At 33.9% G+C, this 72,089-nt stretch overlaps 2 protein-coding genes and 1 pseudogene across 2 annotated transcripts; all 3 read left to right on the plus strand.

The window, feature by feature from the left end:
• The first annotated feature begins 27,527 nt into the window (after window positions 1–27,527).
• On the plus strand, window positions 27,528–35,264 carry LOC120116901 (probable auxin efflux carrier component 1b). The gene is made up of 6 exons (XM_039137284.1): window positions 27,528–29,006; window positions 29,519–29,795; window positions 29,887–29,972; window positions 30,032–30,189; window positions 34,650–34,726; window positions 34,832–35,264. Exons 1-6 carry the CDS (start codon window positions 27,890–27,892, stop codon window positions 34,896–34,898), a joined length of 1,782 nt encoding a protein of 593 aa, XP_038993215.1. The 5' UTR covers window positions 27,528–27,889; the 3' UTR covers window positions 34,899–35,264.
• A 3,565-nt stretch (window positions 35,265–38,829) lies between these two features.
• Window positions 38,830–42,045, plus strand: LOC120116902 (annotated as a pseudogene).
• Window positions 42,046–45,635: 3,590 nt separating this feature from the next.
• On the plus strand, window positions 45,636–48,825 carry LOC120116903 (probable auxin efflux carrier component 1b). The gene is given in 7 exon segments (XM_039137285.1): window positions 45,636–46,054; window positions 46,057–46,941; window positions 47,452–47,728; window positions 47,820–47,905; window positions 47,965–48,122; window positions 48,211–48,287; window positions 48,393–48,825. Coding segments are annotated over 7 exon segments (1,779 nt in total). The 5' UTR covers window positions 45,636–45,825; the 3' UTR covers window positions 48,460–48,825.
• Window positions 48,826–72,089: the final 23,264 nt, after the last annotated feature.

The raw sequence follows: 72,089 nt of genomic DNA on the forward strand, positions 1-72,089 counted from the left end.
TGAAAATGTGATACTATGAATGCTTCCTATGAACTGAGATCTTCATGGCTTTTACTCGATGAACTACCAGTAGAACCTAGATTATCCTAAAAACCGGTATATGTCATATTCAATAAGGAAATTATATGGCTTTCCATTTATCTGATGTCTTGTAGCATCAACTGGTAGTATTGTATTACTAAGTTTCCCAAAGCTCACTCTGTTACTCACCTTTTCAGGTTAAAATAATCATATCAATGCATCTATCAACATCAGTAAGGGAGTTCTTTCGGCGTTGCTTGAAGAGTATGACACATGTGATTAGGGGGCATGTAGATTTTATTTTGTTTTATATTTGAGTCTGAAAACCTGTTTTATTTATGAATAATGATAAATTATTTTATGAGTTTATATGTTTTAATAAAAAATTAAATTTTCTGATATTTTTATGGTGGGTCGCTCTGGTGGCCCTAATATGACACCCCAGATCAGATCGGGCCACCCGTATCGGTATGGGGGTTACATTTAGTGGTATCAGAGCCTAAGGTTGAGTAAAGTTTTTTGGATATACCGGTCGGTCGAATGTCAAAAATGTTTGATCAGTATATGCCCCTAAACTACAATCGTACTTCTTGAGCCGAACTTCAAGATCGAGTCCATCTCTGTAACGAGCTAACCTAAGTTTTCTATCCATTAGGACTCTACCGTTGCATAAAGGAATACCAGTAACGTCTGTCTAAATTTTATAAAATACCTCACGAGTAATTTGAGAGTTACTCAATCGAGAAATTCTGACCTGACTCTAGAAATGAAATTGGGATATGTTACAACTCTATGAACATATTCTCGTAACCAAGGTCGAATTGATTCCACAAGGATAATTTTGTTTAGATTCTTTTATTGGATTGATGGAGAGTTCTGATAAGAATGTATACACAGCTGGTTAAGGATTAGTAGATGATTCATACTTATGTAAAAGCTTCTTGAAGATATGAAATAATTGATGGAAACCCTATTTCTATATTTTTATGGCTTAAATGAATTTCGAGGACAAAATTTTTTTAAGAATGGGAGAATTGTCACACCCTAATTTAGGGGTTAAATTTTAGAAATTATAAAGTATTGAATTTAAGTGGTATTTTAGAAGAAATTGAGGATTAAAATGTAAAATTTCAAAGTTGGCAACCATTTAAGGAAGGGTAAGAATTCGGGGACCAAACTCATAATTTACCCATTTTCCTTTATGTGAGAATTATAAATCCCCTCCCCCGTCTGTTTTCCCAGAATGTTTCCTATTTCCTCTTTCCCCCGATCAACTACTTTGAGCTCCGATTTCTCCACCGTCGACTGCAAATCGTCGATCCGAAACTACCATCGTGTTCGTTGTCGACTGATGAACAAAACCCCTAAACCTCTCATCGTGAATCGACGTCATTCGCCGTAAATCTCAACCGAAATTATCATCGGTTTTAACTCGATCTCTATTGGTTTTCCGTCGATTCAGGTCGATCCGACAGCCCATTTTCGACACCTCCCACACCATCGTGTTCGTTGCATCGTTCCGAGTCCACTGGTGTTCTTCTTGTCTCCGTCGTCACCGATGCGTGAAGAGTGAGGAAGTTTAAGTTTCTAACGTTTCGAAATCGAGCTCTCGTCGTTCAAAACTATGAACCGAGCTTGGTAAGTGTCTCAAAATCCCTTAAAATAATTTAGAATTTTAATGGAATTTTTCCGACCTCCTAGACCACGCACGCGCCACCCCTTGAGAGTGGACGTCGTCTGTCATCCAGGGGAGCCGGACCGAGCAGTTGACTGTTGATCGTTGACTTTAAACAAAATGTCAAAATTTTTGAAAAGTGATATTTTATGTTTTTAGATTTCCTGAGTCCAATTCCGAAGTCCGTTTTGCCAAATCCAAACTCGGTAAGCTGTTTTTCACTAATTAATCACCCGATTCGATCCATTTTCGCAATTAAGCTCTGTTTTTTATTAAATTTATGTTGATATGTATTTCAGTAATTATTGTACGTTGAATTAAAGACCGAGGGCATTCGAATAGAATTTAAATGGTCTATCAGTATGATACGAAAATCGAGGTAATATTACTACCTTTTTATGATTTGTGGAACATATTGGTATTGGTAAATGCATTAATAGAAATGTTTGGTCTCATCTATGTAGTTAATTAATTCCTACACTCGATCTGAATACAGTAAAAATTTGTAGCTGAATATGATGAGATGACTAATACAAGAAAGTCGAGGACCATTAGAATTAAATTACAAGTTCTGTGATTAAGTGATAAAGCAATCATCTCCTGGATATGTAAATTATAGTTTATCTCATTAAAGGTTAAATGCCAAAGGTACTTGGATGAGAAATTATGAGAATACTTCGGTTAGGTAAAATTACAAAAATACCCTTATGTTGTAAAAAGACAAGAATTATCCTTGAAAGATATATAATAACTCTGGAAAATACATATTGATCCGATAAAACTACTGATGTGCATAGAAAATGCTAGTTTTGCTTAGAAAATCTGGATAGCCGATTTCTAAACCCAAGATGGTTGATACAAGATACTAAAAGTTTGAATTAAATAATAAGATCAGACGAAAGAAAAAGACTGAAATACCTGGATTTGTAAAATGACCAAAATACTCCTGGAATGCAATGACCCACGAATTTCATCAAGCCCATGAAGGATTGGATATCCTCAAGCTATGAAATGACAAGAATAACATTGAGCACCAAAATGACCAAAATACCCTTATGGCCTAAAATAAGTAAGTAATCCAAATAAACATTGATGATGCACTGTCCCTATGGGTTATAAACCATAAATCAAGTACGTTGGCATTTCTTAATATCATTGAAACGTGAAAACGAAATAAAGACCATTGGAATATCTGTTCGTTCCCTTACGATATATTCAGTGATGATTCTGAAGAGGATCTATGGACAATAAATTTTGGTATTAAAGAGTGAATACCCTAGAAGGGCAAGTAATTGACCAGTCAGCATGCATCAGTTCTGGGAGTTGTTCGATAACCGTTCGATCAATATAAATGGTAAATATTCTGAATCTTCATTTCTCCCTTATCAGCTTAAATCACTCCGGTCATATATGAACACGCAAGTATCTCAGATGCAAAGGATCCTGAATACCCCCATTTGGTTCAATTTTGACTAAAATATTGTTAATTCAATGTTTAATCTTGAATACCCCTGATTTTTGGGTAATGGAATCACTCTAAGTAAATATGAATCTAGAATTATTCTGTATAAAGGTTCCTGAAATACTTTCCTGATGTACATGAATCATAGTGAGATTCTAAAGTATAAACCTTAAATGTCTGATTAGATCAATTAGTAATCAATTCACTTCAATAAGACCTCGTTCCTGGAATCGGTCAAATTACATCAGTTTCACATTATCCATTATGATAACTACCTAGTGTCGCAAAGAAATACTTGGATCTCTAGTGTGTTCCACATGTACTACATGACGTTTTTTATATGTTTTAAATGAGTTTTAACGAAAGTATTGATTTACTGGGTTATGAACCATGGCAACATGGTATGGATATCTGACTTTTGGTTTTCATCAAAAACTATGAATTGTTAATGATTTATAAATCATGGAATTTACTGGTTTATAAATTATGATACTGAAATGTGTTATCGGGTTTCCTGTTTTTACTAGAATATATGAATTGTTCTTGATTTACAGAATCATGGAATTTACTGGTTTATGAACTATGGTTTTCTGTTTTCATGGGTTATACCCGAACTGTTTATTGGGACATTATTTGGGTAGACTGGAGTATGGAGGTACAGCTCTGATCAAGCTAGTAAATCCTTATGGACTTAAGGTGACCTTGGGTAGGCTCTCAAGCCCCAACGCATTCCCCTTAAGTTAATCATGGGACTAGTTATGGCGTACGGTGAAGGGAAGTTATATGGTTTACTTCATGGTTACGCTGATGAGATTTACTGGATCACGATCCAGATATTACGAATTACGATTAAAACTGCTTTATACTGGATTTTTATATGGATAGGATTCTGGAGTATAGAGGCACATCCCTGATCCAGTTGGTAAGTCCTTACGGACCTGATGATACCCTTGAGTAGGCCCATAGGCCCCAAGGCATATCTTAGGTTGGCTCCCTTTGGTGTGCTTAGGGTAAGCCCTACGGATGCAGTTCTGGGGAACTGCATTGTTGAGTTAATCGATTGACGAAATCGGCCAAGAGGGGGGTGAATTGACAATTAAAATTTTGGTGGAAGCTTTTGCAGAAAATTGAAAGTAATTTCACAGTGATTTAGAGTGGTTCGACTTTATCAACCAAAGTCTACGTCCACTACCTTAGCTATCCACACTAAGGATTTTCCAACAAATTCACTAATTTGTTCTTTCTTTTGAGGACAAAGAGTAACCTTACAGCTCCCTCAAGAATTATACCCCAAATTCTTGAGCACACTCTTTTTCAAAGAAAAATACACAAATTTGCAAACCTACGAGGAAAACCTCACAAGGTAAGATGTTTGCACAATTCTAGAACAAGAAAAGAACACTCACAAATAATTACAAATGAGCACAAATGGTGTTCTTTGAAATCAAAATGAATATTGAAAGGAAAATTGGCTTGATTTGCACAAACTTGGTGTTTGATGCTTTCTCTCTTGTTTCTCTATGATTTCTTGTTGATAAAAGGCTGCAGAACTTGTTTAAATACACCTTGAATCACTTCTGAACGTTGGGGATGATTAGTGAAGATCATATAGCCATTTTAGTTTGAAAACAATTAATAAAACAGCTTGGAGCGTGGGGGGAATCGGTACCCCCTATGGGGAATCGGTTCCCTAAGTGTAAAATTTAAATATTTCGACCGTTATACAAGGGGGAATCGGTACCCCTTGGGGGGAATCGGTTCCCTCCGAGCATACTGGAATTCTCGAAGCCAAACCATTCAGGGGGGAATCGGTTCCCTCTGAGCAATCTGGAATTTTTGGCTTTGAAATGGTTCGCAATACTTTGTAAAATTATTTTGAAATTTTTTTAAGATTAAAACTTAATTTTACACTTGAGTAAGGATTAAAAATGATTTTTGAAAAATTTGGAGTAATGTTTTGATATTCGAATAGTTATATCGAATATACTTAGAAAATCATTTGGAAAATCTTAAAATTCATTTAACTTAATTTGTTATATCGAAATATCAAAATGTTTTCAACAATCTCCCACTTTTTGATATAACAAAACATTTTAGTAATTTTAAGATTTTGAAATCAAGTTTTGAAATTACTCCCCCTTACTTTAACACTTCTCCCCATTTATCATTTAAAACACATTTAACACTTCTCCCCCTTTTTGTTAAATCAAAAAGACATTTTAAAGAATTTAAACAAGTTTTTGAAATAATTTAGCCAATTGATTATATATAGTTTAAGCTGCTAAGATCACAAGCAAGAGAAATGTTAGCCATTAGTTCCATAATCAATATTCATAATTAACGTGACATGGCAAAATTGGTCATATTGCTAAAATTATGTAAATGATGCAATAATGAATAAATCACACCAAATATATAAGTTCACATCATCCATAAATCCAAACAAATTCAAAATTAATCAATCCACAAATTCAAACATCCAAACAAATCCAAAGTCACAAAATCAAACAATCCAAAAAGTTGAAGCAATAATCGTTTAGTTCAAAGTTTTAAAGCTAAGCACAGAATCACATATTCGGATCAGGAGGAGGAAAACGAGCTCGCATAGTGGCCATTTGTGACTGAGTTCATTAATACGCGCGTTGGTTGCTTCGTTGTTTGCACGCATCTCCCGAAGAATTTCTAATTGTTGAGCTCCCATTGTGGATAATGAGACTCTATAGAAGTAAAGCGCGAATCCATGGTAGCATATCGGAAATCGAATGTCTCCATAAAGGATTGAAAATATGGAGGAATTTGATGCGTTTGTTGTGCTTGCTCCTCGGCTGCTCAGGCTCATATTCGGCTTCATCGATGTCTTGCATTAATTGCTCAAGCTCGAGATCGTCATCAGCTTCTGGTGGAGCTCATGAAGAACTAGCTCTCGGAGTATTTACAGAAGATCGAACCCATTCACCGGTTTCCTTATCCTTTATCCATCCCGCTCTCGTTAAGGAAAGAAGATTAATTTGTTTCTTAAGGGAAAAACAGCATCTAGACCGACTCTAAGCCCAGCTTTGGAAAACAGATTACTCAAAATGCAACCGTAAACTAGAGATGAACATAGTTTCTCGTTAGGAACAAGATTTACGGTTTCAACAATTTCAGCAAAAATAATCTGAGGTAGGTTTATTTTAATATTGTTTTCTAAACAATGTAACCACCAAAGATCTAAGGCTCTAAGAGTAGAATAACGACCTCCAAATGGTCGAAACCACCAAGAAATCATTAGATGAAGAAAACGTTCTGTAATACCCAAAAAATTTAGATAATGACTAAAATGAAAATTTTAAAAGTTTGATGGTCAAAGTATAAAACTTGGGAAAAGTTTAGGGAATTAAGTGATAAATTTCCTAAAAAGATTTTTATTCCATAAATATATGGTTTACTCTTGAGATTAGAGTTTTATGGAAATCATATTGTTGGATTTGGAATTTAGTAAAGAAATGGTTAAAGCGGATAAGGAATCGGAAATTCGAATCGAATTGGAATGTTACAAAAATTTGAAGGATGTTATAAAATGGTTGGAAATATTATTGTAATATTGTAGATCAGAGAAAGTTGGTTTGGAAATGTGCAATTTTTCAGATTTAACCGAAACGGTGGAATTTAGTGACTAAACTGCAAGATTTGAAAATTCAGGGGAATTTTCGGATATAAAAGTTGAAATAATTTATATTTTGATTTTGTAATAGGTTAATAATCAGATGGCTTGGTTTGATGGTGAATAAGAAGATTCATTAAGGGTGTTTTGGTCTTATCACAATTAAATGAATAATATATTCATTTAAAGTGGAATGAAATGTAAATTAAGATGACATTTCAACCAAATGTGTTCATCTTCTCCTCCAAAAGCTGTGTGGGTTTCTTCAAAGGTAAGAGATCTTCAACTCATTTTTCAAGCAATTTCTTTAGGATTATGAGTATGATGAAAATAGAAAATGGTTATTTGCGAAAAACGCTATCATTTGGTATTAATATTGCATGATAATATAGCTTGATTTCAAATATCCCCAAATCTGGAAATTTGGGTTTATACTATGGTTGTTAAATTGATGATGATTATTGATGATTTTGAGGTTGTAAGAATTGATGAAGAACCTAAGGATGAAATTAAAGAAAACAGTTTGGATTTTGATTCTGCAGTAGGTTCGAAAATTCACCAGAAATATATAAAAATAATTTGGAATTTATTTTTATATATTGTGTTCATATATGGATCTAGTTTTTTTTTAAATAAACGGGGATCAATTTCAAGTTGTATACAAATATGTATGAATTTTAACTGAGGAAAGGTCAGAAAAGTCGGACAGCAGAATTCTGTACAAAACAGATTATGTTGGTGAACTTTGAAAATTCACCATATATTTTACAGAATGAATTAGAAGTCTTTATATGGATAATTGTATTCGAGTCTAGTTTTTAACGGAAGAAACGGAATTGAATTCTAGTGTCTATATCAATACATAATAATGATTCTTTAAGGGTAGTGCGAGTTGTCTGAATTCTGGAAAATTAATGGGTTGTTGTGTAAGAGTTGTATAATTGATGTACTATGCTGGAAATTGTTGTTCGGGAATTGAAAATGAGTGTTATATGTGAAATAATTTCAATACTGGAATTTTTGGTTTTAATAATCTAAGTGATAAAATGGTGAAGGACCATTTTGAGTAAATTGGAAAAGTGGGTTCCAATGTTAAAGGAATTAATAAGTACTGAATTATTTGGTGGAAATGAGTTTGAAGTAGGCTATGGAATTATTTTGGGATATGGTTATGTTAGTACAATACTAACATATGTATTATTATAAATTTTTTATTTATACAGATCATGGTTGATTTGCAATTGAAGTAAGTCAAGTATAAAAAGGGTATATTGTGGACAATAGTGAGGCTCATATATTTTGAAAGACATAAAGTGTCAAGGTGAGTGCAATACATGCATGAAATTATACATGGATGTTTTATACATCATAAGGAAGACTTGCGATAAGTCGACCTTGTTTATATCGGCATGATTTTATATCACTTTTTATAAATTGACATTGAGATGTCAGAGTATGAAATTAAAATACATTGATCATGAAAAAAAATGTGATATTTTACCATGAATGTTTTCGGGTATGAACTGCCCAATGTTAAATTTGATAATATACTTTGTCATGGATGGATCGAATAAAATAGACTATATGCCCAAGTAAGTCATTGAGGGACAGGGTATAGTTGGCATGCCATAGAGTATAGCAGCTGCAGGTTTATATTAGCACTATAGTGTGTAAGGACACTAAGTGCAGGTTTATGTCCGGATTAGCAATATAGCGAAAGCTTAGTGTAGGTCGTGGGCACGACCTTATGTGTATTGTCCGGATTAGCACTATGGCGTAAGCTTAGTGCAGGTTTAGTACTACGGTGCAGGTATTTTACTCGTATACCCAGGGTCCTCAAGGTTTAATATTGGGCTATTGGCTATGGATTATGTTTTATTGGTTAATAAATGGTAACCATGCAAATAAGATTATGAGCTTACGAAATAATGGCAAGTATATACGAAAAATATGCTTACGAGCTTATGGAATTTAAATGGTAAGTATTTTGGTAAAATAAGCTTACGAGCTTATGGGATAAATGGTAAGAGATTTTATATTATTTTGATCATGGTAAAATATTGGATTTGTTAGTAAAATGATTTTATGGAAATTTGATATTTGATATTGAAAATCATGCATGAATTGTATTGCACTGTTAAATGTTTTAAATTGCCTCACTAAGTTTATACTTAGCGTGTGATGATTTTCATGCGTAGGTAAAATGCAAAGAATAAGAATAAAGAGTTCAGAACGACATCAAGCATCGAGAGGTATATTTCAATATCAGTAAGACATCCTATTGTGAAATTTGATTTTAGATAGTGGCATGTAATTTGAAAATGTTCAATTTATTTGTTTAATTAATTTTGGAAATTTTTTAGTGATGAAAGGTGATTTTTTATGAATTTATATGTAAATTTTTGGAAGTACTGTAGCATGAACAGTAACCACGGTTTTAAGCAAAATTTTCCAGATTGTAAAAGGGGTACCGATTCCCCTGCTACAGGGAATCGATTCCCCCAATGTTCACTATTCAGTGGTATTATTCACTATTCATAAATAAAAATCTTTTGAATTAAATTGGTTATAATGAAACTTACTTTTTATGATATGGTATTTTTATAATATTAGTTACCATTTTAAGGAAATAAATTTTAAATCGCTCTCAAATTATGGAATGGTTTTTAGAAAATTCGGATAACATCTATAATCTGTATAGGTATAATTATACGGGTTATGGGTGTTACATTTATTGGCATCAGAGCTACAGGTTTAGCCGATTCTAGGACTAAACCGAGGTTATTTTGAGTTAAAAAGTGTATACATGCCACTAGGATGTCAAGAGTTACTGATATTTGTATATATAATGTGATGATGTTTATAGGAGTAAAAGTTACTCTATACTAAAGTATGATGATTCTGACTATGTTCAGATGTTAGAATTAAAGACAAAAGTAAGAAAGTAGAAATTGTTGAAAAGAAGGTTGAGAATGAAATCAAAAAAAAAAAGAACCGACTTGACTTATGTAAAACACCTTAGAAGGGTGGATGTTATAAAGGATTTTTCTCCATTTTGTGGAAGAAATGCTTCAGTTTCAACGAAGTTTTTAAATGGAAAGAATCGATTAAAAAGTGTGAATGGCTTACAAGAAAAGTCGAATCGGATTAGGATTCAGAGGAGATTCTGAATCTAGTGATGATTCTGAGATTCTCCAGGTAAGCTTAAATAAGTGAGAAATATTTAAGCTAGGCAATAAATTGTTAAAAGCATTGTTGATTTGAGCAAGAGGAAATACATAAGTGGTAATATGATTTCCGCTAAACGTTTAAAGAAAGTTGAATTATTAGTAAATCAAATGGTTATGAGTTGGTTTGAAAATGGATATCAAGTCCATAAAATTGGATAGAGTTACCTTGTGAAGGTAAATATGTGAAAATGGATTGTCCAACTTTCCATGCTACAATGAATTATTGTTTAGATTGAGATGGATTCTCAAGAACTTTAAAAGTGTCAAGTTCGTAATGATAAGAAAAGGAGTAAATTTGTTTACTAGTGTGATTTTAGCATTAACTGCTATGAAGTTATTGCTACAAATTTATCAAGTTTTCTTATTGAACGATGTGAACATTAAGACTTTCCTTGGAGATGGAAAATGTTTTAACTGTTCGAGAATAATTTATATGGATCTGGATAGGTTATACAAGTTTCCTTAAGACGAAATAAGGAATTCCAAAGTAGAGATATTCAATTCTACTTGATATCGAGTGATATTATTGTGGAAGACCTATGGGTCATGGTCACGGTCATGATACAAGGGTTAGAAGGACAAATAGTAAATGTCCGATAAAGATTCAGAAGCTTATGTTATTGATGAATCTGATGGGATTATCATTAATGACTTTTAGATCATTTTGATCATAAGTTGGCTGTCTCTGCATTATGGTTAGGTAAATGGTCGCAAGAAGCGATTAATTTAGAAAAATGTAGAGAAATAAAAAAAATTAATGATTGATGAAAAAGTGAAATCATCAATAAGTGATATCAACAATGGTTACGATTAAGATGATATAAAAAGGATGCATAGATTTTCTAGCTAAGGTAATAGATACTCAAGTATCTAAAGTAAGATTATATGTTATTTCCATAACTTGGGAATTTCCATAAGTCTTTTTAGATTTATTATTATGGGTTACCTCCATATTGAGAGGTGGAATTCAATATTAAGGGTTATTAAGGCATTGATCTTGTATCTATGGATTCATATCGAATGATTGCGATTGAGTTAAAAGAATAAATAAACAAATGCAAGAGCTGATAAATGGAGGATGCATTAGACTGAATATTTTATACCTTGGGTAAACAGGTATTGGTTATAAAAAAATGGATATATGCAATTATGAATAGATTCTTGAAAAGATTATTGATAGTTAAACAAAGTAACTATCAGAAACAAATATCCTATTTTGATGATTGATGACTTGTTTTATCAGCTTAAAAGGAAACCTCCAAAGAAGGTTCAAAGGTCCGAAGTTTTTGGGATTTGTTGGTTATTATCGAAGGTTTGTGAAAAACTTTTTGATGGTTGCTTCTCCTTTGATCAAGCTTTGGAGAAAGGATGTTTCATTTTCTTGGACTAAGAAATGTCAAGAGAGTTTTAAAGCTTTAAATAATATTTTATCTGAAGCACCAGTGTTGGTACAAACGGAATCGGACAAAGAGTATGTGGTGTATAGTGATGCATCTCATAATGGTTTAGGTTGTGTACTTATGCAAGAAGGTACGGTGATAGCCTATGCTTCTTAATAATTAAAGGCACATGAGAGCAATTATCCTACTCATGATCTTGAGTTAGCACTGGTTGTTTTTGCTCTAAAGATTTGGCGTCATTATTTGTATGGTGAGAGATGCCACATCTACATGGATCATAAGAGTTTGAAATATTGGTGGACTCAAAAAGAGCTCGATTTGAGACAACGAATCTGGATATAATTTTTAAAGGACTATGCTTTGATCATTGATTATCATCCAGGTAAAGTAAATGTTGTAGCAGATGCACTTAAATAGAAAATTTTTGCAGCTTTGCGAGCTATGGATGTGCGGCTAGGGTTGAAAGAAAAGGGCACACTATAAAAAAATCGATGTTTTAGATCGAATGATAGAGCTACAAAAGAAAGATGTCAGTTATGAAAAGAACATTACTGAGTTTGTTGCTACATGTTTGACATGTCAATAAATAAAAGCTGAGCATAAAGTGCTTTCGTAATTGTTGCAACTGATTTCTATTCCAGAGTGGAAATAGTAAAGAGTCACTATGGATTTTGTTACAGGGTTATCTCTGACATAAAAAAAGGGATTCCATTTGGGTGATAGTGACCGGTTAATTAAATCGGCACATTTTATTTCGATGCAAATGGACTATGCATTGGATAATTATACAGAGTTATATATTAAAGAGATAGTTCAGCTACATGGAATATTAATGTCAATTATATCAGACAGGGATCCAAGGTTCACTGTAAGATTTTGGAAATATTTGCATAAAGTTTTGGGTACTTGATTGAATTTCAGTACGAATTTCATCCAAAGACGGATGGTAAATTAAAAAAAAGTTCTATTCAGATATTAAAAGATATGTTGAGAGCATATGTGATTGATTCCAAGGAATCATGGGAAAGGAAAAGTATTTAATTTTAGTAGAAATTTTCTACAATGACAGTTATCAATTGAGTAACAAGATGGCTCCGTATGAAACTTTATATGGGAGAAAATACCGAACACCAATGGGTTCAAGTTAAAAGATCGAAATCTTGTTCGCTCAGATTTATTGAATTAAGTTGAAGAAAAAGTAAAGATAATCTCAAGATGATATTTAATCGGCAAAAGTCTTATGCAGGCTTGAAGCGAAAATAAATTGAATTTCATGAATGTGATAAAGTTTTTCTTAAGGTATCGCCTTGGGGAAAAAATTGCGTTTTGGGAGCAAAAGAAAAATTAAGTCTAAGATTCATTGGATCTTATGGGATATAAAAAAAATTGGACTGATGGCTTATCAGTTAGCATTTACTATGGAGGTAATTGAGATCCAGAGTTGGACAAAGTACACAATATTTTTCTTGTGTCAATGCTTGGAAAGTATCGACCAGAGTTTTAAATGTCAATAGAGGAAATTGGGATTTGAATAGATTTGATTTTTGAAGAATAATCCAATTGGATATTAGCTTGAGAAATCAAAGAACTGCATAACAAGATGATTTCTCTAGTCAAAGTGATTTAGCAAAATCATAATGTCAAAGACGTTACATGGGAAAGAGAGGATGATATGAAAATGTGTAGATATTTTCATAATAGGTTGAAGAAATGAATTGAACAGGTTCAAAATCTAATGATTAGCATGATCTTCTCAAAATTGTCAAATTAAGGAGGAAAAATCGGAATTTAAGAAGTGGGAAAGATTAGAAGAAATCTACAGTTAAGGCATGGGCACGTCTTACCAGTCAGTACAACCTTAAATTAAGGTTATGAATTCTCAAGGGAAAAAGGAAGTTATGGTTTTCATAGAAAGTTTTAAAATTCGAGGACGAATTTTCTTAAGGAGGGGAGAATTGTAATACCCCAAAAATTTAGACAATGACTAAAATGAAAATTTTAAAAGTTTGATGGTCAAAGTATAAAACTTGGGAAAAGTTTAGGGAATTAAGTGATAAATTTCCTAAAAATATTTTTATTCCATAAATATATGGTTTACTCTTGAGATTAGAGTTTTATGGAAATCATATTGTTGGATTTGGAATTTAGTAAAGAAAGGGTTAAAGCCGATAAGGAATCGGAAATTCGAATCGAATTGGAATGTTACAAAAATTTGAAGAATGTTATAAAATGGTTGGAAATATTATTGTAATATTGTAGATCAGAGAAAGTTGGTTTGGAAATGTGCAATTTTTCAGATTTAACCGAAACAGTGGAATTTAGTGACTAAACCGCAAGATTTGAAAATTCAGGGGATTTTTCGGATATAAAAGTCAAAATAATTTATAATTGACTTTGTAACAGGTTGATAATCAGATGGATTGGTTTGATGGTGAATAAGAAGATTCATTAAGGGTGTTTTGGTCTTATCACAATTAAATGAATAATATATTCATTTAAAGTGGAATGAAATGTAAATTAAGATGACATTTCAACCAAATGTGTTCATCTTCTCCTCCAAAAGCTGCTTGGGTTTCTTCAAAGGTAAGAGATCTTCAACTCATTTTTCAAGCAATTTCTTTAGGATTATGAGTATGATGAAAATAGAAAATGGTTATTTGCGAAAAACGCTATCATTTGGTACCAATATTACATTATAATATAGCTTGATTTCAAATATCCCCAAATCTGGAAATTTGGGTTTATACTATGGTTGTTAAATTCATGATGATTATTGATGATTTTGAGGTTGTAAGAATTGATGAAGAACCTAAGGATGAAATTAAATAAAACAGTTTGGATTTTGATTCTGGCAGTAGGTTCGAAAATTCACCAGAAAATATATAAAAATAATTTGGAATTTATTTTATATATTGTGTTCATATATGGATCTAGTTTTGTTTAAAATAAACGGGGATCAATTTCAAGTTGTATACAAATATGTATGAATTTTTAACTGAGGAAAGGTCAGAAAAGTCGGACAGCAGAATTCTGTACAAAACAGATTCTGTTAGTGAACTTTGAAAATTCACCATAAATTTTACAGAATGAATTAGAAGGAGTTCTTTATATGGATAGATTCGTATTCGAGTCTAGTTTTTAACGGAAGAAACGGAATTGAATTCCAGTGTCTATATCAATACAGAATAATGATTCTTTAAGGGTAGTGCGAGCTGTCTGAATTCTGGAAAATTAATGGGTTGTTGTGTAAGAGTTGTATAATTGATGTACTATGCTGGAAATTATTGTTCGGAATTGAAAATGAGTGTTAGATGTGAAATAATTTCAATACTGGAATTTTTGGTATTAATAATCTAAGTGATAAAATGGTGAAGGACCATTTTGAGTAAATTGGAAAAGTGGGTTCCAATGTTAAAGGAATTAATAAGTACTGAATTATTTGGTGGAAATGAGTTTGAAGTATGCTATGGAATTATTTTGGGATATGGTTATGTTAGTACAATACTAACATATGTATTATTATAAATTTGTGATTTATACAGATCATGGTTGATTTGCAATTGAAGCAAGTCAAGTATAAAAAGGGTATATTATGGACAATAGTGAGGCTCATATATTTTGAAAGACATAAAGTGTTAAGGTGAGTGCAATACATGCATGAAATTATACATGGATGTTTTATACATCATAAGGAAGACTTACGATAAGTCGACCTTGTTTATATCGGCATGATTTTATATCATTTTTTATAAATTGACATTGAGATGTCAGAGTATGAAATTAAAATGCATTGATCATGAAAAAAAAATGTGATATTTTACCATGAATGTTTTCAGGTATGAACTGCCCAATGTTAAATTTGAAAATATACTTTTCCATGGATGGATCGAATAAAATAGACTATATGCCCAAGTAAGTCATTGAGGGACGGTGTATAGTTGGCATGCCATAGAGTATAGCAGATGCAGGTTTATATTAGCACTATAGTGTGTAAGGACACTAAGTGCAGGTTTATGTCCGGATTAGCACTATAGCGAAAGCTTAGTGTAGGTGGTGGGCACGACCTTATGTGTATTGTCCGAATTAGCACTATGGCGTAAGCTTAGTGCAGGTTTAGCACTACGGTGCAAGTATTTTACTCGTATACCCAGGGTCCTCAAGGTTTAATATTGGGCTATTGGCTATAGATTATGTTTTATTGGTTAATAAATGGTAACCATGCAAATAAGCTTATGAGCTTACGGAATAATGGAAAGTATATAGGAAAAATAAGCTTACGAGCTTATGGAATTTAAATGGTAAATATTTTGGTAAAATAAGCTTACGAGCTTATGGGATAAATGGTAAGAGATTTTATATTATTTTGATCATGGTAAAATATTGGATATGTTAGTAAAATGATTTTATGGAAATTTGATATTTGATATTGAAAATCATGCATGAATTGTATTGCATTGTTAAATGTTTTAAATTGCCTCACTAAGTTTATACTTAGCATGTGATGATTTTCACGCGTAGGTAAAAAGCAAAGAATAAGAATAAAGAGTTCAGAACGACATCAAGCATCGAGGGGTATATTTCAATATCAGTAAGACATCCTATTGTGAAATTTGATTTTAGATAGTGGCATGTAATTTGAAAATGTTCAATTTATTTGTTTAATTAATTTTGGAAATTTTTATAGTGATGAAAGGTGATTTTTTATGAATTTATATGTAAATTTTTGGAAGTTATTATAGCATGAACAGTAACCATGGTTTTAAGCAAAATTTTCAGATTGTAAAAGGGGTACCGATTCCCCTGCTACAGGGAATCGATTCCCCCACTGTTCACTATTCATAGGTACTATTCACTATTCATAAATAAAAATCTTTTGAATTAAATTGGTTATAATGAAACTTACTTTTTATGATATGGTATTTTTATAATATTAGTTACCATTTTAAGGAAATAAATTTTAAATCGCTCTCAAATTATGGAATGGTTTTTAGAAAATTCGGATAACATCTATAATCTGTATAGGTATAATTATACGGGTTATGGGTGTTACATGTTCATGAAGGTATAAGACACTTGCACTATCCCTTCTTTTATAACGTGATCCTAAGATTTGTTTTTCATTTGAAATACCATCATTATCTAATCCGAATGTATTGGCTATGTAAGCCGAGTCAATATATAAGAATTGTCCTAGGAGGTAGGAACGAATTCCTATGGTTTCGGTTTCAGTTTGGTTTTTAACACAAACGACATTAGAATAGAAAATTCGAACAAGTTAATGGTAGACAATGGGTTCAAGATCAAAAAGTTTGTCAAATTTCCACTCTTGTAAAAGAGGAAGATATTTAAAATTAATATCTAACATAGCTTGACGAGAAGGAATACGTTCTTCCCGGATTTTGTAAGAGTCGAAATATTGATAATACCAAAAACGATGATTTCTAGGACCAAGATGATTGAAGCACGAATTTTGGATAGTCAAATTAGGATCAATGGGATTAGGATTAGGAATTGGATTTTGAGGATTTGGAGGTGGATTTGGTTGACGGTGTGAGCGACTAGATGATGACCTAGCACGTTTAGGATTGGACATGGTTTAGGAAATCGGAATAGAATGGATAACCTGCAATTTAGAAAACACATGTATGCAATTCAATCAATCCCAAAACTCAATTGAGTCCTCAATATTTCAAGGTTCTCTAAATCAATCCTAATGGGCAAAGTGTTTTGAAAACTTTTTGAAAAATACGGTTTTGAGAAACAATATATGTATAGTTTTCATAACAACAACATAATTCAATCAAAATACAATAATTTGAAAATCAAAAAAAAATTATTTCAAAAATTTAAATTTTTTGTTTTTGGAAAATTCTTGTGTTTTTGATGAAATTAGTTGTAATATCTAGTTTCTAATCACTAAACAATCAATGCCCGATCTAAAGTTCATCCAAGAACTAATTAAAACTAGTTTTATGTTCATAAATTGATGAAATATAAGTTTTTGAAAAATACCTTGAAGGATTTCGGATTTGAGTGAGATTAGATGAAGTTTGCACATTTTTATGATTCCAACAGGTTTAAAAGATGATATTTGAAGTGAATTCCGATTAAAAACGTTGATTTGAGGCAAAGATAGAGATTTGAGAGTGTAGAGGGTGATAGGCGGCAAAGAGAAAAGAAGAGGGTTTTGAGGATTTTTAAGATTTTACCCGTGTTATAACTAGTACCCCAGGGGGTATCGATTCCCCTGTGGGGGGAATCGGTTCCCCTTCAAAGGGGGAATTGGTTCCCTCATAGGGGGATCGATTCCCTCTGCACCAAAATGCTAAAATCCGATTTTAAACACCCAAAATGCTAAATTAATTTCCTCTAGTGGTATTGGCAACTCATATATTGAAAATTAATCATGTTCAAACAATTAAATTAATCTTTAAACGATATTTGAACATAAAATTAATTTTTCATCAAGAATCATAAACTCCCCCTAACTAATAGCAATGAATGCAATCAAAAATTACTATTATAAGCATTTTTCATTTATTCTTAAAAGTGCTAAAATTATTTTAAACACTAAGTGAAGATAGGTTGGTCAAACCTAATTCTCTCCTAAATGTCCAAAATCTTTCCTTGTCTAAAGGTTTTGTAAAGATATCCGCTAATTGGTGCAAAGTATCAACAAATTCTAGAACTACATCTTCCTTAGTGACATGGTCTCTAATGAAGTGATGTCTTATTTCAATATGTTTAGTTCTAGAGTGTTGGATGGGATTTTTAGTGAGACAAATAGCACTAGTATTGTCACACTTGATAGGAATGGTACCAACTTCAATTCCATAATCAAAAAGTTGTTGTTTCATCCATAAAACTTGTGCACAATAACTACAAGATGAAATGTATTTGGCTTCAGTAGTAGATAATGCAACACAATTTTGTTTCTTTGAAAACCAAGAAATCAGCATATTTCCAAGGAATTGGCAAGTACCGGAGGTGCTTTTCCTATCTAATTTACATCCTCCATAATCCGCATCAGAAAAAGCATGCAAGCTAAAGCTAGAGTCTCTAGGATACCAAAGTCCTAAACTATGAGTGTCTTTAAGGTATCTAAATATTCTCTTAACAGCTAGTAAATGTGATTCCTTATGGCATGATTGAAATCTAGCACATAAGCAAACACTAAACATAATGTCCGGTCTACTTGCAGTTAGATAAAGTAGAGATCCAATCATTGACCTATATAATTTAATATCTACAAATTTACCTCCTTCATCTAAGTCAAGCTTTGTTGAAGAGCTCATTGGAGTGTCATGAGGTTTCCCATTTTCCAGTCCAAACTTCTTGAGTATATCTTTGACGTACTTAGCTTGATTGATGAAGATGCCATCTTTTCTTTGCTTGATTTGGAGTCCCAAGAAAAATGAGAGCTCCCCCATCATGCTCATCTCAAACTCACTTTGCATTAGCTTAGAAAATTCTTGGCAAAGAACATCATTAGTAGAACCAAATATTATATCATCAATATAAATTTGAACTACTAATAAATCTTTACCTTTATGCTTTAAAAACAATGTAGTGTCAACATTCCCTTTTGAAAAACCTTTTTCAATTAAAAAATTTGACAATCTTTCATACCAAGCTCTAGGAGCTTGTTTTAAACCATAAAGAGCTTTTGTCAATTTAAGAACATGGTCCGAAATTTTGAATCTTCAAAACCTGGAGGTTGTTCCACATACACTTCTTCCTTTATAAAACCATTTAAAAATGCACTTTTAACATCCATTTGATATAATTTAAATTCATGAAAACATGCAAATGCTAATAATATTCTAATTGTTTTCATCCTAGCTACGGGAGCGTATGTTTCATCATAGTCTATGCCCTCTTCTTGTGTATACCCTTGAGCAACAAGTCTAGCCTTGTTTCTCACTATATTACCACTCTCATCAAGCTTATTCCTAAATACCCATCTAGTACCTACAGTAGATTTATTACTAGGCCTTTCAACTAATGTCCATACTTTACTTCTCTCAAATTGATTTAACTCTTCTTGCATAGCCATAATCCAATGTTCATCATTTAATGCTTCTTTAATATTCTTAGGCTCTATGCATGAGATAAATCCAACATAATTACAAATATTTCTAAGAGAAGATCGAGTTGTTACCCCTTTGGATGGATCACCTATAATTTCACCATCCTTGACATACTTGTACTCTCTTGGATAAGATACTTCCCTTTCTTCAATGGTTGGATTCTCAAAAGGATCATGAGTTTCCACATTTTTTGTTTCTTCCTTTGATGATGGTTCTCCAACGTCATGTCTAACGTCATTTGTATTTATAACACCTACATCATCATTCACACAAGAATCCTTCCTCGGAAGGGGATTATCATCGAAAACAACATGTGTAGACTCTTCTACAACTAAAGTTCTTTTATTAAATACTCGATAAGCTTTAGAATTTAAGGAATAACCCAGAAAAATTCTTTCATTACTTTTAGCATCAAATTTGCCAAGGTTCTCTTTACCGTTGTTTAAAACAAAACATTTACATCCAAAAGGATGAAAATAGCTAATGTTAGGCTTTTTATTTTTGAAAATTCCATATGGAGTTTTCTTTAAAATTGGCCTAATCATTACTCGATTTATAACATAACAAGCAGTATTTGTGGCTTCCGCCCAAAAATATTTTGGCAAATTATTTTCACAAAGCATAGTTCTAGCCATTTCTTCTAAAGTTTGATTTTTCCTCTCAAAAACTCCATTTTGTTGAGGAGTTCTAGGTGCTAAAAAATTATGGCTAATACCGTTAGAGTTACAAAATTCAGTAAATCCAAGATTTTCAAATTCAGTTCCATGATCACTCCTAACACTAGTTATAGAGTAACATTTTCATTTGGATTACTTTTGCAAAACGTGATGAATTGTTCTAATGCTTCATCTTTAGTACTTAAAAATAGAACCCAAGTATATCTAGAATAGTCATCTACCAAGAAAAATGCATATTGTTTTCCACCCAAGCTAGTAGTCCTAGTTGGCCTAAAAAGATCTATATGGATCAATTGTAATACTCTACTAGTTGATACGTCATTAATGGATTTAAAAGAAATTCGCTTTTGTTTTCCTTTAGCACAAGCATCACAGATTTTATCATTATCAAATTTAAGCTTAGGCAACCCTCGAACTAAATCACCTTGAATTAGCCGTTGCAAAACACTCATACTAGCATGTCCTAGTCTCCTATGCCATAACCAACTATCATGTTCATCCTTAGCAACTAGGCACAAATTACTCATATCAATAGAATCTAAATGCACCATGTATATGTTTCCTATTCTATGACCAACAAGCATAATCTGATTAGATGCAATGTCAATGACTTTACAACCATTAATATCAAACATGACATTGATTCCCTTATCACAAAATTGACTAATACTTAATAGATTATGCTTTAATCCATTCACATATAAAACATTCTTAATTTGTATGGAAGAGGTATTACCAATAGTACCAATACCTTCAATGTGACCTTTGAATCATCACCAAAAGTCACTTCTCCTCCATTTTGGCGTTAAGCTTAATGAACCGGCTTTTGTCTCCGGTCATGTGTCTTGAGCATCCACTATCAAGGTACCATGAGTTTGAATTTGTTTCCCGTGCCTTGTAGCAATGCTCCTTTTCCTACAAACAAAGATTAATTTCTAATTTTTGGTACCCAATTTCTTTTGGGTCCATATTCATTAGTTTCCAAAATTCTAGTCCCCTTAGGTATCCATTTGTGTAGGATATCCTTATCTTTAGTAGTAATGAGATCTTTAGGAACCCATATACTTCTAATTATTTTTCCATTAGAGGTTCTTTGGGGACCTCTATGATTGTAGTTTTTAAAACTTTTTCTAACAAAGTTGGATTTAGAATTTTCTCCACTTTCAAAACGTTTTGTTCCAACTTGATCAAAAGAAGCTTTAAGATCATCAATTTTCTTTTGATGATCATCATTGACCTTTGAAAGTAAATTTTGCAAATCTAAATTTTTCTTTTCAAACTCTTCTAGTTTGATTTGCAAATCTTGATCTTACTTTCAAGATCGTTGTTGGTTTTGGATATGAGCTTCTTTTCATTTTTCAATTTTGAAACATCATTTTTATATTTTAAAAACAATTTCTCATAATCCGAAGCGAACCCATTATATTCCTCTAATAACTCATCATAGGATAAATCATCAAAATTAGATGAGTTAGAGGTTACCTTAGAATCTTCCCTGAATGCCATCAAGCACAAGTTTGCTACTTCTTGTTCCTCTTCATCAGAACCTTCTTCGTCGCTCCATGTTGCCACATGAGCCTTGTGTTTATTCTTTGATTGACCCTTTCTCTTTAATTGTGGGCAATCATATTTGACATACCCCAGTTTTTTGCATTCATAGCAAATGATTGGGTCCTTCTCTTTTGGTTCATTTTTGAGGCCTTCATTTCGTTTGAATTTTCTTCCTCGGTAAGGTCTCATCATTTTTCTGAACTGTTTGGCAAACAATGCCATTTCCTCGTCATCGTCATCTTCATCCGAATCACTCTCATCTTTTGTGGATTTGAGAGCAACTCCAATGTTTTTCTCCTTCTCATTCTCCTTCTCCTTTGGTGTCTCTTCAATATTATCAAGGTCCACCTCATCTTCAAGCATCATTTCATGAGTTAGGAGTGACCTAATTAGCTCTTCAAGAGTTAAGGACGTTAAGTCCTTAGACTCGATGATTGTCGTCTTCTTTGATTGCCACGATTTTGGGAGGGAGTAGACTAACTTCCTCACAAGCTTTTCATTTGAAATGATCTCTCCATATGACTTGAGACCATTGACAATCGTTGAAAATCTATCCGTCATAGCTTTGATATCTTCATTTGGTTTCATCCTGAAATTTTCATAGCTATGCGTTAGAATACTAATTTTAGATTTCTTTACCTCATCAGTACCTTCATGAGTGACTTGAAGTTTGTCCCATATTTCTTTGGCGGTTGTACACGATGAAACTCTTCCCTATTCATCTGGTCCAAGAGCACAAAAAATGATATGGATGACTTTGGAGTTGAGCTGAAACATTTTTGTCTCTCCTTCACTCCACAATCTTGGATGAGTGAGAGGCTTGATGTATCCTTCTACTACGACATTCCATTCTCCCATGTCACTTGCTTGAATGAATTACATCATTCTATTCTTCCAATAGGCATAGTTAGCTCCATTGAAGAAAGGAGGCTTGTTGACGGGCATCGAATCGAGACCGGAGTCAAAGTTTGAAGCGGAGGCCATTGATGACTTTGATTATCGATATAACTCTTCCCGAATCGACTCAAGAGGCGATTAAACCTTCAAATGAGTTAGGATCTGATGCCAATTGTTGAGTTAATCGATTGATGAAATCGGCCAAGATGGGGTGAATTGGCAATTAAAATTTTGGTGTAAGCTTTTGCAGAAAATTGAAAGTAATTGCACAGCGATTTAGAGTGGTTCAACTTTATCAACCAAAGTCTACGTCCACTACCTTAGCTATCCACACTAAGGATTTTCCAACAAATTCACTATTTTGTTCTTTCTTTTGAGGACAAAGAGTAACCTTACAGCTCCCTCAAGAATTATACCCCAAATTCTTGAGCACACTCTTTTTCAAAGAGAAATACACAAATTTGCAAACTTACAAGGAAAACCTCACAAGGTAAGATGTTTGCACAATTCTAGAACAAGAAAAGAACACTCACAAATAATTAAAAATGAGCACAAATGGTGTTCTTTGAAAGCAAAATGAATATTGAAAGGAAAATTGGCTTGATTTGCACACACTTGGTGTTTGATGCTTTCTCTCTTGTTTCTCTATGATTTCTTGTTGATCAAAGGCTTCAGAACTTGTTTAAATACACCTTGAATCACTTCTGAACGTTGGGGATGATTGGTGAAGATCATATAGCCGTTTTAGTGTGAAAACAATTAATAAAACAGCTTGGAGCGTGGGGGAATCGGTACCCCCTATGGGGAATCAGTTCCCTAAGTGTAAAATTTAAATATTTCGACTGTTATACAAGGGGGGAATCGGTACCCCTTGGGGGGGAATCGGTTCCCTCTGAGCAATCTGGAATTTTTGGCTTTGAAATGGTTCAAAATACTTTGTAAAATTATTTTGAAATTGTTTTAAGATTAAAACTTAATTTTACACTTGAGTAAGGATTAAAAGTGATTTTTGAAAGATTTGGAGTATTGTTTTGATATTCGAATAGTTATATCGAATATACTTAGAAAATCATTTGGAAAATCTTAAAATTCATTTAACTTAATTTGTTATATCGAAATATCAAAATGTTTTCAACATGCATAATGGAGTTTGGTTCGAGGGTTCCGCTATGATTTTAAAAGATTTATATCTTTTCACTAGTTTTGATTGGAACACACTAGACATCCTATTCAATCTCCTGAAAATGTGATATTATGAATGCTTCCTATGAACTAAGATCTTTATGGCTTTTACTTGATGAACTACCAGTAGAACCCCAGATTATCCCGAAAACCTGTATACGTCAGATTCAATAAGGAAATTATATGGCTTTCCATTTATATGCATGTCTTGTAGCATCAACTGGTAGTATTGTGTTACTGAGCTTCCCAAAAGCTCACTCTGTTACTCACCTTTTCAGGTTGAAATAATCGTACCAGTGCATCTATCAACATCAGTAAGGGAGTTCTTCCGGCTTTGCTTGCAGAGTATGGTACATGTGATTAGGAGGCATGTAGATTTTATTTTGTTTTATATTTGAGTCTGAAAACCTGTTTTATTTCTGAATACTGATAAATCATTTTATGAGTTTATATGTTTTAATAAAAGTTTTAAATTTTCTGAGATTTTTATGGTGTGTCGCTCTGGTGGCCCTAATGTGACACCTCAGATCGGATCGGGTCACCCATATCTGTCTTGGGGTGTTACAATATCAATTTTTAAAGTATCAAAACAAATCAATTTTCATTAATCAACAAACTATAATAGAACGTAACTTTTTTATTATTGTACTATTATTTCTCGCCCTCTTCAACAAAAAAAGGAAGAAAGAAAGAAAACAAGTAAAAACATTTAACCCATTTTAAAAGACATAACAACAATTTAAAAAATAAAGCCTAATACTAACAAATAAACCAAATTTTCAAACAAAACATTTACCACGAATATAAGCAAAAATGAATTTAATTAATTAAGAAATAAAAAACTTTCAAAAATCAAAATCTAAAAAATCAAATGCAGTCAAAAGAAATTAGAGACAAAATACAATTGTGATTTTAAGTTGAAAATAAAAAATGAAAATAGCAAAATAAAAACGAAATACACCATATTCAGGAACGAAAAATTAGCATTTAAAAAATAACAAAATACAAAATGAAAATAGAGTATTTTACATACCTTGGTGAGGTTATGAGCTGAAATGGGAGAAATGGTGAGAAAATTAAAAAGAAGTTGAGAACGATTGAGATATGAAAGTTGAAAAAAAATCAAACATTATATAAGAAAATTTAAGAGAAAGAAAACAATATTAAAATTTAAATCAAATAAAAAAAATCAAAAAAGTAAAAAAAAATTATGGTTAAATTTCTAATTGAAATTATTGGAGAAAGTGTGAAAATAATATAAAAAATGGCGTTGAAATGAGAAAATGAAAAAAAATTAGGATTTTAATTAAAAAAGTCTTTAAAATAATTATTATTTTTAAAATTAATATTATATTAATGGATGAATGAGGATAGGTTAAAAAAAATTCACCCAAATTCATCACCCACTCTATCTACCACCCACTTCAATGGATTAAACTCATGTTTTAGTCCATTTAATTGAGTCGAGTGGTCAGGTGGGCCTCATCTATGAGTATTGCCGGCCCTACTAGTGACCGATGTGTAGTATGCATTTTACTTCCTTGTGGTGGGTGCTGCAATTTGGGCATCTTCATGGGCAGGTCAATTAAATTCACTGAGAAAAACAAAGTTATCTTCTTCTAGTTTTTTGGTGGGTTTTGCTGCAGTATGTCAATTGGCTTTGGTCACACTTACAGTGGTTCCTCTCATTCTGTGATTGGAGCAATCCATACCTAGCCAAGCTCTCTGCTAAAAGCCAAGAAGCTTTATCTCAAGGGGAAAATATTGTAGAATAGGTAAAAAAAAGGGGTGCAAATTTTGAGTTTTCATCATTTCATTCCTAGATTTCCCTTCTCATCTGGGTATTTGCTAATCGCAGACGGTGGTTCAAATTCGGGTTGTTATGACTTTTGTTGGCGAGTCAAGAGCATTACAAGCCTACTCTTCGGCGTGGAAGGTTGCTCAAAAACTCGGTTACAAAACTGGATTCGCAAAGGGAATGGGATTGGAGGCGACTTACTTTGTTGTCTTTTATGGTTATGCTCTTCTTCTTTGGTACGGAGGTTATCTGGTTAGTCATCATTACACCAATGGAGGACTTGTCAATGCCACTATGTTTGCTGTTATGATTGGTGGATTGTAAGTACTCTATTTTTACCTCTGTTTTCGCATAAGGTCGAAAGAGAAGAGACGGCGTCGAATGGTGCCATGAAAGGAACTCCGTTGCTCATCTTCCTGTCATTTGGTGGAGGTTTCGAGAGGGGCTCACGAGAGATGGTTTGAAGTAGGGGAAGCGGCGGAGAAGATAGGTTTGGGGAAGATAACATATGAAAAAAAAAAAAAAGGTAAATTGATATTTTACCCTTAAATTATTTTAAATTTATAAAAAATTTTATGTTTAGTAATTTATCTAAAGTTCAAGAATTTAAGTAAAAAATTAATCTTTTTACTAACGTGTCATATCATTAAAGTAACTGAAGGTTAACGTTTTATTGATCATATCCTAATTAAAATAAAATAAAAGTGATTATATATTATATCTTTTGAATCTAATAATCATAAGTTTACATAATTCAAATGAAAGTGATCAAATCTGTTATCTATCCATTTAATAATCATATAACGTTGTACATCGATTAGAATGTCATTTAAATTAGCTTCTAACTTTGATTCTTAATTGGTTCAAGTATTAAAAGTAAATATTATTCTCGTTAAAAGTTTTGAATTTAAACAATTATATATGTAATAGATATAAATTATTAATAATTAAGAAAATTTTTGAACATATATTATATTGAAATAACTTGAGACTATTAAAAAATTTATTTTATTTTTTAAATATTAAAATATTATTAGAATTATTTTTTACTACTTAATATTACATCTATTATATATACTTTAATTTTAATAATAACTTTTATTAATAATATTAAACAATTGTAATTAACATATTTAATACATGATATGAAGTTTGAAACGAACTAAACAAGCACGAACGATGATATATTTATGCTCATTCGTTTAACTTTAACCTAACAAAAGAACAAACACGATCAACTAAACGAACAAAATTTCTTGTTCATATTCTTTCATTAAGAAATGTATATTGTTTATGTTTGTTTGTTAAAATGATAAATGAATGTAAATAAACATAAACGAATGAATATAAAGTTAATTAGGTTTGTATTTGAGAAAAGTTCTTTCTTTCCAAATAATCTTAGACTTTAATTAATTTGAGTATTTTTTTATTTGAGTTTAAATTATTTAAGTTTTAAAATATTAATTCTTTAAGGTTAAAATTTATTAGTTCTTAATATTTATTAAAATAAGTTCAGAGATTGAATTGAATATAAATGAACGAATATAAAATAACAAACAAAACAAATAGATTATTAAATGTTTACGAACGTAAATAAACGAACGAACCTCTTATTTATATTTATTTATTTAATTAAACAAATAAAAAATTTGATTCATATTCATTCATTTAATAAATAAATAAATATTAATAAATTTCTCACCAAAAAATTACGAACAATTCACTTAATGTTAGATTTATTTATATACCTAATAGTATCACTTTTTTTACAATAATTTTGAAAAATATTTTTGAAAAGCCAGTCCTGAGCAAGTAGAAAAAGCTCGACACTTATTCGAGCATTTTTCAAAGTTGAACCCCGAGCAACCTGTAAAAGGTAGCACCTAAATTAAACATTTAGCCCAATTTTATAATAAAAGTATTGAAAAAAGTGACTGCTTTTATGTTCTTGTCTGCCATCAATCCCTTTAAACCATTCACTTCCCACTTTCTCCAACCCTTCTCTCTCTCCGGCACCGTGAAAACAATAGCCCGCGACCATTATCACCTTTGTTCTTAACTTTTCTTTTTCTTCTTCTCTTACTTTGTCATCCCTTTGCCTGTATAATGGGCTGAATTCTTCTGGTTAAAACCCTACTGTTTTTCACTTGAAAAGTGAGACAAATCATACGAAGTTTGTTTCTTTTTCATTCTACTTGAAAAATCTCATCTGGGTTTTACTTCTGGATCCTATTTCTGTTCTGTTTTTCCCCGGAAATACACCATGATCACCGCCACAGACTTCTACCATGTCCTTACTGCAGTTGTACCACTTTATGTGGCCATGATCTTAGCCTATGGCTCAGTGAAATGGTGGAAAATCTTCAGCCCTGACCAGTGCTCAGGCATTAATCGGTTTGTGGCTTTATTTGCTGTCCCTCTCCTTTCTTTCCATTTCATTTCCACCAACAATCCGTATGCTATGAACTTGAGGTTCATAGCAGCTGATACTCTCCAAAAGATCATAGTCTTGGTAGTGTTAGCTATATGGTCAAGAACCAGCTCAAGAGGTTCCCTTGAATGGTCCATCACCTTGTTTTCCCTCTCCACTCTTCCTAATACTCTTGTCATGGGCATCCCTTTGTTGAAGGGAATGTATGGAGACTATTCAGGGAGCTTGATGGTCCAAATAGTTGTGCTTCAGTGCATAATTTGGTACACATTGATGCTATTTCTGTTTGAGTACAGAGGCGCTAGACTTCTAATAGCGGAGCAATTCCCAGACACTGCAGGCTCTATCATTTCCTTCAAAGTTGATTCTGATATCATTTCCCTGGATGGGAAAGAGCCATTGCAAACTGATGCTGAGGTAGGAGATGATGGGAAACTCCATGTCACTGTTAGAAAATCCACTAGTTCTAGGTCGGAAATCTTTTCTCGACGCTCACATGGTCCAAACTCGGGCCTTTCTTTGACCCCAAGACCATCGAACTTGACAAATGCAGAGATTTACTCCATTCAATCATCCAGAAATCCAACTCCAAGAGGGTCCAGCTTCAATCATTCTGATTTCTACTCGATGGTGAATGGGAAAAACATAACGAATGCGAGTCCGAGACAATCCAACTTTGGGAACTTGGGTTTTGATGAAGAGAACGGAGTTGGGGTGTTTGGTAATCCAGGGAGATCAAATGGTGGAAGCTCTTATCCTGCTCCAACCAGTGCTGGAATCTTCTCCCCCGTGAATGGACCAGGTGCAGGTGCCAAGAAGAAGGAAACTGGAACTGATGGTAGCAAGGACTTGCATATGTTTGTGTGGAGCTCAAGCGCTTCTCCTGTATCAGAAGGCGGGCTTCATGTTTTCCGGGGCGGAGATCTTGGTGGCCTATTTCACCAAAAAGGTAACACCCTCTAATATTCCAAAGCATCAGGTGAGGTTTCGGTCGGGGATTTAAATAGCTGTCCGTAATCGGAATAGTGTCTGATATATAACAGTTATGACGACTGCAACACAGCAGAAACGTGATCATATGATATTTCTTCATGTTTTCATTATGATTTGGCAGTTGCCAACACTAAACTCCAAGATTATTTGCTAATGATGATCCTTGGTTTTCATTTCCAACGTGGTTTTATAGTATTGGTTTTATAGTATTGGACGCTGATGAACTGCAACTTTTGTCTTATTGGAATTCTTTGATTATTGGGATAACTGTATTTGTCTAGTTGATTGAGTGTTTATTTGGTGATTGCTTTGTCCACTTGTGGATCAAGTGGGGTTTGGTTGCTATTTGTTGCTCTCTTTTCTTTGGTTCATATTTGTCATCACTCTAAATTCTGTCTTCATGTCTTTTTCTTTTGTTCTACTAGCAAATTTATGTGGTTTTCTTGTTGTTTCTTTTATGGCATTCAGGTTATGATGATTATGGTAGAGATGAATTTAGCTTCGGTAATAAGCCGATAACGAACGGAGTTGAGCATGAAGGACCAGTGCTTTCCAAGCTCGGTTCAAGCTCCACAACTGAACTCAATCCGAAGGCTGGTGCTCATGCTGAAACAAGCACAGCTGCTATGCCACCCGCTAGTGTTATGACCAGACTCATCCTCATCATGGTTTGGCGAAAACTAATCCGAAATCCCAACACTTATTCCAGTCTGATTGGCCTCACCTGGTCTCTTGTTTCCTTCAGGTGTGCTAAAAACTATTCATAGATGTGTACTTTGTTAGTGTAACTTTCTTCTCCATTTATACTAATTTTCAGTGGAATTATACTTGTGCAGGTGGGATGTTCAGATGCCTGCTATAATTGCTCGATCGATATCGATTCTTTCGGACGCAGGTCTTGGAATGGCGATGTTCAGTCTCGGTAAGTAGTCTATTATCAACTTTATCAAGGTTTTTTTCTGCTAAATCCTTTTGTTGTAGGTTTATTCATGGCACTTCAGCCAAGAATTATTGCCTGTGGAAACACAATTGCTGCCTTTTCCATGGCGGTTCGGTTCCTAACTGGTCCAGCGGTCATGGCTGCCGCCTCAATTGTTGTAGGGTTGAGAGGTGCTCTATTGCATATCGCGATTGTGCAGGTAATAAATACCAGTCCCATGTATTTACACAAGTTGGTTTTGTACCCCAAGTATATGTTGGATCATAAACTTGATCCATTATGGGAGCCTAAACCCAAACCCAAACTAAATTGATGTCATTACTTACATCATTTAATTAAAGATGTCATTGCTTACATCATTTAATTAATGATGTCATTGCTTACATCAATTTAGTTAGGTGAGAGTTAGATATTTGTTGAATTTGTAATGGTTTAAATTAGTTTATTTGTGTGGTGTAGGATTGTTCTTGAGTAGTATAAATACCCCTTCCCATTTTAGTTTTAAGCATCAAGAAAAATTAAGAGCTTCTAAGTGAGTGAAGAAGCAAAGTCTTATAAGAGTGAGTTGTAGTTCTTGTTTTTGAGTGAGAGTACTCTTGTAATATTTGTTTGAGTTTCAATAAAAGTTGTTTGTGTGAGTGTTTTATTTCCAACAAAGTGGCATCAGAGAGAGTTGGAAAGATCGAAGGTCTCGACGAGAGGAATACGACGCCGCCAGAATTTTCTCAATCTGAGTTCTGACGCACCGCCACGCACCGCCGGAAGACTGCTGCCAGAAAATCGAGTTGACTCACCGAGTTGAGCCGATTCAGCCGAGTTGGAGCCCTTGACGAGTTGTCCAAGTCCCTCCAAAGTTTTTTTTTCATCGTTTCGGATTCATCCGTGCAATCGGATTTTACAAAATCTCATTATATTGAGAGATATGGCAAATGGTATGGCACCATTCCAAGTTCCGACACTCAACAACAACAACTACGACAATTGGAGTATCAAAATGAAGGCACTTCTTGGATCACAAGATGTGTGGGATATCATAGAGAAAGGCTATAATGAGCTGCGGATGATGATATTTTTGCTACTCTTACACCAGATCAAAAGACAACTTTGAAGGATTCAAGAAAGAGAGACAAGAAGGCTCTCTACCTCATCTATCAAGCATTAGATGATGATGGTTTTGAAAAGATTTCAAGTGCAAGCTCTAGCAAGGAAGCGTGGGAGAAGCTGCAAACCTCTTACAAAGGATCCGAGCAAGTGAAGAAGGTTCGTCTCCAAACATTAAGAGGTGAATTCGAATCCTTAAACATGAAAGCATCTGAGTCTATTTCAGATTATTTCTCAAGAGTAGTAGCTGTTTCTAATCAATTAAAAAGAAATGGTGAAAAGTTAGACGATGTGAGGATAATAGAGAAGATACTCCGTTCGTTGGATCCCAAATTTGAGCACATCGTCGTGACGATTGAAGAAACTAAAGACTTGGAAGAAATGAAGATCGAACAGCTCCAAGGATCATTGCAAGCATACGAAGAGAAGCATAAAAAGAAGCATGAGTTTACTGAGCAACTCCTCAAGCTGCAACTCAAGGATATGCATGAGAGCCAACGCAATGATAGAAACCAACGTGGCCAAGGCAGAGGTAGAGGCCATGGACGAGGTGGAAGTCGAGGTCGTGGACGAGGCTGGAATTACAACAATAACAATTCCAACAACTATGAGAAAGGAGAAAGCTCAACACGAGGCCGTGGAAGAATTAATCCAAACTCAAAGTATGACAATCTCAAATTCGATGTTATAATTGTCAAAAATTTGGGCATTATGCTTCAGAATGTAGAGCTCCCAACAACAAAATTGAGGAGAAGGCCAATTACGTGGAGGAAAAGAAGATGGCAAAGAAACTCTTCTTCTAGCACGAAAGGAAACTGATGGTGTCCAAGCAAATTCCTGGTATCTTGACAGTGGTGCAAGCAATCACATGTGTGGAAGGAAAGACATGTTTGTGGAGCTAGACGAGTCAGTAAGTGGAAATGTTTCGTTTGGAGATGATTCCACAATAGCAGTGAAAGGGAGAGGTAACATTCTTATCCGTTTGAAAGATGGGAGACATCAATTTATTTCAAATGTCTACTATGTGCCCAATATGAAAAGTAACATTTTAAGTTTAGGGCAACTGGTAGAGAAAGGTTATGATATTCATATGAATAATTATAATCTTTCTATAAAAGATGATAAGAATAACTTCATTGCTAAAGTGCCGATGTCAAAGAATAGAATGTTCTTGATCAACATACAAAATGATGTTGCAAAGTGCCTGAAAGCTTGCTACAAAGATGCATCATGGCTTTGGCATCTTCGATTTGGGCATCTCAATTTTGGAGGTCTAGAGATATTATCTAAGAAGGAGATGGTGAAAGGACTACCTCACATCAACCATCCTGACCAACTCTGTGAAGGGTGTCTAGTCGGGAAACAATTCAGGAAAAGCTTTCCAAAGGAGTCAGAGACAAGAGCTAAGAAGCCACTTGAGCTCATCCATACCGATGTGTGTGGACCGATCAAGCCAAGCTCTCTCGGTAACAATAACTATTTTCTTCTCTTCATTGATGATTTTTCAAGAAAAACCTGGGTATATTTCTTGAAACAGAAGTCAGAAGTTTTTGAAGTCTTCAAGAAGTTCAAAGCAGCAGTGGAGAAAGAAAGCGGTAGAAATATCAAAGCCATGAGATCCGATCGAGGTGGAGAATTTACTTCCAGGGAGTTTCAAGAGTTCTGTGAAGCAAATGGAATTCGTCGACCAATGACAGTTCCTAGATCCCCCCAGCAAAATGGTGTGGCAGAAAGAAAGAATAGAACAATCCTCGACATGGCACGAAGCATGCTCAAAAGCAAGAAACTACCCAAAGAATTTTGGGCGGAAGCAGTATCGTGTGCAGTCTACTTGTCATGATAGATGAGGTATTTGCTCCTGTTGCTCGATTGGAGACTATCAGACTAATCATTTCTTTGGCAGCTCAAAACAAGTGGAAGATACAACAGATGGATGTAAAGTCCGCCTTCCTAAATGGAGTTCTTGAAGAGGAACTTTACATTCAGCAACCATCAGGCTATGAAGTCAAAGGGCATGAAGACAAGGTGTTGAAGTTGAAGAAGGCTCTTTACGGGCTAAAACAAGCACCAAGGGCATGGAATAGCCGAATCGACAAGTACTTCCAAGAGAATGGCTTCAACAAATGTCCCTACGAGCATGCTCTATATATCAAGATCAAAGATGAAGATATTTTGATCGTGTGCCTCTACGTGGACGATTTGATCTTCACTGGAAGCAACCCAAGCATGTTTAATGAATTCAAGGATGTGATGATGAAAGAATTCGAGATGACAGACATGGGGCTCATGGCGTACTACCTTGGCATTGAAGTTAAGCAACAAAATGATGGAATTTTCATTTCACAGGAAAGCTATGCAAAGGAGATACTGAAGAAGTTCAAGATGGAGAACTGTAAGCCAATAAGCACACCGGCAGAATACGGGATCAAGATGACCAAACATGAAGAAGGCGAAAGTGTAGATCCAACATTCTTCAAAAGTTTGGTAGGAAGTCTACGCTATCTAACTTGCACGAGACCCGATATTCTTCACGCAGTTGGATTGGTTAGTCGCTACATGGAATCCCCAACAACCACCCATTTTAAAGCCGCAAAGAGAATTCTTCGCTATCTGAAAGGTACAATTGACTTTGGCTTGTTCTATTCAGTTTCTAATGATTACAAGCTTGTTGGATATAGCGACAGTGATTGGGGTGGAGACATAGATAATCGAAGGAGCACTACTGGATTCGTATTTTTCATGGGAGATATTGCATTCACATGGATGTCAAAGAAACAACCGATTGTCACATTATCCACTTGTGAAGCGGAATATGTTGCTGCTACCTCATGTGTTTGTCATGCAATTTGGCTTAGAAATCTATTGAAGGAGATTGGTTTGATACAAGAAGAGCCTACCAAGGTTTGTGTCGACAACAAGTCAGCCATTGCCTTAGCAAAGAATCCAGTATTCCATGATCGAAGCAAGCACATTGATATTCGCTACCTATATAAGGGAGTGTGTTGCAAGAAAAGATGTGGAAGTTGAATATGTGAAGTCACAAGATCAAGTTGCTGATATTTTTACCAAGCCACTGACCAGCGAAGACTTCTTAAGATTAAGGAACCTACTAGGGGTCACGAGATCAAGTTTAAGGGAGGGTGTTGGATCATAAACTTGATCCATTATGGGAGCCTAAACCCAAACCCAAACTAAATTGATGTCATTACTTACATCATTTAATTAAAGATGTCATTGCTTACATCATTAATTAATGATGTCATTGCTTACATCAATTTAGTTAGGTGAGAGTTAGATATTTGTTGAATTTGTAATGGTTTAAATTAGTTTATTTGTGTGGTGTAGGATTGTTCTTGAGTAGTATAAATACCCCTTCCCATTTTAGTTTTAAGCATCAAGAAAAATTAAGAGCTTCTAAGTGAGTGAAGAAGCAAAGTCTTATAAGAGTGAGTTGTAGTTCTTGTTTTTGAGTGAGAGTACTCTTGTAATATTTGTTTGAGTTTCAATAAAAGTTGTTTGTGTGAGTGTTTTATTTCCAACAGTATATTCTGATTTAATGGTTTTCTACCACAAGGGATTGTCCCTTTCGTCTTCGCAAAGGAATACAGTGTTCATCCTGATATATTGAGCACAGGGTGCGTTATATCATAAACATTTTCATTATGTCACCATTGATAATGATGGTTAAAGTTGATGATGTGAAGCTGAAATCATTTGTTTGTTTGATAAATATGTTTCAGGGTCATATTTGGAATGCTGATTGCCCTTCCGATAACGCTTGTTTACTACATCCTGCTGGGAATTTGAAGCCTGCTAAAGGGAAAGAAGACTAATCCATTTTGATCTGATGGCAAGATGTTTGAATGTTCTAACATATGATTCTATGAACCGATTAGTGATTAGAGAAAAGAACAAACACAGAAATGTCTTTGCTTTTGTTGGTTTTCTTTTTGGTCAAGAAAATGAGCCATGTTTGTATTTCATTTTCTTTCTACAATATGAACTGGAAAGTACTGGCTTGTTGTCTGTGAAAATGAAGACATTTGATGGTTGTGACCTGAAAAGACTGGCAGATCGTAAAGGTCTGACAGCTGTCTTTAGGATGGGCACGGCTGTCGGTAGCTTAGGCTATTTGCTTAGCCTGAAAATAACATTTATACTTGTGTCGGCTTGCTGGAGACCTCTGAAATTGACCCCTGCCACTGCAACCATGTGTGTTGTCTTTATAGTGGTTTTGTAGTCTTTCAAGTTCAAATTTTAAAGGCTTGATAAATGATTAAAGGGTTAATACAAAATTTAGCGCTAACAATTTTATCGGAGATTTTTATGTGTTTTAATTGTAATAGCTGTTAAAAAATTTATTACGTGATATGTCGTATTTTAGTAATTTTGAGAATTTATTTAAAAAATTAAAAAAAATTTATTAAAAACCCCAACGGGTACAGTTTGCGTACTCTTTTCCTCACCTCGTTTTCTTTTTCCTTTTTTATGGTCGTTGATTGGCCATCCGTGACAGTCATCGTGACCTTCATCGGCATCAACATCGACTTCGATTAAACTCACGTTGATATTTCATCGTAAAGTGTCACCGTTTTTCATAGAGAAACGTTCAAAGGTTCGTTGGATTTTAAGATTTCATCACTTATTTTTGTCGATTTCGATGTCTGTAAGCTACATCGCCAATACCATTCGAACCACCATACAATTCCGATCAAAACCAAGTGTTCGGCGACGATGGTAGCCAGAGATGACCGACGAAGGTTGCTAATGATGATTGAAATGAGATATTTTAATTTTTAGAATTTTTTATAATTTTATTAAAAGTTTTAATTTTTTATAAATAAATTAAGTTTTTTAAATAATATTTTTATTATTAAAATTTTTAAAAATTAAAAGATATAATGATAGACACCTAAACTGTAACCGAGAAAACGTTAGACATATATTTTTAACAAAAAATTCTTTAGCCACCAAAACATTTTCTGAGGCATTGTTTAAACACTTATTTTTGCATTAAGACATGATTAAACTATATTTCAAAATATAATTTGATACCTAAAGAATTTTTCTTTAAAAATAGTTGTTAAATGTTTTAAACGTTATACTTTTAGGTGTCAGAATTGTAATAATCGTTAAATTTGGTTGTTATTTGACATGTCTCGCAGATAAAATTTTAAAATTTATTTTATTTAAGAAAACTTAATATTATAATTTTAAAAAAAAACCCCTAAATTTTACATATTCTATCATCGATCGACCACTGTCAGTCTGTGGTAGTTATTACATAACTGTCTCGACATCGCGACCAAAACCCAGTTTCTCACCCACCATGAAATTGTGTCGATTGTTGTGAAAAACGTTGTGAAAGGTAGTCAGATTTTTAGGTTTTTCGTTGTCTTTCGACGATTTCGACGACTACAGTCGTCCGTCCGTTATATGGTCGCCACTGTTGAGTTTCTTATCCTGCTCCAAAAAAAACCCAACCAGTGGTGTCCCTTCACCGTCGGAGGTGGAAGGATGGGAGGGAGAGGAACGACGCGAAGGGGAGGGCGGGGTTTGTTTTCTTTTTATTTTTTTTCTAAAAATAAAAATTTTATTATTAAAAAAATAAAAATGTAACGATAGGCACCTAAAAGTGTAATGGAGAAAACTTTAGGCATATTTTTTAGGGGTGTGCAAAATTACCCAACCCCGGTTGACTCAACCCGCTGACACTTTCCGGGTCGGGCCCGAGTCGCAAAAATTGATTTTTTTCGGGTACCCGGTTACCCGAGTACCCAGTTAAGTTTTTTTTAATATAGTAACTAAATGATTTAGTTTGCACGCTCCATACTCGAACCATCTAAATCCCTAACAGGCAGCCACGCTCCAGAGCTCAAAACGGCCACGCTGCAGGTTAATCGTCAAGCTCCAACCTCAACTTCCGTGGAAGCCTTCCATGCTCTGGCCAACTCCAACCACTCAACAAGGTAACAATCCACTCAACAGTGTTGAGTCAACACCCCTAGTTCTAACTTATAAGCCTTTCAGTCTTCCACCTTTGCTGCTACTGGTGGCCATGCGCTGGGTAGATAAAGATTGATTAAATTGATTCCACATCAGCTGGGATAGTGTAGCTTTTATCTCGAAAATCGAAATGTATAAATGAATCCTTGGATTTCTACTTTTCTAGGGAAACTGGGTATATCTTTCATGGTATGCAAGGGATGCATGCTACTGATGCAAACACATCGTAGGCAACAAAACTTTGTAAATGTTTGTTCCTTGAGCACTCAAACTATGGTAGCAGTTCAACACTTTCTGTTGGATTTTGTATTGTTTTACGAGGATGCTATCTAAATGTTATGAATCTCATGTACTTTTTGTAAATGTACAAGTATAAATTATTTATTTATCAAAAAAATTGAAAAAAAAATTGGGTATCCGGGTATCCGACATACGGGTACCCGACATACAGGTACCCGGAACATCTAGGTCGGGACACGGGCCGAGAAATCACCGACCCGGATGTTCCGGGTACCCAGATTTGCACACCCCTACATATTTTTAGTAAAAAAAAACTTTAGGCACCATGTTATTTGAGGTATAGTTTAGGCACTAAAAAATGTATTAAGCCAATCTTATTAGATAAAGATAGGTATTAATTTGGGTGAATTATTTAAGTTATTAAAATTAAAGATATCTAATGTATAGTTTTATTATACGTCAACCTAATATAAGGCTATAAGGCTAAGGAAATATGCTACCGGAAATGTTAATATTTTTTAACATTTCCGGTAGAGCGATACCTAAAATGTTATTTTTTCTACCGAAAATGTTAATTTCGCTACCTAAAATAAATATTTCCGATATTAACATTTCTGGTAAAAAATAACATTTTAAGTAGCGCCTGATATTAATATTTTCGGTAGATAAAATAACATTTTCGTTAACCTAACAAAAGAACGAACACGATCAACTAAACGAACAAAATTTCTTGTTCATATTCTTTCATTAAGAAATGTATATTGTTTATGTTTGTTTGTTAAAATGATAAATGAATGTAAATAAACATAAACGAATGAACATAAAGTTAATTAGGTTTGTATTTGAGAAAAGTTCTTTCTTTCCAAATAATCTTAGACTTTAATTAATTTGAGTATTTTTTTATTTGAGTTTAAATTATTTAAGTTTTAAAATATTAATTCTTTAAGGTTAAAATTTATTAGTTCTTAATATTTATTAAAATAAGTTCAGAGATTGAATTGAATATAAATGAACGAATATAAAATAACAAACAAAACAAATAGATTATTAAATGTTTACGAACGTAAATAAACGAACGAACCTCTTATTTATATTTATTTATTTAATTAAACAAATAAAAAATCTGATTCATATTCATTCATTTAATAAATAAATAAATATTAATAAATTTCTCACCAAAAAATTACGAACAATTCACTTAATGTTAGATTTATTTATATACCTAATAGTATCACTTTTTTTACAATAATTTTGAAAAATATTTTTGAAAAGCCAGTCCTGAGCAAGTAGAAAAAGCTCGACACTTATTCGAGCATTTTTCAAAGTTGAACCCCGAGCAACCTGTAAAAGGTAGCACCTAAATTAAACATTTAGCCCAATTTTATAATAAAAGTATTGAAAAAAGTGACTGCTTTTATGTTCTTGTCTGCCATCAATCCCTTGAACCATTCACTTCCACTTTCCCAACCCTTCTCTCTCCGGCACCGTGAAAACAATAGCCCGCGACCATTATCACCTTTGTTCTTAACTTTTCTTTTTCTTCTTCTCTTACTTTGTCATCCCTTTGCCTGTATAATGGGCTGAATTCTTCTGGTTAAAACCCTACTGTTTTTCACTTGAAAAGTGAGACAAATCATACGAAGTTTGTTTCTTTTTCATTCTACTTGAAAAATCTCATCTGGGTTTTACTTCTGGATCCTATTTCTGTTCTGTTTTTCCCCGGAAATACACCATGATCACCGCCACAGACTTCTACCATGTCCTTACTGCAGTTGTACCACTTTATGTGGCCATGATCTTAGCCTATGGCTCAGTGAAATGGTGGAAAATCTTCAGCCCTGACCAGTGCTCAGGCATTAATCGGTTTGTGGCTTTATTTGCTGTCCCTCTCCTTTCTTTCCATTTCATTTCCACCAACAATCCGTATGCTATGAACTTGAGGTTCATAGCAGCTGATACTCTCCAAAAGATCATAGTCTTGGTAGTGTTAGCTATATGGTCAAGAACCAGCTCAAGAGGTTCCCTTGAATGGTCCATCACCTTGTTTTCCCTCTCCACTCTTCCTAATACTCTTGTCATGGGCATCCCTTTGTTGAAGGGAATGTATGGAGACTATTCAGGAGCTTGATGGTCCAAATAGTTGTGCTTCAGTGCATAATTTGGTACACATTGATGCTATTTCTGTTTGAGTACAGAGGCGCTAGACTTCTAATAGCGGAGCAATTCCCAGACACTGCAGGCTCTATCATTTCCTTCAAAGTTGATTCTGATCATTTCCCTGGATGGGAAAGAGCCATTGCAAACTGATGCTGAGGTAGGAGATGATGGGAAACTCCATGTCACTGTTAGAAAATCCACTAGTTCTAGGTCGGAAATCTTTTCTCGACGCTCACATGGTCCAAACTCGGGCCTTTCTTTGACCCCAAGACCATCGAACTTGACAAATGCAGAGATTTACTCCATTCAATCATCCAGAAATCCAACTCCAAGAGGGTCCAGCTTCAATCATTCTGATTTCTACTCGATGGTGAATGGGAAAAACATAACGAATGCGAGTCCGAGACAATCCAACTTTGGGAACTTGGGTTTTGATGAAGAGAACGGAGTTGGGGTGTTTGGTAATCCAGGGAGATCAAATGGTGGAAGCTCTTATCCTGCTCCAACCAGTGCTGGAATCTTCTCCCCCGTGAATGGACCAGGTGCAGGTGCCAAGAAGAAGGAAACTGGAACTGATGGTAGCAAGGACTTGCATATGTTTGTGTGGAGCTCAAGCGCTTCTCCTGTATCAGAAGGCGGGCTTCATGTTTTCCGGGGCGGAGATCTTGGTGGCCTATTTCACCAAAAAGGTAACACCCTCTAATATTCCAAAGCATCAGGTGAGGTTTCGGTCGGGGATTTAAATAGCTGTCCGTAATCGGAATAGTGTCTGATATATAACAGTTATGACGACTGCAACACAGCAGAAACGTGATCATATGATATTTCTTCATGTTTTCATTATGATTTGGCAGTTGCCAACACTAAACTCCAAGATTATTTGCTAATGATGATCCTTGGTTTTCATTTCCAACGTGGTTTTATAGTATTGGTTTTATAGTATTGGACGCTGATGAACTGCAACTTTTGTCTTATTGGAATTCTTTGATTATTGGGATAACTGTATTTGTCTAGTTGATTGAGTGTTTATTTGGTGATTGCTTTGTCCACTTGTGGATCAAGTGGGGTTTGGTTGCTATTTGTTGCTCTCTTTTCTTTGGTTCATATTTGTCATCACTCTAAATTCTGTCTTCATGTCTTTTTCTTTTGTTCTACTAGCAAATTTATGTGGTTTTCTTGTTGTTTCTTTTATGGCATTCAGGTTATGATGATTATGGTAGAGATGAATTTAGCTTCGGTAATAAGCCGATAACGAACGGAGTTGAGCATGAAGGACCAGTGCTTTCCAAGCTCGGTTCAAGCTCCACAACTGAACTCAATCCGAAGGCTGGTGCTCATGCTGAAACAAGCACAGCTGCTATGCCACCCGCTAGTGTTATGACCAGACTCATCCTCATCATGGTTTGGCGAAAACTAATCCGAAATCCCAACACTTATTCCAGTCTGATTGGCCTCACCTGGTCTCTTGTTTCCTTCAGGTGTGCTAAAAACTATTCATAGATGTGTACTTTGTTAGTGTAACTTTCTTCTCCATTTATACTAATTTTCAGTGGAATTATACTTGTGCAGGTGGGATGTTCAGATGCCTGCTATAATTGCTCGATCGATATCGATTCTTTCGGACGCAGGTCTTGGAATGGCGATGTTCAGTCTCGGTAAGTAGTCTATTATCAACTTTATCAAGGTTTTTTTCTGCTAAATCCTTTTGTTGTAGGTTTATTCATGGCACTTCAGCCAAGAATTATGCCTGTGGAAACAATTGCTGCCTTTTCCATGGCGGTTCGGTTCCTAACTGGTCCAGCGGTCATGGCTGCCGCCTCAATTGTTGTAGGGTTGAGAGGTGCTCTATTGCATATCGCGATTGTGCAGGTAATAAATACCAGTCCCATGTATTTACACAAGTTGGTTTTGTACCCCAAGTATATTCTGATTTAATGGTTTTCTACCACAAGGGATTGTCCCTTTCGTCTTCGCAAAGGAATACAGTGTTCATCCTGATATATTGAGCACAGGGTGCGTTATATCATAAACATTTTCATTATGTCACCATTGATAATGATGGTTAAAGTTGATGATGTGAAGCTGAAATCATTTGTTTGTTTGATAAATATGTTTCAGGGTCATATTTGGAATGCTGATTGCCCTTCCGATAACGCTTGTTTACTACATCCTGCTGGGAATTTGAAGCCTGCTAAAGGGAAAGAAGACTAATCCATTTTGATCTGATGGCAAGATGTTTGAATGTTCTAACATATGATTCTATGAACCGATTAGTGATTAGAGAAAAGAACAAACACAGAAATGTCTTTGCTTTTGTTGGTTTTCTTTTTGGTCAAGAAAATGAGCCATGTTTGTATTTCATTTTCTTTCTACAATATGAACTGGAAAGTACTGGCTTGTTGTCTGTGAAAATGAAGACATTTGATGGTTGTGACCTGAAAAGACTGGCAGATCGTAAAGGTCTGACAGCTGTCTTTAGGATGGGCACGGCTGTCGGTAGCTTAGGCTATTTGCTTAGCCTGAAAATAACATTTATACTTGTGTCGGCTTGCTGGAGACCTCTGAAATTGACCCCTGCCACTGCAACCATGTGTGTTGTCTTATAGTGGTTTTGTAGTCTTTCAAGTTCAAATTTTAAAGGCTTGATAAATGATTAAAGGGTTAATACAAATTTAGCGCTAACAATTTTATCGGAGATTTTATGTGTTTTAATTGTAATAGCTGTTAAAAAATTTATTACGTGATATGTCGTATTTTAGTAATTTGAGAATTTATTTAAAAAATTAAAAAAATTTATTAAAAACCCCAACGGGTACAGTTTGCGTACTCTTTTCCTCACCTCGTTTCTTTTTCCTTTTTTATGGTCGTTGATTGGCCATCCGTGACAGTCATCGTGACCTTCATCGGCATCAACATCGACTTCGATAAACTCACGTTGATATTTCATCGTAAAGTGTCACCGTTTTCATAGAGAAACGTTCAAAGGTTCGTTGGATTTTAAGATTTCATCACTTATTTTTGTCGATTTCGATGTCTGTAAGCTACATCGCCAATACCATTCGAACCACCATACAATTCCGATCAAAACCAAGTGTTCGGCGACGATGGTAGCCGAAGATGACCAACGAAGGTTGCTAATGATGATTGAAATGAGATATTTTAATTTTTAGAATTTTTTATAATTTTATTAAAAGTTTTAATTTTTTATAAATAAATTAAGTTTTTTAAATATATTTTTTATTAAAATTTTTAAAATTAAAAGATATAATGATAGACACCTAAACTGTAACCGAGAAAACGTTAGACATATATTTTTAACAAAAAATTCTTTAGCCACCAAAACATTTTCTGAGGCATTGTTTAAACACTTATTTTTGCATTAAGACATGATTAAACTATATTTCAAATATTTGATACCTAAAGAATTTTTCTTTAAAAATAGTTGTTAAATGTTTTAAACGTTATACTTTTAGGTGTCAGAATTGTAATAATCGTTAAATTTGGTTGTTATTTGACATGTCTCGCAGATAAAATTTTAAAATTTATTTTATTTAAGAAAACTTAATATTATAATTTTAAAAAAAAACCCCTAAATTTTACATATTCTATCATCGATCGACCACTGTCAGTCTGTGGTAGTTATTACATAACTGTCTCGACATCGCGACCAAAACCCAGTTTCTCACCCACCATGAAATTGTGTCGATTGTTGTGAAAAACGTTGTGAAAGGTAGTCAGATTTTTAGGTTTTTCGTTGTCTTTCGACGATTTCGACGACTACAGTCGTCCGTCCGTTATATGGTCGCCACTGTTGAGTTTCTTATCCTGCTCCAAAAAAAACCCAACCAGTGGTGTCCCTTCACCGTCGGAGGTGGAAGGATGGGAGGGAGAGGAACGACGCGAAGGGGAGGGCGGGGTTTGTTTTCTTTTTATTTTTTTTCTAAAAATAAAAATTTTATTATTAAAAAAATAAAAATGTAACGATAGGCACCTAAAAGTGTAATGGAGAAAACTTTAGGCATATTTTTTAGGGGTGTGCAAAATTACCCAACCCCGGTTGACTCAACCCGCTGACACTTTCCGGGTCGGGCCCGAGTCGCAAAAATTGATTTTTTTCGGGTACCCGGTTACCCGAGTACCCAGTTAAGTTTTTTTTTAATATAGTAACTAAATGATTTAGTTTGCACGCTCCATACTCGAACCATCTAAATCCCTAACAGGCAGCCACGCTCCAGAGCTCAAACGGCCACGCTGCAGGTTAATCGTCAAGCTCCAACCTCAACTTCCGTGGAAGCCTTCCATGCTCTGGCCAACTCCAACCACTCAACAAGGTAACAATCCACTCAACAGTGTTGAGTCAACACCCCTAGTTCTAACTTATAAGCCTTTCAGTCTTCCACCTTTGCTGCTACTGGTGGCCATGCGCTGGGTAGATAAAGATTGATTAAATTGATTCCACATCAGCTGGGATAGTGTAGCTTTTATCTCGAAAATCGAAATGTATAAATGAATCCTTGGATTTCTACTTTTCTAGGGAAACTGGGTATATCTTTCATGGTATGCAAGGGATGCATGCTACTGATGCAAACACATCGTAGGCAACAAAACTTTGTAAATGTTTGTTCCTTGAGCACTCAAACTATGGTAGCAGTTCAACACTTTCTGTTGGATTTTGTATTGTTTTACGAGGATGCTATCTAAATGTTGTGAATCTCATGTACTTTTTGTAAATGTACAAGTATAAATTATTTATTTATCAAAAAAATTGAAAAAAAAATTGGGTATCCGGGTATCCGACATACGGGTACCCGACATACAGGTACCCGGAACATCTAGGTCGGGACACGGGCCGAGAAATCACCGACCCGGATGTTCCGGGTACCCAGATTTGCACACCCCTACATATTTTTAGTAAAAAAAAACTTTAGGCACCATGTTGTATTTGAGGTATAGTTTAGGCACTAAAAAATGTATTAAGCCAATCTTATTAGATAAAGATAGGTATTAATTTGGGTGAATTATTTAAGTTATTAAAATTAAAGATATCTAATGTATAGTTTTATTATACGTCAACCTAATATAAGGCTATAAGGCTAAGGAAATATGCTACCGGAAATGTTAATATTTTTTAACATTTCCGGTAGAGCGATACCTAAAATGTTATTTTTTCTACCGAAAATGTTAATTTCGCTACCTAAAATAAATATTTCCGATATTAACATTTCTGGTAAAAAATAACATTTTAAGTAGCGCCTGATATTAATATTTTCGGTAGATAAAATAACATTTTCGTTAACCTAACAAAAGAACGAACACGATCAACTAAACGAACAAAATTTCTTGTTCATATTCTTTCATTAAGAAATGTATATTGTTTATGTTTGTTTGTTAAAATGATAAATGAATGTAAATAAACATAAACGAATGAACATAAAGTTAATTAGGTTTGTATTTGAGAAAAGTTCTTTCTTTCCAAATAATCTTAGACTTTAATTAATTTGAGTATTTTTTTATTTGAGTTTAAATTATTTAAGTTTTAAAATATTAATTCTTTAAGGTTAAAATTTATTAGTTCTTAATATTATTAAATAAGTTCAGAGATTGATTGAATATAAATGAACGAATATAAATAACAAACAAAAAAATAGATTATTAAATGTTTACGAACGTAAATAACGAACGAACCTCTTATTTATATTTATTTAATTTAAACAAATAAAAATCTGATTCATATTCATTCATTTAATAAATAAATAAATATTAATAAATTTCTCACCAAAAAATTACGAACAATTCACTTAATGTTAGATTTATTTATATACCTAATAGTATCACTTTTTTTACAATAATTTTGAAAAATATTTTTGAAAAGCCAGTCCTGAGCAAGTAGAAAAAGCTCGACACTTATTCGAGCATTTTTCAAAGTTGAACCCCGAGCAACCTGTAAAAGGTAGCACCTAAATTAAACATTTAGCCCAATTTTATAATAAAAGTATTGAAAAAGTGACTGCTTTATGTTCTTGTCTGCCATCAATCCCTTGAACCATTCACTTCCCACTTTCTCCAACCCTTCTCTCTCTCCGGCACCGTGAAAAATAGCCCGCGACCATTATCACCTTGTTCTTAACTTTTCTTTTTCTTCTTCTCTTACTTTGTCATCCCTTTGCCTGTATAATGGGCTGAATTCTTCTGGTTAAAACCCTACTGTTTTTCACTTGAAAAGTGAGACAAATCATACGAAGTTTGTTTCTTTTTCATTCTACTTGAAAAATCTCATCTGGGTTTTACTTCTGGATCCTATTTCTGTTCTGTTTTTCCCCGGAAATACACCATGATCACCGCCACAGACTTCTACCATGTCCTTACTGCAGTTGTACCACTTTATGTGGCCATGATCTTAGCCTATGGCTCAGTGAAATGGTGGAAAATCTTCAGCCCTGACCAGTGCTCAGGCATTAATCGGTTTGTGGCTTTATTTGCTGTCCCTCTCCTTTCTTTCCATTTCATTTCCACCAACAATCCGTATGCTATGAACTTGAGGTTCATAGCAGCTGATACTCTCCAAAGATCATAGTCTTGGTAGTGTTAGCTATATGGTCAAGAACCAGCTCAAGAGGTTCCCTTGAATGGTCCATCACCTTGTTTTCCCTCTCCACTCTTCCTAATACTCTTGTCATGGGCATCCCTTTGTTGAAGGGAATGTATGGAGACTATTCAGGGAGCTTGATGGTCCAAATAGTTGTGCTTCAGTGCATAATTTGGTACACATTGATGCTATTTCTGTTTGAGTACAGAGGCGCTAGACTTCTAATAGCGGAGCAATTCCCAGACACTGCAGGCTCTATCATTTCCTTCAAAGTTGATTCTGATATCATTTCCCTGGATGGGAAAGAGCCATTGCAAACTGATGCTGAGGTAGGAGATGATGGGAAACTCCATGTCACTGTTAGAAAATCCACTAGTTCTAGGTCGGAAATCTTTTCTCGACGCTCACATGGTCCAAACTCGGGCCTTTCTTTGACCCCAAGACCATCGAACTTGACAAATGCAGAGATTTACTCCATTCAATCATCCAGAAATCCAACTCCAAGAGGGTCCAGCTTCAATCATTCTGATTTCTACTCGATGGTGAATGGGAAAAACATAACGAATGCGAGTCCGAGACAATCCAACTTTGGGAACTTGGGTTTTGATGAAGAGAACGGAGTTGGGGTGTTTGGTAATCCAGGGAGATCAAATGGTGGAAGCTCTTATCCTGCTCCAACCAGTGCTGGAATCTTCTCCCCCGTGAATGGACCAGGTGCAGGTGCCAAGAAGAAGGAAACTGGAACTGATGGTAGCAAGGACTTGCATATGTTTGTGTGGAGCTCAAGCGCTTCTCCTGTATCAGAAGGCGGGCTTCATGTTTTCCGGGGCGGAGATCTTGGTGGCCTATTTCACCAAAAAGGTAACACCCTCTAATATCCAAAGCATCAGGTGAGGTTTCGGTCGGGGATTTAAATAGCTGTCCGTAATCGGAATAGTGTCTGATATATAACAGTTATGACGACTGCAACACAGCAGAAACGTGATCATATGATATTTCTTCATGTTTTCATTATGATTTGGCAGTTGCCAACACTAAACTCCAAGATTATTTGCTAATGATGATCCTTGGTTTTCATTTCCAACGTGGTTTTATAGTATTGGTTTTATAGTATTGGACGCTGATGAACTGCAACTTTTGTCTTATTGGAATTCTTTGATTATTGGGATAACTGTATTTGTCTAGTTGATTGAGTGTTTATTTGGTGATTGCTTTGTCCACTGTGGATCAAGTGGGGTTTGGTTGCTATTTGTTGCTCTCTTTTCTTTGGTTCATATTTGTCATCACTCTAAATTCTGTCTTCATGTCTTTTTCTTTTGTTCTACTAGCAAATTTATGTGGTTTTCTTGTTGTTTCTTTTATGGCATTCAGGTTATGATGATTATGGTAGAGATGAATTTAGCTTCGGTAATAAGCCGATAACGAACGGAGTTGAGCATGAAGGACCAGTGCTTTCCAAGCTCGGTTCAAGCTCCACAACTGAACTCAATCCGAAGGCTGGTGCTCATGCTGAAACAAGCACAGCTGCTATGCCACCCGCTAGTGTTATGACCAGACTCATCCTCATCATGGTTTGGCGAAAACTAATCCGAAATCCCAACACTTATTCCAGTCTGATTGGCCTCACCTGGTCTCTTGTTTCCTTCAGGTGTGCTAAAAACTATTCATAGATGTGTACTTTGTTAGTGTAACTTTCTTCTCCATTTATACTAATTTTCAGTGGAATTATACTTGTGCAGGTGGGATGTTCAGATGCCTGCTATAATTGCTCGATCGATATCGATTCTTTCGGACGCAGGTCTTGGAATGGCGATGTTCAGTCTCGGTAAGTAGTCTATTATCAACTTTATCAAGGTTTTTTTCTGCTAAATCCTTTTGTTGTAGGTTTATTCATGGCACTTCAGCCAAGAATTATTGCCTGTGGAAACACAATTGCTGCCTTTTCCATGGCGGTTCGGTTCCTAACTGGTCCAGCGGTCATGGCTGCCGCCTCAATTGTTGTAGGGTTGAGAGGTGCTCTATTGCATATCGCGATTGTGCAGGTAATAAATACCAGTCCCATGTATTTTACATAAGTTGGTTTTGTACCCCAAGTATATTCTGATTTAATGCTTTCGAATGAATTTTCAGGCAGCTCTACCACAAGGGATTGTCCCTTTCGTCTTCGCAAAGGAATACAGTGTTCATCCTGATATATTGAGCACAGGGTGCGTTATATCATAAACATTTTCATTATGTCACCATTGATAATGATGGTTAAAGTTGATGATGTGAAGCTGAAATCATTTGTTTGTTTGATAAATATGTTTCAGGGTCATATTTGGAATGCTGATTGCCCTTCCGATAACGCTTGTTTACTACATCCTGCTGGGAATTTGAAGCCTGCTAAAGGGAAAGAAGACTAATCCATTTTGATCTGATGGCAAGATGTTTGAATGTTCTAACATATGATTCTATGAACCGATTAGTGATTAGAGAAAAGAACAAACACAGAAATGTCTTTGCTTTTGTTGGTTTTCTTTTTGGTCAAGAAAATGAGCCATGTTTGTATTTCATTTTCTTTCTACAATATGAACTGGAAAGTACTGGCTTGTTGTCTGTGAAAATGAAGACATTTGATGGTTGTGACCTGAAAAGACTGGCAGATCGTAAAGGTCTGACAGCTGTCTTTAGGATGGGCACGGCTGTCGGTAGCTTAGGCTATTTGCTTAGCCTGAAAATAACATTTATACTTGTGTCGGCTTGCTGGAGACCTCTGAAATTGACCCCTGCCACTGCAACCATGTGTGTTGTCTTTATAGTGGTTTTGTAGTCTTTCAAGTTCAAATTTTAAAGGCTTGATAAATGATTAAAGGGTTAATACAAAATTTAGCGCTAACAATTTTATCGGAGATTTTTATTGTGTTTTAATTGTAATAGCTGTTAAAAAATTTATTACGTGATATGTCGTATTTTAGTAATTTTGAGAATTTATTTAAAAAATAAAAAAAAATTTATTAAAAACCCCAACGGGTACAGTTTGCGTACTCTTTTCCTCACCTCGTTTTCTTTTTCCTTTTTTATGGTCGTTGATTGGCCATCCGTGACAGTCATCGTGACCTTCATCGGCATCAACATCGACTTCGATTAAACTCACGTTGATATTTCATCGTAAAGTGTCACCGTTTTTCATAGAGAAACGTTCAAAGGTTCGTTGGATTTTAAGATTTCATCACTTATTTTTGTCGATTTCGATGTCTGTAAGCTACATCGTCAATACCATTCGAACCACCATACAATTCCGATCAAAACCAAGTGTTCGGCGACGATGGTAGCCAGAGATGACCGACGAAGGTTGCTAATGATGATTGAAATGAGATATTTTAATTTTTAGAATTTTTTATAATTTTATTAAAAGTTTTAATTTTTTATAAATTAAGTTTTTAAATAATATTTTTATTATTAAAATTTTAAAAATTAAAAGATATAATGATAGACACCTAAACTGTAACCGAGAAAACGTTAGACATATATTTTTAACAAAAAATTCTTTAGCCACCAAAACATTTTCTGAGACATTGTTTAAACACTTATTTTTGCATTAAGACATGATTAAACTATATTTCAAAATATAATTTGATACCTAAAGAATTTTTCTTTAAAAATAGTTGTTAAATGTTTTAAACGTTATACTTTTAGGTGTCAGAATTGTAATAATCGTTAAATTTGGTTGTTATTTGACATGTCTCGCACATAAAATTTTAAAATTTATTTTATTTAAGAAAACTTAATATTATAATTTTAAAAAAAACCCTAAATTTTACATATTCTATCATCGATCGACCACTGTCAGTCTGTGGTAGTTATTACATAACTGTCTCGACATCGCGACCAAAACCCAGTTTCTCACCCACCATGAAATTGTGTCGATTGTTGTGAAAAACGTTGTGAAAGGTAGTCAGATTTTTAGGTTTTTCGTTGTCTTTCGACGATTTCGACGACTACAGTCGTCCGTCCGTTATATGGTCGCCACTGTTGAGTTTCTTATCCTGCTCCAAAAAAAACCCAACCAGTGGTGTCCCTTCACCGTCGGAGGTGGAAGGATGGGAGGGAGAGGAACGACGCGAAGGGGAGGGCGGGGTTTGTTTTCTTTTTATTTTTTTTCTAAAAATAAAAATTTTATTATTAAAAAAATGTAACGATAGGCACCTAAAAGTGTAATGGAGAAAACTTTAGGCATATTTTTTAGGGGTGTGCAAAATTACCCAACCCCGGTTGACTCAACCCGCTGACACTTTCCGGGTCGGGCCCGAGTCGCAAAAATTGATTTTTTTCGGGTACCCGGTTACCCGAGTACCCAGTTAAGTTTTTTTTAATATAGTAACTAAATGATTTAGTTTGCACGCTCCATACTCGAACCATCTAAATCCCTAACAGGCAGCCACGCTCCAGAGCTCAAAACGGCCACGCTGCAGGTTAATCGTCAAGCTCCAACCTCAACTTCCGTGGAAGCCTTCCATGCTCTGGCCAACTCCAACCACTCAACAAGGTAACAATCCACTCAACAGTGTTGAGTCAACACCCCTAGTTCTAACTTATAAGCCTTTCAGTCTTCCACCTTTGCTGCTACTGGTGGCCATGCGCTGGGTAGATAAAGATTGATTAAATTGATTCCACATCAGCTGGGATAGTGTAGCTTTTATCTCGAAAATCGAAATGTATAAATGAATCCTTGGATTTCTACTTTTCTAGGGAAACTGGGTATATCTTTCATGGTATGCAAGGGATGCATGCTACTGATGCAAACACATCGTAGGCAACAAAACTTTGTAAATGTTTGTTCCTTGAGCACTCAAACTATGGTAGCAGTTCAACACTTTCTGTTGGATTTTGTATTGTTTTACGAGGATGCTATCTAAATGTTGTGAATCTCATGTACTTTTTGTAAATGTACAAGTATAAATTATTTATTTATCAAAAAAATTGAAAAAAAAATTGGGTATCCGGGTATCCGACATACGGGTACCCGACATACAGGTACCCGGAACATCTAGGTCGGGACACGGGCCGAGAAATCACCGACCCGGATGTTCCGGGTACCCAGATTTGCACACCCCTACATATTTTTAGTAAAAAAAAACTTTAGGCACCATGTTGTATTTGAGGTATAGTTTAGGCACTAAAAATGTATTAAGCCAATCTTATTAGATAAAGATAGGTATTAATTTGGGTGAATTATTTAAGTTATTAAAATTAAAGATATCTAATGTATAGTTTTATTATACGTCAACCTAATATAAGGCTATAAGGCTAAGGAAATATGCTACCGGAAATGTTAATATTTTTTAACATTTCCGGTAGAGCGATACCTAAAATGTTATTTTTTCTACCGAAAATGTTAATTTCGCTACCTAAAATAAATATTTCCAATATTAACATTTCTGGTAAAAAATAACATTTTAAGTAGCGCCTGATATTAATATTTTCGGTAGATAAAATAACATTTTAAGTAGCGATATACTGAAAATGTTAAAAAATATTAATATTTCCTGTAGCGCATTTTTTATCTTTATTAGGCTGCATTTCCTTAGACATCTCAATATCTAATAGGTTTAATGAAAAAAATAAGTGGTATCTTTATATGATAGATAGATATTTAATGATTTTGATATTATCTTTTTAGGTATTTTTATCGTAATAATAGTTAAAAAAATTATTATTTGATATGTGTCATATTTATATATATATTTTAAAAAAATAAAAAAGTTATTATTTTCTAAAGAAAAAAACTTAATTCGTTTTTTTTTTAAATCTAAAAAAAGGAATCCAAAGCTTTAAAATTTCTAATTCTAATTCCTTTACGGCTATCGCTACCATCATTCTTACTATCACTGTAAATCCTTAAAATTTTAAATTCCTAAATTTAATGCTTTAAAATTCTAAAATTTAAATATTCAAAAGGGATCCATGGAAGAAATTGAAGAGCAAAACAGGAAAACGATAATAACAATGAAAAGCAAACCTATGAAGAAAGCAAATAGATCGGGTCAGGTTTATTCAAAGGGTAACCATAAATAATGGGTGGGTGGCTGCAACACCCCTAACCCGTACCCGACCCGGATACGAATCCGAAGTATCACATTTATTTTTCAAATCAGATATATAATTAACAAATAAGGACAATTTAAATTTTAATCAAATAAAAAGGTGGGAAACCTTAATTTAAAATAAGATAACAAATTCACATTCATACTTACATAAAAACTTTAATAATTTACATGAATACAAAAATATAAGTTTACAAAATAGATAAGAGCATTTCCAATTAAACGTATAATAGATGCCAACAGTTTACAAAATATCAGAAAACATGCATTAAATTGGTCTTGATCTAATCTTCAAGGTAGTACGCTATCTTCACCTAGATTTAATCGTCCGATTTCTTCAACCCTACGTGTGGAACAATCACACGCTAAGTCGATGACTTAGTGAGGCAAAAACTAAAGATTACTAACTTTATAAAAGAATCTTTATTTATCTTATCAAAACATTTCATAAGAATTCCAAAATTATTCTCCATAATAAGAAAGTATACTTATAGATATTATTCATTTTATATAGATTTGTTTTCAAATGCCCAACGTATACTATTGAGAACTCTAGGTATTTGAGTATATTGAGGTTGTGCACTAATGTTATCACCATAGCTCATAATTTACACCGAAGTGCCACATAATTGTCCCGAAGGACCACATAGAACCCTCGACTCTTGGCCTATCAACTATACCTCTAATCCTCATACATATACCTTGGGCTTTTAACCACATAATTATTTATCATTCATTATTCAAAGTATCTCTTATTCACATATGCTCTTTCACATTGGGTCTTTTCGGATACACATTCTCAAAGATCACATTTCCATAATCATAAAACATAATCATAAAACATAGCTTAAATAATATAATTTAATTAAAACATTGTAAAATATAACATAAAAGAAATTGAAAGGTTTTTGATCGAAAACACTGAGGTTGGCTTATCGCAAGCCTTTCTCAATTCTAATACGAAACCGAGAAGTGCACTCACCTTTGCCTCAATGAAGTCCTTAATACTTTTAATTGAATCTTATAATGTCGAGCTGACCGGAAGTTGATTATGTTCAACAACTACAAAAAACAATCGAAAATCAATATCATACTCCGAATCACTTATATCCAATCATATTAACTTAAGCTGAAAGAAACACTTGTTTTCTCATTTCATGCTTAATAGTATTGGTACTACCACAACAGTACCGATATTGCCCTTCAATGGTATCGATACCCCCTACGGTACCGATACCATTTTGACATTCTGGAAATTTATGTTAAAATGGTATCGATACTCTCAACTCAGTATCGATACCCTAATCAACCAGTACCGATACCACCCATCGAATTCCACTGACTTTGCCTTGAAGTATTGGTATCGTTCTTCCAGTACTGATACTCCATGCCCAGAATTACTATTTCCAATTCGAAAATCAACCAAAAACTTCATAATTCTCTTACTTTTATCCCTCATTAAGCATTTAAACTCAACTTTAAACATCCAAATCAATTTGTCTTCATTTACTACTCTTAAACATACAAAATCTCACAAAAACTCTTACATCTAAAAATCATAACATGATTTCATCCAAGTCTTTAATCAATCCTATTACTCCTAACTCTTTAGTTTGATCAAGGACAAGTCAAATTCATCACTAAAACTACAGAAACTACACCCTATCAAAAATTAATCTTAACACCCATTTTACAAATTCATTTCTAATTTACTCATCTTGTTGTTTTACTCCTATACAAGCTTTCCTTAAGATTATATAACACCCAAAGAACAAGAACCAACTTAAAGATTCAAGAAACAAACATTTAGAACTCAACCCACCTTTGAAATGGAGCTAACGAGAAGAGGAAGAAGGAGAGAAAAAGATAAAGCTTCCAGATAACTCTTCTTATCCAAACACTTAAGTTAAATATCTATCCTTAAATGAATTTTAATTCATTTCAGCCAAAAAGACTTCTTTTCCCTTCAAATCTTCCATCTTTGCTAAAAAGCCATGAATATAATTTCTAAAATTAATCCCTAAACTTTGCAATTTAATCCAATTTAACTACTAACTTTTCATTTCTTACCTTTTTGGTCACCGATCCGATGTTTGGGATGTTACAATGACTGTTTGGTGCTGATGGCGACAGTGATGGTGATGATAATAGTTGGTAAGGGAGAATTAGAGATTTTAGGACTTTAGGTTCTTTTGTGATTATAGAAAAATCTGATATTTCTTTTTAAAAAAACTATAATTTTAAGTTTTTAAATAAAAATATAAAATTTCAAAAAAAGTAAACGCGACATGTATAAGATAACAATTTTTAATGACTATTATAACGTAGACATTTAAACGAGTAACGTAAGAAATATTAGACACATACTTTGACCGAAAAATACTTTATGTACCTAAAGTGAGCGAAGAGTTTAATTTAAACACTTATTTTTTTTCATTAAGGCTATATAATAACATATTTGTTTTTTGTTATACATATTTTTATTGTTGGAAAAAATGAATTTTTGAAAACTTTGATGCATATTTTCAATAGATAAATGTGGATGTTCGAACTATAAAATTATGGTTTTATATTCTACTACTGTACTACATGAGACCTTTATAACGGTATATTATATGCTCAAAATGGTTTAATGATGAATGAAAATTTGATGCTCAAAGTAACTACTTGTGAATTATGTCGAGGAAAATTGAAAGCTTATATCTCATATTAGTGAGATACCAAGTGTGAGAGATGTTAATATACATGAACCAACTTATGTGTTGTAAAGAGTGCAATACAATATTTTCTCTCAAATCCAAAATTGTTTTTCTCAAATAAGATCATATCTCGTAAAAAAGTATGATTGGAATTAAAAATAACAAAATTAAATTGAATTTGATAACTCTTTAATTAATATATTATTTTAGGTAATTGTTACATTAATTCACAAAATCTTAATATAATACATTAATGGAAAATCATAATATCATGCATTAATGGATGAGAATAATATGTGTTAATGGTGAATATTTATTGCTTCATTATTCGAACACTTCAATTATTCTTCAACGTGAATCTCCTATTTAAACTGTGTAAACCTACAAGGTTAAGACACAAAAATATTTTATCTTCTTTAATTAATTTTTGGTGATAGAAAAAGACTCAGTTATAGTTCGTTGAGCACTAAAATCGTGCTACTACATTGCTCATATCGTTGTTGTATCTTGAGAGATAGTCAACCAATGTTTATCCAACATCGTAAGATCGATCAAATTTATCTTAAGACAATTGTGTAAACAGACCTCAATATCTCTACTGAAACGATTCCACGATGACTGACAAGTAAACGATTTCTACTTCATCCTTATTTTCTTTATGTATTCAATTCTATTATAGTATATTTTGATTAATATTACTGTTTATTTTCTCATATCTTGTTTTGTCTAACAATCTCAAGATAAATTCTTTCTTATTTTATTTAATATGAGGCAAATAAACTGAAATTGTAATAAATTTTTAAAACATAAATCAATTGATTAAATCTATTTCATAATTTTAATTCATGTCGTTCAACAGATTTAATCGACTTCTCTAAATAAATATGTTTAAGTATTTTAATTATAGTGTCCAACAAAATTTATTCGATTTACTGTTATAACACAAATCGTTTGGAAGTAAAACTCTATTTACTAGATTTTATTTCAAATTCTAAATTTTATCGTTTAACAAAATTGGAGGGTAAAATAAACTAGAATTAATAATGTTTATTATTAGAATTATTGCTAATTCTAGTTTTATGTTTTAAACAAAAAAAAATTGGGTACCTCCACCGGTTCTCCCAACTCACGATCTGGAGTGTTGGTTCCTACACAGGCTTCAAATAAAAGTTCAACAATATTGGTGGTCATGAGACACAACAATAAGCTTACGAAATTTTTTGGATAGAAATTCAAGACATGACAACAAAAGATGTAACACCCCAATTTAGGGGCTAAAATTAAAAAATTATAAAGTGGTGGATTTAATTGGTATTTTTGAAAGAAACGGTGGATTAAATTGTAAAATTTTAAAGTTGATAGACCGTTTTATAAAGTTCAAGAAATTCAGTGACTAAACACATGGTTTGCCCATTTTTCTTTTGGAGAGAATTATAACATTTCTCCCCGTATGTTTCTGCAGATGGTTTTCATCATTTTTCCCTTCCCCTCAACCCTCCTTTAAACTCCGATTTACTCACCGTCCAACTTCCGATCGACTAACCGAAATCACCATCGTGTTCATTGTCGACCAAGGAACAAAACCCCTCAAACCTTTCGTCGTGAATCATCTTCGTTCGTCGTTAATTCCAGTCGGAAGTATCGTCGGTAATAACTCGATTTCAACTGGTTTTTCGTCAATTCACGACGATCCAGTCATCCGTTTACGACACCTCCCGGGACCATCGTGTTCCTTGCATCATTCCGAGTCTACCGATGTTCTCCGTTTCTCCGTCGTCGCCAGCGCGTGGAGGGGTAAGACCGTCAAAGTTTCTGACGTTTCGAAATCGAGCTCTCCGCCGTTCAAAATTGTGAACCGAGCTTTGTAAGTGTCTCAAAATCGCTTAAAATAATTTTTAGAAATTTTCCGACACCGTATCACTGTTCACGCGCCACACGCGCCACCCCCGAGAGTGGGCATCGTCTGGGTGATAATTTTGTAATTAATTTATGTTTGAGTGCTATATGTGTAAAATTCGGGTGTTAGTTTAGTAAATATTTGCAGAATGTGGCTAATTTGGTAATTAATTTCTATTAGGGTGATATTTGTGTAAAATGGTCGAATGTTGACTGTTCATGCGTTTACCGGCGTTGACCATATTTGACCAAAACTTTGACCGGGCATTAAATGACCTTTGACTTCGACCAAGTATATCTATCATGACGTTTTACGATGTTCCAAATCCGATTCCGCATTCCGTTTTTCAAAATTCGAACCCGAAGGCCTCGAAATTGCCAATAAAACTCTTTGACTTTGATTTTGACCGAAAATTCCAAATTTTCGAAAAGTCATATTTTATGTTTTCGACATCCTGAATCCGAAGTCCGTTTCGACAAATTCAAACCCGGTAAGTTGTTTTTCATTTATTTATCATCCGATTCGATCAGTTTTTCAGAATTAAACTCCGTTTTTTATGTAATTTCTGTTGATATGGATTCGAGGAAATATTGGAAGAGGATTTCAAGATCGAGGGCATTCGAATAGAATTTAATGGTCGATTAGTATTACACGAAAATCGAGGTAATACTTTACTACCTCTTTATGCTTTATGGAATATGTGAATATTGGTAAATGCATGATTAAGGTAATGTTAGTCTCATTTGTGTAGTTAATTAATTTCTACACTCGATCTGAATACGGTAAAAAGGTTCAGTAATTGATTGGTTCAGATGACTTTTATAAGAAATTGAGGGATTGTTAGAATTAAATTACAAGTTATGTGCTTAGTGATAAGAAATCAACCTGGATCTGTAACTTATAATTTATTTCATCAAATGTTAAATGTTAAATGTTAAAGGTACTTGGATGAGAAATTATGAGAATACTCCGGTAGGGTAAAATTACGAAAATACCCTTATTTTATAAAAAGACGAGATTTGAATATGAAGTTGGATAAGAGGTTTTTACAGACATATTGATCTGATAAAATATTGATGTGCATAAGAAATGTTAGTTTTACTTGGAAATTATAGATAACCGGTTTTTAATCCTATGAGAGTTTGTGAAGGATACTAGAAGTCTGTTAAGGGAATCATTTCAAGATCAGAGAGTGTTCAAGAAGGCAATTAATCATAGGATCTCTAAATTATATTATTTTCCTTAAGAGCTAATATCGAAATTATCTGGTTAAGAAATTACGAAAATGCCCTTAAGAGGTAAAATAGTCCGAGTTGACCCTGAATGAGAAAGTACTTTGAGGATTTGTACTTAACTTGATTAAGTACGAATTTGATTGTTAAGATCCTGACTTAGTGCAAAAAAATTCTTGATATTCCGTTGGTAAAAATATGAGAAGGCATTTGACCCGAAAATATCTGAGTTACGAGTAAATACCTGAAGAATAATTTATTGGGGTGCTCTTTTATCAGAATTGTTCGAAGAAACTGAAATATATGATAAATTGGAATTAAATAATAAGAAAGGATGAAAGGAAGTGATTAAAATACATCGGATCTGTAGAATGACCAGAATACCCCTGTAATGAAAATGACTCAAGAATATCACCAAGCTCAGGAATGATTGGATATCTTCGAGCTCTGAAATGAATATAATAAAACCAAGCACCAGAATTACCAAAATACCCTTATGGCCTATACTAAGTAGATGTTTTAAATTAATTAAGGAATCCAAGTACATATGGATGTTGTACTACCCTTAAAAGTTATGGAACACAACTTAAGTGAGCCGATCAACCTTAATGATATGTCAGTACCTAAACGACATAGATATTATTCGATCGCGTTCGTCTTCTCAAGTTTGGTTTGATTATAATTTTGGAAATATTCAGCTCAGTAACTCTAGATCATTCAGTACTAAGAATTTTATATTTGTTCGACAAATCAACCACGAAGACCGAACTGAACTGAAAAGAAGTACAATATATATATCCGAAATTCAGAAACGTCCGGAATTACTCTAGAAAATTTCGAAGTAGTTGGAATAGACTTGACTGCTAAATGAACTAGGTAACCTCAAGGACTGAGGATTAAGTAAGAGATTGGAATAAGCCTGAAAACTCGGATGAACTTACGTGATGTATCATCCCTATGGATTATGAACTATAAATCAAGTACGTCGGTATTTCCTGATATAGTTGTAGCATGGAAATGAAATAAAGACCATTAGAATATCTGTTTGTCTCCTTAAGTTCTGTTCAGTGATGACTAAGAAGGTGATCTATAGATAAGAATATTTGGTATTAAAGAGTAAATACCCTGGAAGGTTAATGAATTTGATAAGTTGACAAGTATTAGTTCTGGGAGCAATTCATCTGGAGTTGTTCGATAATCTGATTAATCGACATAGATTGTAAAGGTCCTGAATCTTCGTTATTCCTTATCAGCTCAAATCACTCTGGTCATGTATGAAACATAAGTAACTCATATGTAAAGGATTTTGAACACCTTTCTGATTACATAGAGCTTCAGATAAATGTCTGAATAAGATGATCATGATAAGCATATTATGAATAACTGATGATTTTGTCAGTTAACAAACTCTTTTAATAGTGATTCTAATTTCCAGCATTCTATCGGTAAACTGAAGATTGTGTTTATCTGCCCGATAAGATTATCCTGTATCTCTAAATAATATCTGGAAACTCTAGTGTGTTCCCTACTTATATGAATATTTTATCTAATTTTTTATTTGAATTTTGTTTTGACATCTGATCTGAAATCTGAATAGATTCCTAACATGGATTCTGTTTTGATATCTGATCTGAATTATGTTTTGATTTCTGATATCTCCGTTTACCGACGGAGAAATGTTTTATCTGGGGGTTTATTGTTGGAGGAAGATTATCTGCAGACTCCTCGGCTTTGTGCTCAGGGTCTAAATGGCATGTGCGGTTGGGTGTATGGTTCTGGGGAACCTACACATTTATGATGTGAACGGATAGTGGTATATATATATATTTTTTAAAAGATCTGTATCTTGTTACTGGTTTTACGGGAACACACTAGAAAACCTATTCTGATCTCCTGAACCTAGACATCCGAAATATTTCCATCTGAAATGAATACTATCTGTTACTACCTGCAATATCAATGGACCTCAACTCAGCCTAAAAATCTATAGATATCTGAACCAATAAGGAAATGTATGTTTATCTGTATCTGCAAGTTCTTCAGCATCATCTGGTAGTTCTGTATTACTGATCTTTCCAAAGCTCACTCTATTACTCAACATTGCAGGTTAAAAGAATTGTACCAGTGTAGCTATCGACATCAGTAAGGGAGTTCTTCTGGTGTTGTTTGCAGAGTACGGTACATGTGATTAGTGGGCATGTAATTGTATTTTGTTTTATATACGAGTCTGAAAATCTGTTTTATTTCTTCGTAGTGATAAATCATTTTATAATTTACATGTTTTAATAAAAGTTTTAAATTTTCCACTATTTTTACAGTGGGTCACTCCGATGGCCCTAATGTGACACTCCAGATCGGATCAGGTTACCCGCATCATCTGAGGGGTTACAAAAGATGTTACTATACTTGGCCACATTGAACTTGGCTAAGTTCCCGAAGAATGAGCATTATAATATTACCTTCAATGCTACTAATGCTTGGATGCATTTTGATTTCTTATGTCGGAACTACATTTTGAATAGATTGTTGGATACACTATATGAAGTATATAATATCTATATGATGACTAAAGAATTATAGAGGACTTGAACAATAAATACAAAATCGAAGATACTGTAACTAAAAAGTTTTAGTTGCAAAATCCTTGAACTTTGTTATGGTTGATTCTAAACTTATTTTGAATCAAGTGTAGGAACTTCAACTGGTCATTCACAGAATTCTTGTTGAAGGGATGGTCATAAATGAATCCTTTGAATCGACATCCATCATTGAAAAGTTACTCCTGGTTCCAATGATTTTAAGAACTATTTAACGAATAAAAAAATGATAGTGAAAGACCTGATTATCGAACTTCAAATAGAATATGACAATAGAGGAAATGCCAAAAAGCTCAACGAGATAAGCTATAGTGCTAAGACAAACGTGGTGGAAGTTAAAAAGGATTTCAAGAAGGGAAAATGAGCTTAAAATGGTTCTAAATTGGGAAAAAAAGGTGGCGTGATCAAGGAGCATAAATACAAGGGAAATTCTTTAATTACAACAAGGTGGGTTAGACTTGATCTATATGTTGTGATCTCTAAAGTCAACATAGTTAATTCCAATCCTAGAGAATGACAGCTTGATACTGGTGTCACCTGTCATATTTTTTGCAAAAAAGACTCTTTTTGAATTGATGCCTTGTGACGACAACTCAAAAAGTGCTCAACAACATAACATTTACTATCATGTCCGAAGACATGTAATGGAGATAACCCAAAAGAAATGGCACCTAGAATAGTCGAAGCAACCAATGCTACTCATCTTATACTATCTCATGATAGTTAACAACTTGTGTTCTGAATTTCATATCTGAGTCTCTTCTCAAACTTGATGTATCGAACCTTTTTAGTAACATGTCACTCTATATTATGAATCTCCTAACATCATTCTTACTTGAATCTCTCTATGATATAACAACTCTAGAGATGTTCCTTTAAGAAGTCCCAAAGTTGGGAGATCCTCTAAGACTCTTATCACAACTGATAGTCACCATCTATGTGTTTCCTTGTTCACTATAGGGACTGCTCATTTTGTTTCGAATCAGGCTGAAGGTACATCTCATACATGTTCCTCTCGATATTCTTTAACCAATTCAACATCAATTATATTTCTCTAATGATACTCTCAGAGGTTACTATCTCAACAGAAAAGAGAGTCTCAGCTAATGTGACAATGAGCATACTATCAAAATCTCTGACTAGTCTCTGAAACATGTGAAAAATAACTATTTATTACATCATCGGTGATCTTAGTATCCATATCCTCAATAGCGAATGATTCTCTTTCTGGTGAAACTAGATCATCTTGAGAAACATGAAAATTCACTCACAAGGTAGGAGGGTCTATTCGAGATAAATAGGAATCACTCACATGGGTGAAAAGTTGAATCGTTCAACCACAATCACGATCAATATACGATCTCGACTAATACTTATATGATAAATCTATAAAACTTTATATCGAAAGATTAAGTCTAAGTTAGAATTGGTATGCAAGTTTCTAATTCATTTAAAAATCATGAAAATAAAATGACATAATATTTGGTAAAATATTCTCCCTTTCTCCCCTAAATTATTTCGATGTACGGGAAACAATCTTTGAAAATAAATATAATGTTTTAGGACTCATCTAAAGTCAAAATATTTAAAATCAAAATGTATTCTCTTAAACCTGGTCTAAATGCGAGGATCAAATCTCATCAGTTACATACTTATCCCAAGAAGGCTTTAAAATGTATACACAATTTGAATACATAAATTAACGAAGAAATATTTGTTTATCAATAAAATAATATAATATCCAAAGTCTACGAAGTAAAGTCTTAATATAAATATATAACAGTACAAAACAACCATATAAATATCGTGTGTATGAAATATCAGTTATATCATATGTGTTTGAAATATTACTTAAATGCATAACCACTAGTATAGTTCCATGACACCAAAATAAACAAGAAAAATAAAAAAAAGTACAAAAGCAAGAAACAATTGATCTTCTAGATGCCAAGTCTAAAGCATATAATCTAGTAATATCTAGAAAGATAAAATTAAGGTGGTGAGTAGGGATGGACATGGGTCGAATTTTCGATCCACCATACCCGACCTGAAAAAATTAACTCCTCTACCCGAAATCCTACCCGACCCTCAATCAAAAAAAATTCACCTGACTCGAACCCGACTTGATTCATAGATAAGACACCTAACCTGATCCAACTCAATTTATTTTTTAATTATTTTTATTCATAATAATAATAATAAATAAATAAATAAAAATTGAAAACACAAACCTAACAAAAATAAAAGAGTACAAATACAAGATAGTTAAAGTTACAAGCTCATAATTAAAATTACAAGTCCATAATATAGTTTAATAAGTTAAAGTTCAAACATAAATCTTATAAAACGAGACATAAATATTGTATAAAAAAATCCTCCATTATCACCGACTTTCCATTCTTCAATCTTAGCTAACCACTCAAATCATATAAAATAAATTATACATCAATATATAAAAATAAGATTATAATAAAAGTAATAAATATAAAATTATTAATTATTGTTATATCATCTTGTTCGATTTCATCATCTTCATAAAGACTTGTTTCAATTGAATTTGATACTAAAACATAAATGTACATAAAATCTGATAAGAAATAATAATTAAACATATAAGTCAAATAATGAAAATTACTCGATAAGTCTATTAAGTCAAAAGTAAAGTATGTACCTTCTTCGGCTCATAATCAATTTTGATAATATGCCAAAGCTTCTACAGTTTATGGATGGACTCTATTACGTCATGCATTCACCAATCTCCCTCGAGTACTAAAAATAGACTCTGAAGCAATAGTAGAAACTAGGTTAGCATAAATATCTCTAGCAATAGCTTGCAGTATAGGAAATTATGGCCCGATTGTCTTCCACCAAGTAAATATATCATAGTCCGAAGTCATGGGAATAACATCCACTTCCAAGTAACGATCTAACTCAGATTTGACTTTTAATTTTTTTTTGAAACATAAGCATCAAAATCACCTGAACTTCCCAAATCAACCGAAACACTATCTAGAGATGCACCTTTGAAGGATTGAAGTTCATTCTTTGAATACATCATTATTTCTTGATACTATGTGACCAAATCTCGACATAGTTGCACAATTCTTTCAACTTCATATTCGACAATAACCCATAGATATTCTCAAAATAATATTTCAACAAAGTTGTTTTGTACCTTGGGTCTAAAAGTATGATAATTGTTTAAGGGATTAATTGCTCATATCACTAAACCAACAGCTTGTTGGTACACGAATAGTTACTTCAATTACAATAGAAATTAATGTCTTTGTTAATAGGGAATTATTATGAATAAAATATAAGGACCTAAAAACTGATGTTAATATTCGTGAGTCGGCATAAATTATATTAGACCAAGAATGAGGCTTGATTTATTTAGGTGGGCCAAGATTAGGCTTAATAGCCCATGATTTGGGACCAAAAAATACAAAATTAATTTTGTTTAAACAAGGAGGTTATATGACTCGTCTAATTTCACAACCTAGGTATATAAAACTAAGATAGGTAGAGAAGGCCTATGAATTATTGTGAAAATGATAATAACAATGTGTGGTGCTTTTATATGACATATCTATTATAACACTCTCAAACCAATGCGGTTGATTCGATCCGATCCAGGATGTCACATTAAGGTTATTGGAGCGACCCACAATAAAACTCTTGGGAAATTTTAAAATTTTTGTTAAAATGTGTAAAATCATAAAATAATTAATAAATAAAATACCAGTTTAGATTTCATATATTACAAACAGAATTAAAATCATACAAGTTCATACTCATTATAAAAATCAAATATTACATACATGCCCCATAATTACACTTGTACCGTAGTCTTGAACCCAAGCCAATGGAACTCCCATTTGTTGGGCAGAATGAAAAAAGGGGTGTCATAGCCATTTTTTTTAAAACAATTAAGTTTAAAAACAATTATTATGACTTTATTTAAAAAATTGGTGATTTTGAATTAAATTGAATAGGAGTCGCCATCGACCTTTGAATTAGGTAGATTGAATACCTAAAAATATCTTTTAAAACAATTTTAAGGAAAAATCATTTTTAAGACAAAAATTGGTCTACGTTTAACTAAAAACTCAATTTTACGGGTTCAGGAGTCGATGCGCGTGGGGAAGGATTAGTACCCCCACATCGCCCAAAATTGGTACTTAACCTCTTACACGTTGTCGTAAATGGTGGAAATCATGAATCGAATATAAAGTTAAAATATAATCTTTTTATTAAGTTGCTTCGAATTATTTATATTATTAGGGAAAATTCTTTAACTTGAAAAGAAGTCTTGAAATTAGCAATCCTCCATCGAGAAAGCTATCTCGCCTATTTCTTATCAGTAAAAGAATATTCCCTCCTCATTGATTTAAAAAAACATGAATCAAATATAAATGAAAAATCGATATTTGCATAAAATAAAATAATTTGATATTAAAAAACAACACACATTGCATTATTTGAAAAAACGGATTGATTATCATCATTTTTTTAGAGTTCACATTTCATTAGAACGTCGTATCGGATTACACTACTTCGATCAAGCAATGCTTTTCATGCCCATTCTACGATTGATACTCTTTAAAAATATACGAATAAAAAATCTTAACAAGCAAAGATATTTTATAGGAATGAAATTATATAATAAGTAAAATACATACACATGTACACTTTTGAAAAACTATATACAAATATGGAAACAATATGTATAATAATACACACATACATATGAAAGAAAAATAAAACATAAATTGATTATCTAGACAAACAAGGAATTAAACAAAATAAGTCTTAAATATCAGGATCGAAACAAAGAACAAAAAAAATTGTTAGTGGCTAAAATGAAGTACTACAAAGATCAATGACTAAATTTAAAATAAAGGGCATCTCAAATGCTGACCAAAACAAATAAAATAGAAACAACATATTTGAAACAAAGAAATGTTGAAATGAAGCACCTATGACTCAAACACAATATAACAACAAAGGTTGAGGTACCTATGAGTAAATATCCCACAACATAGTAACATAGTGTAAAAGTGCACCTAACTTAAAGGGAATATGTAGTGACTAAAATGGAAACAAGGCTAGCCTCAAGGACTTGGAGTATGAATGACCATATTCGTACAACAGGATAATCGACCAAAATGAAATGCAATGAAAATAAACATGCATAACTTATTATTTTACCTTTTCGAATATTTTGAAAATCGACGACCTTCAGGCTTCTAAAGTTTAGAACCGAGGTATGGCTCATTCTTTCTTTGGTATTTTTTTTCTTTTTGGCTCAAATATGGCTATATTTCACTTGGTGTCCTCTCTTATTTTTTTCGAATGTCCTCTGTAGTTTTTTTCTTCGTTTTTCTTCTCGAAAACCACCTCCAAAAATCCTCTTCCTTTCTCTTCTGTCTCGTCCTCCTTTTAATCTGATGGTATGATGGATGTTTGGTGATTGATAGCCACATATTTTCTTGGGATTTTTTGTTGTACAAATAATATTTTTATTGTTTTTTCATCTCATATTATTTGCCTGGTGATGACTGATGGTTGATTGATTTGGTGCAGGCAGTCGGCTATCCTTCAGAGGTGGTTCATGCAGCGGGGAGTTGAAGAGTTGGGCCATGTATCTCATGCACGGCAGGTCGAACGGTCCACGTCCATTGCCAGACGGTTGTTACTGGAGGTAAGGGTAAAAACCCTAATCTATTTGGGTTATCAAATGGGTCGGTTCAGGTTGGATCAAGGTTTAAACAGGGTCAGGTTGCTTCCTAGTCGACTGTTGTTGTAATTTAGGTTGGTTATTGTATATGGGCTCCGGGTTTAGGCTGAGGCCAGCACAAAAATGTAAATAGATAAATAAATATAATAATAATAATATTAATAAAACCCGGACAAAAATAAGTGTCTACAGCTGCCCCTCTTTAATTATTCTTGTGTTAACAAGAATAGGGCAAAGACGATAACGCAACAAGTTTTTGTCTAGTTTTGGCTTTGAAATTTGATAAAAGAGACGACACTGCTCATCCACGATGAAAAGATTTGGTTATTTTTAGGTAAATTTAGGGACAACACAGTTCCTACATGATGAGGAAATCTTAGTGTCTAAGGGTGACGTTGCTCCTACGTGATGAGGAGATCTGGTCGGTAGATGACACGGTTCCTACGTGATGAGGATGGCTGGATCTTTAGGGATAATGAAGATAACCAGTTACTACATGATGAGGAAGTCTAGCTATCTAAGGGTGACGCGACTCCTACGTGATGAGAAGATTTGGTCGGTAGATGACACGGTTCCTACGTGATGAGGAGATCTAGTCGGTGGATTACACGGTTCCTACGTGATGAGGATGATTGGACATCGTTAGGAATAATAAAGATAGTACGGTTCCTATGCGATGAGGAAGTCTGGCTATCTAAGGATGACGCAGATCCTACATGATGAGGAGATTTGGTCGGTGGATGACACGGTTCCTACATGATGAGGATGACTGGCCATTTTTAGGGATAATGAAGATAATACAGTTCCTACGTGATGAGGAAGTCTGGCTACCTAAGGGTGAAGCGGCTCCTACGTAATGATGAGATATGGTTGGTGGATGACATGGTTCCTACTTGATGAGGACGTTTGGCCATCTTTAGGGATAATGGAGATAACATGGTTCCTACGTGATGAGGAAGTCTAGCTATCTAACGCGACTCTTACGTGGTGAGGAGATCTAGTCGGTGGATGATATGGTTCCTACGTGATAAGGACGTCTAGCCATCTTTAGGGATAATTTGTTTCAAGAGAAATTGTCTCAATAGAGACAAAACTTGTTTCAAGGGAAGCAATCTCAAAGGTTACATTTTAAGAGAAATTGTCTCAAGAGAGACAAAATTTATTTCAAGAGAAATAATCTCAAAGTTTATGTTTTAAGGGAAAATGTCTCAAGAGAGACAAAATTTGTTTCAAAAGAAACAATCTCAAAGTTTATGTTTCAAGTGAAACAGTCTCAAGAGAGACAAAATTTGTTTCAAGGGAAATAATTTCAAAGGTTATGTTTCAAGGGATACTGTCTCAAGAGAGGCAAAATTTGTTTCAAGGGAAACAATCTCAAAGATTTATCAATTTTGTTTCAAGTGAAACAATTTCCAAATTTTGTGTTTTGAGAGAAAATTATCTCAAGCGAGACGAATCTGTTTTGAAAAAAATAATCTCAAGTGAGATTAATTTTGTTTCAAGTAATACAACTTTGAAATTTGTGTTTCAAGGGAAACTATCTCAAGTGATACAAAATTTGCTTTAAGTAAAAACAATATCAAATGTTTGTGTCTTAAGGAGGACTGTCTCAAGTGAGACAAAGTTTGTTTTAAGAAAAACAATCTCAAGTGAGATCAACTTTGTTTCAAGTGAAACAAATTTGAAATTTGCATCTCAAAGGAAAAATTTCTTAAGCGAGACGATTTTTTTTAGAAAAATTATCTTAAGCGAGACAAAATTGGTTTTTAAGAAAAATTATCTCTAGTGAGACGACACTTTGTTTCGAGAGAAATAATCTCAAAGGCAACAGACAGTCTGCTTGTTCCTGCATGTTGAGGAAATTACTTCAAAAGATCTGATTGCTCACTTCAGGGTTTTGAATATGTAGATGACATTGTTTTTTTCAGGTTAGAGAAAATTGGTAATTTAAAATTTTTATTTCCTGAAATATCAATAAATGATGCGTTTATGAATGATTATCTTTTATGTTATAATGGATGCCAAGATAAAGTTTATTTTATGTGTTTGATTTGATGAATTTCTCGAATTTGTCCTCATGAGAGGGGAAAATGTCTTTATTGCACATGATGACGAATGTTTGATGCAAAGATGCAAATTTCATGTAACATGTATGTATGCGTTGATGTATGTTTTTCTTGATCAATGGTGGGAATAAATGCATGGGCAGTCTTCATTCTTTGTTTACACCAGCGTGCATCCTGGGAAATCTGGACTCGTGAAAATTTCTTCTTTCCCCATCAAATTTTGCCCCTGATAAAATTGGTTTCCTTTATTTGGACTTGTATAGAAATCCACCAGAGCTTCCCTAATGATACCATCATTATCCCTGCCAGATGGTTTTAAAAAAATAATCTATCATTTCAAGCTTCAGAGATTGTGTATGCAAAGATGTCATGCAATATGAAATCAAAGACTACTGCTTGGAGCTGGCCACTACAGCAATTGATGGGATGTCAGACTGCCTTAGAGAACCATGGGACACATCTATGCCAAGGATGATAGTTGGAACCTTAGAAACAACTAGATTTGGAGATGTTTGCTCAATTGCTGACATTGAATTCAGTCCTCCAAGCTTTGCATTGATTCTTAGAAGCAAATTTGTATGGTACTAATCATTGCTCCTAGTTGGAGCCATATATTGTGTGACTCTGCCAAACTTGACAAGACTCATAAAGTCCTCAAACATTCAGCAGCTTATTCATCATTTCATATGGATTTAGTGTATATTTTTCAACTAGAGAAGCTCTTTGCATGGTGTTCAGGGCTTTTGTATAGCGTTGCAAGGGCACCAAAGATCAAAGCTCAGTGGGATAAATGGTATGTTTTGGTTTGCCAACATTAATGCATGAGAAATCACTAGAACAAATGCAACTTGTATGTTGTGAAAATGGAAAAAAAAGTCATATAGTAAACTCCATTGTCTCTGCTTCACCATTTTCAGTCGTCACATCTTTCTGACTCATTGATGTGGAGGGTGATCCTTGGTTAGGGTTGAATCAGAAGAAAATATAATTCAGGCTCAAATGGGGATACAAAAGATATATATTTTCTTCTTTTGTGAAGGGATAATGAAATAAAGCAGTTCATCATTTCATACACAGAAGTCCTTGCAGAAGAGGTATCCCTAGGGGAATAGATTTTCAGGATTAATTTTATTCACATGAAAACAATGTAATTAATTCATGATAGAATTATTTTGAATTAATTTCCTTTTTTTTCTTCTTGCTTCTAGCATGTCTCTATTGTTAGGCTCATCTTCAGAAAATTGATTCAAGATGCCCAACATTGTACATTCAAGTGAACATCTTGTACTCAATGCCTTAGGTTTTATTGGTAGAAAAATGTCAGTTTTACGTCTAAGAAGTTGATGGTGTGACTTTATTGGCTCATAGAAAGATAAGGGTATGACTTTTTGTGTCTCGAAAAAAGATAAAGGCAACATTTCAAAGTCTCAAAGAAAGGTAATATCAAATTTTGGTTATTTGGTAGTGACCATGACTTATTTTGGGTAAAGAATCAGGAGATTTTATTTTTGGTTTTGGATGGGATAAGAAAGGTTTAATCTTACCATATGTCAAAAATATATAATTCTTGAAGATTTAAAAGAATTTGTAATTCATTCGATATTCGAAGAACTACAAGATTAAAACTCATTCGATTATTCAACCTTAGAAGGTGGCATAAGTTCTATCATTAAAAGATTTAAAAAAATTAAGAAAATATTAAAGAAAGAAAAAAAGAATTCAAACAAAACAACGCTCTTAATGTAATTGCAAAATACTTCCTGGTAGATGCAAAGATCTCTTCTTGATTATCATTAGAATGCTCCATCATTCTTCAATTGTCCATTTCCCTGAATCAATCAGATTCTGGACCTTACTTCAATGCCCCACAGCTCTCAATGGAATATCTGGAACTTCTATGCGATAACTGAATACGGGATCAACATCATAGACCTCAGGATACAACGAGTTTTTTCTTGGATCATCCTGGAAGGATCAACCCTACGACCACCTGAATAGGCTCCCATCGTACTGATTTCAGCTTCTTTTTTAATTATTCAAAATTTTATTCTATTATCAATGTGATTAGGACCACTTCATTGAATCCTCTACGAATTAATTTCATGAATAATGCATGTGAAAATTCTTAAAAAATAAAATGCAGATGCAAAATGCAAAATGCAAAGATGCAAATGCAGATGTGAAAAGATTGATCCCAACGATGAATATCGTAGAATAATTTTTACCAGAGATAAAAGACTTCACATTATGAGATAATCCATTTTACATACATGCTTTCGCTTGGATGTTGAGTCTGAAGTGGGTTACTGTTTCATCTTGGATCTTCATCCTTGAAAATGATACCCCTCAAGCACTCTGTAACCTGACTCTGTTAATGCCCCGTATGGTGCTGAAGCCAATGCGTCACTCTTTGGTGGTTAGCGATGAAATGATAGTATAAGTCTTTGCTCTGATTACTCGTTGATCAATGGATCATCTTTCTAGTCTTGAATGTTGCATGATCTTCAAGCAAGTTTCATTCTTGGACTCTCTGAACTTATTTTAGCTTTCAATGCATGTTTGTATGCGCGACTGCTTGATTGAAAACTTTTTCCTCTTCTTGTGAAAATTTTCTCTCGAATATCCACTTACGATCAACATTTTTGCATTATGTCATGTTGATGAAATGCAATGCAAAGAAGGACGAAAAATGACACAAATAAAAGAAATAAGTTAGTAAGGGGAAGATAATCAATAAAATTAAAAGATGCTATTTAAAAATAAATACAACACCTACCCAATCATGATATATACCCGAACATGATTTTATTAGATATCAATCCTACCCAGACATGATTACTACATAAAATGATTTATTTTCAAGAAATCGATCCTAACCGCATGGTATCTAGTTCGCATGTTTTATTCGACAAAATTTAAAGCAAAAGGTAAAGGTTCAGAAACGCTCCTCCTTTGTGTACAATTATTTTGGGCACCTACTGACGGACAGAGGTTCAGTATAGCTATACCTAGGGTGACCATCCTACAGTTCACTACATGCATAGTTTCGGCTCTATGAGGAAAGGGTACTCGAATTGTCCTTGATGTCGGTGCCCCTTGGGCTATCAAACCCTCGATCTTCACCCATTACAGGCATAAATGGATTGAGTTCAATTTGAGGGATTCACTTCCTTATACCCAATACGAGGAATAAATCCCTACGAAGGTATAAGGCATATATATCCCATGGGTTATTTGCTAAAACTCATACGAAGAATAAATTCTTATGAGAGTAAAGCGTTCACCCCGACTTATTTGGAACAAAGCTCGGGTCTAGAGCTTATGTCATGCAAATGCACGTGATGTGTGTGAGGCGGAAGGTACAAACCTTTGACTCACACAGAAACGAAAAAAACTTGACAGAAACCTTGACAAAGCTGAAAACATAAATTAAAATGTTAGTGATATAAAAATACATAAATTAAAAAAGTTTCAATAAATAGATCATAACCTAACTATAGACTCAAACTCATAATTTCACCACAACGAAATATATAAGCGACTTACAGCTTGACTCTCTAAAGTGTCCCAATGGAGTCGCCAAGCTGTCATATCCATTTTTTTTAAACAATTAAGTTTTAAAAAAAAGCAATTGCTTTTTTTTTAGTTGTTTATATTTGTCTTGCATGTTGGTATTTTCACATATGTAGGAG

The sequence above is a fragment of the Hibiscus syriacus genome, unplaced genomic scaffold (genome assembly GCF_006381635.1).
Source record: "Hibiscus syriacus cultivar Baekdansim isolate YM2019G1 unplaced genomic scaffold, ASM638163v2 tig00110306_pilon, whole genome shotgun sequence".
Lineage (NCBI taxonomy): Eukaryota > Viridiplantae > Streptophyta > Magnoliopsida > Malvales > Malvaceae > Hibiscus > Hibiscus syriacus.

What these genes read in the sequence shown, in the direction of transcription:
- LOC120116901 (XM_039137284.1), top strand. Translation starts at nt 27,890, where the DNA reads ATGATCACCGCCACAGACTTCTACCATGTCCTTACTGCAGTTGTACCA. An exon ending in TGGCCTATTTCACCAAAAAG is followed by an intron (nt 29,007 to 29,518) that starts GTAACACCCTCT and finishes TATGGCATTCAG; the next exon opens with GTTATGATGATTATGGTAGA. An exon ending in TGCATATCGCGATTGTGCAG is followed by an intron (nt 30,190 to 34,649) that starts GTAATAAATACC and finishes TTCTGATTTAAT; the next exon opens with GGTTTTCTACCACAAGGGAT.